General features: G+C 38.3%; 2 pseudogenes; both read left to right on the top strand.

Annotated features, from left to right (window-relative positions):
* The first annotated feature begins 42,529 nt into the window (after window positions 1-42,529).
* On the top strand, window positions 42,530-51,293 carry LOC142521890 (protein BCCIP homolog; annotated as a pseudogene).
* A 2,414-nt stretch (window positions 51,294-53,707) lies between these two features.
* On the top strand, window positions 53,708-57,501 carry LOC142522154 (protein BCCIP homolog; annotated as a pseudogene).
* The last annotated feature ends 14,588 nt before the right edge of the window (window positions 57,502-72,089 follow it).

Genomic DNA, 72,089 nt, shown 5'->3' with positions numbered 1-72,089 from the left:
CTATTCTTATAGAAACTAATTTTTAATAGATCTAATATTACAACCCGTAGATCTATAAAATGGGAAGAAATTGAATTTCCAGAAAACTGGATAATCGAACAAGCTGTTCCTAGAAATCCTATAATAAATAGGGATTTACAACAAGTTATTCAGAATAATGAAGGATCTGTTCAAATACAGTTTAATAATGAACAAAGAAGATTATTGTCATCTTCTATCTATACTAGATCAAGATCTAGTCATTCTTTTATTTCGCCTTTAGATTATTTGATGGATATTCCTTAAACTTCTAGAGCTTCAACTTCTCAGATAAGAGAAGATATTGAGTCTCCTGTACAAGATACAGTAGATGAATTAATTATTAATCAGAATAATATTATGCATAAAAATAACTTTCAAAAAGTTAGAGAAACTGATACAGTTTCAGAAATGAATTTTAGTATTTAATGGATAGTAAAACTAAAATTGATTTTACTAAAGGATCTCTTGCTAGGGCAAGGATCAATGCAGAATTTTATTTACCCAAATGGAAATCTTTCAGAAATTGGTACTTTAAAAGTTTTTCTGAAGATGAGTTTAATTATATTGTTGCGGAATTTTATAAATATTGTGAAAACCAGAATAAATTGATTCATTTTGTTCCTTGGTTTTTTAAAACATTTATTATTGATTATATTTCTATTCTTAAAAGAAATTATAAAATTTCTACAGGACAGATTCAAAAATCTGTCTATCCTCCTCAACAATCTTTTATTATAGAAAAGAATAATAAAATTTTAAATTTTACCGTTTTTTCAAAATTATTTGAAAATGATATGTTACAGATAACTGTTAAACATATTAATCAGATAATTGAAAAACAGAATTATTCAAATTTGTATCTTACGATAATAGGAGAAGAGATAGTTTCTCTTAAGGACCGTATTGATAAAATAATTCTGGCTATTAATCAAATTAAACCAGATGTTCATATTCAAACTAAAGAAGAAGAAACTAATATTGTTTCTATTGCTACTTCTTCTATTCAATCCCCTCCAGATATCAAGGATTTTAAATTTAAATCTTTTGTTTCTGATATAGAAAAATTATTAGAAGAAAAATTTAAAAATCTGAATTTGAATACTCTTAATAAAGAGTTTGATAATGATAATGATCATTCTGAAAAAGAAATTAATAAAATTAAATGGACAGATAGACCTACCCAAACCAAATATTATTATAATAGACCTACTCCCATGGACGTTCTTATTGAAGAACAAGAATATATATTTGCTAATAGTTATAATGAGAAAAGTATTTATGAATGGAATATTGATGGTTTTAGTGATAAACAAATTTATAATACTGCTCACAGAATGCTTATGTATAGTACTGTGTGTAAAACTTCAGGCAATACTGATAAAAATATTGCTAAGATGATTATATCAGGTTTTACTGGCCAACTTAAAGGTTGGTGGGATAACTATTTAAATCAATTCCAAAAGGAAGATATTATTAATTTTATTAAGATAGAGAATAATATTCAATCGGAAAATGTTGTTTATTTATTAATAATGACTACAATTGAACATTTTACTGGAAAATTCACTGATGATAGTGAAAAGATTCGTACTTTATTAAGTAATCTAAAATGTAAAACACTTACTGATTTTAGATGGTATAAAGATACCTTTTTATCTCGTATATATGAGATACCAGATTGTAATAATAGTTTCTGGAAAGCTAAATTTATAGATGGTTTACCTTTTCTATTTGCTGAAAGAATTAGAAAAGTATTAAGAAAAGATGAGATTAATATTCCATATGATAATTATACTTATGGAAATTTAATTAATACTTGCATTAAAGAGGGTTTAGCTCTCTGTAATGAATTAAAATTAAATAATCAAATTAAAAGACAGAATTTACTTGAGAAAAAACAATTAGGTAAATTTTGTGATCTATTTGGTATGGACTTACTTAATACAGGTAAGAAGAAAATTAAAGAAAAAGATGAAAAACTTTATAGAAAGAAAAGATATTTGTCTGATAGACAAAAAGATAAAAAGAAGAAAAGAAAAGAAAGCCGTGATTTACGGAAAGAAGAAAAATACAAAAACAAATTAATAATTTGTAGAAAATGTAAAAAGCCAGGTCATTATGCTAATCAATGTTGGGCTAAAAACAAAATTAATAATTTAGATATAGATGATAATCTAAAAGAAACATTATTTAAAATAATAATGGATTCGAATAATAATTCTGACAGTGAAACTGAGAATTCTTCAGAATATTATATTTCAGAAGATATAATAGATAGTGAATCAGATATTTCTAATGATTTAAATGAATGTTATAATTGTATACAAGGAAAATCTTGTTTAAATCATATAGAAGATAAAAATGATGAATTTTATAAACTCATGTCTCAATTTCAGGATTTAAATATTAATGTGTTAACTAACAATAATATTTTAGAATTCCTTAAAATGATTAAGGATCCAGTTTTAAAATCCACAATTATTGATCAAATGGAGAATACTGCTTCAACTAGCAATAATAATAATAATAATATTCTTGTTAAACAAGAACAAGCTTACTCTATGAAAGAAGTTAAAAATCTTCTTCAACAGAAATATAGTAAACAGAATCCAGTTACTATACAGGATTTAGTTAAAGAAATAGAAAATCTTAAAGAACAAGTAAAAATTTTACAACACAATAATAATAGTTTAAATTATCGTGTTTCAATCATTGAAACTAATAATAATAATTATGATAGTTTTGATAATCTACAAGATATTTCTTTTCCTGATCCAGATAAAAAATATTTATCTGTTTTGAGCATGATCATATCTCAAAAATGGTACATTAATATAACATTATTAATTGAAAATTCTTATAAAAAGAATTTCATTGCTATGATTGATAGTGATGCAGACTTAAATGTTATACAGGAAGGATTAATTCATACGAAATATTTTCATAAAACCACTCATTCTCTCTCTCATGCAGGAGGAGAACCATTAGAAATAAATTATAAATTACCAAAGGTTTATATTTGCAAAGATAAAAACTGTATTCAAACCAGTTTTTTATTAGCAAAAGATATTTCTATCCAACTTATACTTGGTCTTCCTTTTATTTATCAAATTTATCCTTTAACTTATGTTGATGAAACAGGTATTATAGGTACTTTTCAAGGTAATCCTATTTCCTTTAAGTTCATAACTAAACCTGTTCATAGAATTCTTAATGAATTACAAGAAAAGATTGATAGGAAAACTTTTCAGATTAATTCTTTAAAAGAAGAAGTTAATATATTAACTATAGATAATAAATTACAGAATCCTAAATTAGAGGAGAAAATCAAACTTATTTATAATAAGTTCTCATTAGAAATATGTAATGATCTTCCAAATGCTTTTTGGAATAGAAAGAAGCATATTATCTCTCTCCCATATGAAGAGAATTTTGATGAAAAGAATATTCCTACCAAGGCTCGTCCTTGTCAAATGAATTCTGAATATTTAGAATTATGTAAGAATGAAATTCATTCTTTATTAGAAAAAGGTTTGATAAAGCCTTCTCAATCTCCTTGGTCATGTACTAGCTTTTTATGTTAATAAACATTCTGAACAGGAAAGAGGTGTTCCAAGATTAGTCATAAATTATAAACCTCTTAATAAGGTTCTAAAATGGATTAGGCATCCTATTCCTAATAAAAAATATTTATTAGATAGACTTGTTAATGCTATCATATTTTCAAAATTGGATTTAAAATCAGGATTTTGGCAGATTAAGGTAAAAGAATCAGATAGATATAAAACTGCTTTTAATGTTCCAATAGGACATTATGAATGGTCAGTAATGTCATTTGGCCTTAAAAATGCCCCTTCTGAATTTCAACAAATTATGAATGATATTTTTTATAATTACAGCAATTTTATAATTGTTTATATTGATGATATCTTAGTATTTTCTAATGATATTGAAATACATTTTAAACATTTAGATATATTTAAAAATATTGTTATTCAAAATGGACTTGTTATCTCAAAATCTAAAATGATTTTATTTCAAACTAATATTAGATTTCTTGGTCATATGATTGAGAAAGGTAAAATAATTCCTATACAGAGAAGTATAGAATTTGGTTCAAAATTTCCCGATATTATAACTGATAAAACTCAGTTACAAAGATTTTTAGAAAGTTTAAATTATATTTCTCCTTATATTAAAGATCTTACTAAAGATTCTGCTATCTTATATGATAGATTAAAGAAAAATCCTTTACCTTGGTCTGAAAGACATACAATAGAAGTTAGAAATATTAAGGAAAAGGTTAAAAACCTTCCTTGTCTTATGCTTGCTAATCCCCAATGGGATAAAATTGTGGAAACAGATGCTTCAGATATAGGTTTTGGAGGAATCTTAAAACAAAAAGATCCCCAAAATAAACAAGAATATCTTCTTAGATTTTATTCTGGTAAATGGAATAATGCCCAGAAAAATTACTCCACAGTAGCAAAAGAAATCTTAGCTATTGTCAGATGTATTTTAAAATTTCAAGATCATTTATATAATCAAAAGTTTATTATAAAAACTGATTGCAAATCCGCAAAATTTATGTTTAATAAAGATTTTAAACATGATGTTTCTAAACAAATGTTTGCAAGATGGCAAGCTCATTTAGCTCCTTTTGATTTTGAAATCATTTATAAGAAAGGTGAAGATAATCATTTGCCAGATTTCTTAACTCGAGAATATTTATCCTAATGTTTTCATCTACAGATATGTATTCCCGAGGAAGAGGAGAGTCCTCTTATAGAGGGCGAGGAGGTAGGGGAAAACCCCCTAATATCATTGCACAGCATGGAAAACAGAGGCTCATAGCCCAAAACTTATCCAGTTCATCAGCCAGTAATACTGAGCAAAATAATGAGTTATACAATGAATTTCAAGAATTCTTGAAACAAAAGAGAAGTAATACAGATTCTCAATCTTCAGCATCATATGCTAATATCATAAAAGATGATGATAATGATTCAGCTCTATATACAGAGACAAAACATCGAGAATTGATTCTTCTTATAGAAGAAAAAGATACTCAATGGGAAAAAACTCCATGGACTATCATGGAAAGATATCTAACCAATACATCATATGTATATGGTTCCTACAAGCAAAGAGGATTTTATGAAAATCTTCTGATATCTACAAAAAGTGTTGACATAACTCACTTTTTCAGTAATACTCAGCAGAAAGGAAGTTATAACTTCTCAAAGTTTATAATTAAGAAGATTATATCTATTGAAGAATGGGGTATATCTCCATTAGTTGAAAAAGAATTTTATTCTGAAAATCATAAAATGAGTTTTAAATTCAATTTTTGGGATTATATTGAAAGTTTTAATAAAACCTTGTTTTATGAAAATGAGAAAAGAAAACATACTTGGTTTTTAAAGATTTGTGAAAATGTTTTTCACTACCCAGTTCCAAATTGGTTTTTAATATGGTGGAAGATATTTGGTCTATCCGCAAAGATTTTGCCAGAGGTTTTTATAAAACCCATGAATACTTGGTAAATGTTTCTCCAAGTATTAAAAAATCATTTTCTGAACATTGGATCGATGGTAAGACTCTATGTCTATTTTTCATGGAATTTGGTATCCCATGGATCTGGAAATGGCAGCCAGAATTCGGTTACACTGATGAAGGTATCCCTTGCATATGGAGGGTCAGTTCCACAAAATTCTGGGACAAATTATTGAGAGATGATCCAGAAACTGGAAAACCATATGGTTATGAAACTCTTCATCAAATGGACGAAAAAATTTCTTTATAACAACAAGAATTTAATAATCAATAAGAAAAGGAGAAAGCCTCTATGAGTCCTTTCAAGATTCTTACTCAGAAATATTCTGAAATATATTCAAAAGACAAAATGATTGAGATCTATATTGAAGAAATGAAAAAAGATCTTTTCCAGAATATTGGATGTTCTGATTCCAAATCAGATAAATCTATGGCGTCCGAATCTAGTGAAAATCAATTTATTCATCTAATGAAGATGCAAGATGCTCAAGACCCTGAGGATAATATTCCTCAATTTTCTCAAATAGATGACATTTTTGAGAAATTGAAAAATTCTTCAAAAGAAAATATTAAAGATGATTAAGATCATCAGGAGAAGAATCTGCAGTTGGTGGAATATCACATCTTATCATGACATATCGTGACAAAAAGTGGGTGGCATATCACTTTTACTTTTTGAATTTTGTAACCATGTTACTATTTGCTTTAATAAAGCATTTACTGTTTTTATTTTAAGATGGAATCCGCGGTTTGATGTCCGGCTCTTCTATCTATAAATAGGTTCATTCTGTGTCTTTAGAAGGACACGGTTGAGTTTGCTCCTCTCTTTTCTCTCTCTTGTAAAAACCCTTCTGAAGCTTATCAATAAAATTTAAAGTTCTGGTTACATTTTTGTAAGTTCTTACTGTTTTTATTTTCTGTTTTTATTTACTGTTTTTTTTTTAATTTTTATTTTCATAAGTTTAGCCCGAATGACAGGCTAAAGTATTTGTGCTAAATTATTACCTTACTATGACATGATCTATATTTATTTGTTCTTGAGATCAGATTGAGATAATAAAAGATCTATTTAAATTTTTGAAATTTAATGTAATATAAGAGTCTTTGGTTAGAACATAAGGTAAAGAGATGAACCAGGAAATGGTAAAAACCCTTCTGAAGCTTATCAATAAAATTTAAAGTTCTGGTTACATTTTTGTAAGTTCTTACTGTTTTTATTTTCTGTTTTTATTTACTGTTTTTTTTTTAATTTTTATTTTCATAAGTTTAGCCCGAATGACAGGCTAAAGTATTTGTGCTAAATTATTACCTTACTATGACATGATCTATATTTATTTGTTCTTGAGATCAGATTGAGATAATAAAAGATCTATTTAAATTTTTGAAATTTAATGTAATATAAGAGTCTTTGGTTAGAACATAAGGTAAAGAGATGAACCAGGAAATGGTAAACACAAGGTTCGAGTTTAACCAGGAAAAATAAATTCATGTTGTAGCCCTTTAGCCTGCTTAGCCGAGAGATGGCGTTTAAGGCGTTCATGGGTGATTTTTTATGAATTTATGATTCTGAGGTGGACCTCGGTAAAATCCTCTGTTGTTTAATTTCTTTGGTATATCTTTTATAAATCCTTTTATGTTTTGTAAAAGTTCCAAATATGAATCTTATATTCATTTTATTCTGGGATTTAAATTCTTCTTTTTCTTAGCTCAATAAGAGTTGAAGATGGTATATAGGCTGGAAACCAATAACCTCCATGTGTGCGAAAGCCACTAAGAAAAAGTTTGGTGTAACAATGCCACGTATCATATTCCTCATCTTGATCCCAAGCCCCAGATGGTATCAGAGCCATGGAAATAGTCTGGATAATAATTTAGCACTTTTTATTCAAATGGATATTTTCGATTTTAAAGAAACTGTTCAAAACAGTTTGAATGAAGAATATGATTTACCTAATAATTTAGATTTATTGAATAAATGGACTATTACTAAGATAGAATCTAAAATGATCTATAAGTTAGGAACCTTTGAAAAAATTGGTTTTAAACAAGTAGTTAAAACTACAGAATCATCAGTACCTCTTCACGATAATGAAATGATTATTAGATTGTTAAACAATAAAGATATTTTGCCTTATAGGAAAAATTACAGATTCATGCATATAGGTTTAATTCAAATAGCTTTTAGACCTTTAACATTAGAAGGACTACCAGAAAGCTTCATAGCAGCTTTAAGAGATGGTAGAAATTTGAATTGGAAACAATCCTTATGGGAATAATTCAATCTAGTCTGGCTCATGGTCCAGTATATTTTGATGTTTATCCGAATTTATCTTTATCTTTGTCTGATATTAATATATTAGATTCTTTAACATTAAATGTTAAAACTCATGGTTATAATTATACTCCTGGCACAGAAGTCATATGTATCTGTTATCGTATTTATTATAAGCCATTATTTACACTGAATCCTATGTGTAACTATGTGTAAAAGAATAGATAAAAAATTAAATGAAACTATTCTTATAGAAACTAATTTTTAATAGATATAATATTACAACCCGTAGATCTATAAAATGGGAAGAAATTGAATTTCCAGAAAACTGGATAATCGAACAAGCTGTTCCTAGAAATCCTATAATAAATAGGGATTTACAACAAGTTATTCAGAATAATGAAGGATCTGTTCAAATACAGTTTAATAATGAACAAAGAAGATTATTGCCATCTTTTATCTATACTAGATCAAGATCTAGTCATTCTTTTATTTCGCCTTTAGATTATTTGGTGGATATTGGTTTTTAACATAATCGTCGTATAATGGCCCGAAAATTCGTATTTGAAAATTTGCGGAAAAATTTAAAATTTTCTGTTTAAAATAATTAAAATGCCTCATTCATAAAATAAACTGATAATTCAAGTTTAATGTTCAAAATAGCGGCGGAAGAAATTAATGTTTGTGAAATAACAGGTAAAAATTTATCCAACGATAGATAAAAATGTTGGAGCAATAAAAATACTAAATGCTGAAAATGAGGCCCTCGGGTTCTACTACTGCCGATCCAATCTAGCTCACTGGTCCCCGCCCTCAGTCTTGACCTCATCAGTACCTACAACAATCAAGTCTAGTGAGTATAAAGACTCAGCATGCATATATCGTAAATAACGAGTAAATAATTAATAAAATTCCATGCAGGTGAAAATATCATGTCATGAGGCCTAACGTAAAATATCGTGTCATGATTAATTATAATACGTGCATACTGAACTGAAAATCATAGTAAAAATGTTTGCTCCTTGGAGCCTTGTAATGAAATAACATGTAATAATTTTCTTGTGAGATTATGGTCTACGCAAGTGGCCCATGCACTGAACTGAACTGAACTGACCGGTAAGTGACCACCGGGTGAAGTAATAATCGTCTGATCAGACTAATACCACAGTATACTAGGTGGGATCGGTAAGTGACCACCGGGATGAACTGAAGTGAACCGGTAAGTGACCACCGGGTGAAACCATGATATTGAAGTAGCCACAAGCAATATCGCATAAATCCCCAAAAATGGATATTTTATATATTTTTATGCACGTAATATAATTAAATACGTAAATAAATATCCTGTGTAAATTTTACCAATTGGGTTGGATTGTTCCCAGGCTCGCTGCGACTTAAATCTAACATGAAAATATGCAAATGATTTATTTGACCAAACTATGTAATTAAACGACTTCGTATTTAATCATGACTCCGTACCAACCCGAACCAACACCAAACCATCATATTGTCATGATTAAAATACGCCTAAAATGATGAAATAATGCTTCTAAATTTACATTACTCGAAATTTAGTGAATGGAGGCCAAAAACGTGAAACGCTCTTTCGAGAGTCATTTTGGCACATTGCACCGTAAATTCTCGTACGACCTCTAAAATAATCCGAATCACAAACGGTCAAAAACATGACCTTCCTAACTTGATGAGGCACTTTCCAGTCCAAGACCATAGGCTAAAAGCCAAACAAGAACCCGAAATTCACCTATGAACCGCGACACCGCTTGCTGTCAAAATACAGCAGCAGCGCCCTCAATTCCTTGCGTCGTTTTCGAGACTACCGGCCATTGGGGCTTGAACCACCGACCAGAACCTCTTACCAACATCCTAAGGGATGATTTGAACCATGGTGAAGGGCCCTAGGCCAGCCACAATTCGAACCACACCATGAAATGCGACAACACTCCTAGCCGAGAGCAAACCTGCGCGCATGGGGCATGACTATTGTTTGCTGTCATGGATCGTTCCAGTGGCCATTTGATTGACCATGGCATGATCTAAACATCAAGGGGTGTGGTATGAACTGTGGCTAAGGGCCAGAGGCCAACCAAGATCCACACCACTCCACAAAAACCGAACAGCACATGCAATAAGGGGAAGGGGCCAGTGGGCTGTTCTTGTTTCTTTTGATTTGAAAACCGATTCCCCATGGACCAAGCCTCAAAGGGAAACTTGGTCACGTCTTAGACATGATAGGGAGGTGTTCTAACCATGGCTATAGGCCCCTAGGGCAGCCAAGATCAGCAACTCCCCCCCCCCCCCCCCCCCCCTTGACAGCAACATGACAGAAATCGAGACTCAAATGGCATGAAGGGAGAGTTGCTGTCATTTTTCGATTTCCAGCATGCATGGGCTTGAACTATTGGACCAATATGATCCTAACATGTCCTAGTAAATGTCTAGAGGCTGCCTTGGGAGCCTAGGATCGAACCACACCCTGAAATCACCAGAAACAACCAACCCGTGAGGTACAAAGGAAATCCGAAAAATTCTGCATGTTCATTTTCTGAAAATGGATTGATGTATTTCGGTTTTGGTTGAAAAATCGTGATCATGTGGTGTTTAAAAATCATAATACGACTTGATTGAAGAGAAAATAAGAATATATACATGCCTGAATATTTTGTTTTGAAGAAAACAAAAAGAAACGACGACGCGGCGCGGAGGAGGCGAAGTGTTCTTCCTTCCTTGTTTTCTTTCTTGCTAAACTCGATTTTTCTCTCTTATTTCCTCCCTAGAACTCACGGTTTTTCACTCTATTTTTACTCTGAAATTTCAAGAATGGGGAGAGGGGAGATGGCTAGGAATGATAAAGGAAATTTGCAAGATAAAGGAAGAGTGAATCTTGCTATCCTAGTGAGTTGGTGAGATAAGGAATTGATTTGCTATCAAAAAGATTTTGAGGACTATTTTCTAGGGTGAGGGACAAATTCTAGTGTCTTGGTACAAGGGAAAATTGCTTAATTAATTATTTGATAGTGATTTAAAAGTGGGGAGAATATTTTCCTAGAAAAAAATTAAGGAAGTGAATCAAGGAATGAGTTGTCAAATCTTTTGAGTCTAGCAAGGGTGATGGCCGAAAATTTCAATCAAAATAAGGTAGGAAAAGTGCTTAATTATTTAATTGTTGGTGATGTAAAAGTTGAGGGATTATCTACCTAGAAAAAGTTATGGAAATATAATTAGAAAATAAATTGTCCAACTAATGAAATCTTTTAAAGTTAAATGAGGGGCCGATTTTTGATAATTAAAATAGGGTAGGAGATTGCTTAATTAATAATTATTGAAGATTTAGTGTGATAGAATTGTCTCCCAAGAAAAAGGATAAGGAAATGAGTTTTAAATTAAAGAACTAAATCTTTTTTAAAAAAAATGAGGAGGGGTGGCCGAAATTTTAATGAAATGGAGGGGAAAATCTTTCTTAATTATTAAATTTTAAATCTCTAGTGTTTTATCTACCCATTATTTATTTTAGAGAATTAAGAAATTAATTATTGAACTTTATTTACTAATTATCTCAAATTATTTAAATAATTCTTTAACCATTCTTTTACATTAAATCAACTTATTATTTAACTTAAATAAATTCTAGGAATATTTTCTAAATATTAAATTTATCTCTTTACTCCAACTCCAGTCCGGCCTCACTTAATTAACTGAACATCTAATAATTAAACAACTGCATGAAATGAATAAATTTAAAGAAAAGAATTTAGATACTCATGCAATAAAATCATTTTAATTTAAGATACTAGGAATTATGCATGGCTTATACGTAGTCTAAATTACGGGTTCCACAACCTTCCCCTCTTAAAAGAAATTTCGTCCTCGAAATTAAACTTATTGAATAACTCCGGATAACGACTCCTCATCTCTGGCTTAGACTCTCACGTAGCTTCCTCCTCGGAATGGTTAAGCCATTTGACTTTCACTCGCTTAACCAGCTTGTTTTGAAGCTTCTTCTCCTGGCTTTCTAAGATCTGCATTGGTCTCTCTTCATAAGACAGGTTCGGAGTAAGCTGCAACAGCTCAAAGTTCAAGACATGCGAAGGATTCGCCATATACTTCTTCAGCATAGATACGTGGAACACATTGTGTACTCCGGCCAGATTTGGCGGAAGAGCCACACGATAAGCTAGCGTCTCAACTCTGTCGAGTATCTCAAATGGTCCAATGAATCTCGGACTGAGCTTTCCCTTCTTCCCAAATCGCATGACACCTTTCATAGGTGCCACCTTCACAAAAACATGGTCGCCCACGGCAAACTCTAGGTCTCTACTCCTCTGATCCGCATAACTCTTCTATTGACTCTGAGCAGTCCTCATCCTATCACGGATCTTGACTACTACATTGGCAGCCTGCTGAATAATCTCTGGGCCCAACTCTGCTCTCTCCCCTACTTCATCCCAATGGACAGGAGACCTACACTTACTGTAACGCCCTAGATTCGACGACTGTCCTCACTGTACCAAGACGAGTCTTTTCAGCGCGCATGTCCTCACTCACACGCACCCTGGGAAACTTCCCAGGAGGTCACCCATCCCAAAATTGCCTCAAGTCAAGCACGCTTAAATTTGGAGTTCTTATGTGATGAGCTACCGAAAAGAAGATGCACATTCGTGATATAAGTAGTACAAATCAAATCTTTTAAGCCCTCTTCAACTGTACAGTCCATTACATTGAACAGTCTCGGAATCCCTCTCATTCCCGTGTGGGTCGGTTCATTCATGTTCCCTCCACCTAGAAGCCTGTCAGGAGCCGCTCATTGTCCGTGCAACTGATGGCACCGGCGATCACCCCCCGCCCTCTTCGGCACCGGGCCTCACATGCCCACCAGCTTCCGTTTGGTTCGTCCCCGAACCACACCGTACTAAGAGAGGTTGGCTCTGATACCAGCTATAATGGCCCGAAAATTCGTGTTTGAAAATTTGCGGAAAAATTTAAAATTTTCTTTTTAAAATAATCAAAATGATGAAGTAATGCTCCTAATACCCTTAATGATGAAGTAATGCTCCAAACCAACACCGAACCATCATTTAGTCATGATTAAAATACCCTTAAAATGATGAAGTAATGCTCCTAAAATGGTAAGGGCCGAAATTTTGGTGAATGGAGGCCAAAACATGAAACGCTCTTTCGAGAGTTAATTTGGCACATCGCATCGTAATTCCTCGTACGACCTCTAAAATGATCCGAATCACAAACGGCCAAAAAAATGACTTTTCCAACTTGATGAGGCACTGTCCAGTCCAAGGCCATAGGCTAGAAGCCAACCAAGAACTCGAACGAGCCTCTGAACCATTGCACCACTTGCTGTCCACAAAAAATACAGCAGCCGTGCCTTCTCTTCCTTGTGTCGTTTTCGAGACTACCGGCCATTGGGGCTTGAACCACCAACCAGAGGCTCTTACCAACATCCTAGGGTATGGTTTGAACCATGGTTAAGGGCCCTAGGCCAGCCACAATTCGAACCACACCATAAATGCGCCGCACGTCCCACCCGAGACCATATCTGCACGCATGGGGATTATTGCTTCGTTTGCTGTCATGGACCTTTCCAGTGGCCATTTGATTGACCATGGAATGATCTAGACATCATAAGGTATGGTATGAATCGTGGCTAAGGGCTAAAAAGCCAACCAAGGTCCACCCCAATACCATATACTTGAAACTCACACATGCAGAAATGAAAGGGGGTCGAAGGGATTGTCTTGTTTTGTTTGAAAACCGATGCAACCATGGACCAAGCCTTGAAATGCCAACTTGGTCACGTCTTAGACATGCCAAGGAGGTATCCCAACCATGGCTATAGCCCCTAGGGCAGCCAAGACCAGATATATCTTCCTTTGACAGCAAGAATCAAAAATCGAAACTCAAAGCGACACTAAGGATGAGTTGCTGTAAATTCTGAATTTCAGCATGCATAGGGCTTGAACCAATGGACCGCCATGATCCTAATACATCCTAGCATGTTTCTAGTGGCAGCCTTGGGAGCCTAGGATCGAGCCAACTTGTAAATCAACAAAAACAAATACCCACGTGAAGCATGAAGTGAAACCAAAAATCTACACAGAATTTTTTTGAAAATAGTATGGAAAGATTTCGGTTTTCTTGTATTAAAATCATGTACAAGTGATGTTTAAAAATATCTATATGGCTTGATTGAAGAGTAAATAAAAATATATACATGCCTGGATATTTGTTTCGAAAGGAAACCAACCGAACGACGACGCGACGCGGAGGAGACGGAGTGCACTTTTCTACCTAGTTTTCCTTCGATTTTTCCTCTTGTTTCTTTCACTAATTCTCACGATTTTTGCACTGAATAATGCTCTGGAATTTCTCTCAATTTCGGTGAAGAGGGGAGGGAGGGAATGATGGTTAGGTGAGTGAGGGAGTTGCAATATAAAAGGGATGGTAAGACCAAGTCTTGCTCTCTTTTGAATTTGAAATGGTTTGATATCAAAATGATTGTTGGAGGGATAGTTGGGGTACACAAGGACCGATTCTTCAAGGCTAGATATAGGTTGATTATTAATTAAATGGTGATTAAAATGAAAGGATTACCATGCCAAGAAATAATAAAGAAAGAGTCAAAGGTGGTGAGTTGACAAAGAAATGTTATCAAACTTAAGGGGTGGCCGAAAATTGCAATAAAAATGGAGGGAAAATATTGCTTAGTTAGTGTATTTTAAATCTTTAGAGCCTTACCTATCCTTTAAATAATTTAGTGAATTAACACCTTAATTATGGAACCTAAATGAACTTATTTCCTACTTACCTCTAGTTACTTAAATAATTCCATTAAACCTCCTTTTAACTTAAATTAACTTATTAGCTAGCTAAAATAAACTCTGGGAATGATTTCTTAATCTTAAATTTTATCTCAAAACTCCAACTCCAATCCGGCCTCACTGAATTAACTGAAAAGATAAAAATTAAACTACTGCATAAAATAATTAAATTTAAAGGAAAGAATAAATACTCATGCAATAATAATAAAAATCATTTTACTTTAAATGCTAGAAATTATGCATGACTTATACGTAGTCTGGTTTACGAGTTACTACAACTCTCCCCCCCTTAAAAGAAATTTCGTCCTCGAAATTAAAACTTACCGAATAACTCGGGGTACCGACTCCTCATCTCTGGCTCAGAGTCCCACGTAGCTTCCTCCTCTGAATGGTTGAGCCATTTGACTTTCACTCGCTTAACTAGCTTGTTCCGAAGCTTCTTCTCCTGTCTGTCTAAGATAAGCACTGGTCTCTCCTCATAAGAAAGGTTCAGAGTAAGCTGCAACGGCTCAAAGTTCAAGACATGCGAAGGATTCGCCATATACTTCCTCAGCATAGAGACGTGTAACACATTGTGTACTCCGGCCAGATTCGGCGGAAGAGACACACGATAAGCTAACGTCCCAACTCTGTCGAGGATCTCAAATGGTCCAATGAATCTCGGACTGAGCTTTCCTTTCTTCCCAAATCGCATGACACCCTTCATAGATGCTACCTTCACAAAGACATGGTCGCCAACGGCAAACTCTAGATCTCTTCTTCTCTGATCTACATAACTCTTCTGTCGACTCTGAGCAGTCCTCATCCTATCACGGATCTTGACTACTACATCGGCAGCCTGCTGAATAATCTCCGGACCCAACTCTGCTCTCTCTCCTACTTCATCCCAATGAACATGAGATCTACACTTGCGGCCATATAGTGCTTCATACGGAGCCATACCAATAGACGACTGGAAGCTGTTGGTATAGGTGAACTCCACTAATGGCAAGTTCGACTCCCAACTCCCAGAGAAATCAATAACACAAGCACGGAGAAGATCCTCCAAAATCTGAATAACTCGCTCTGACTGCCCATCTGTCTGCGGATGGAAAGCTGTGCTAAACAACAACTTCGTACCCAAGGTCGAATGCAAACTCTTCAAAAATGAGGAAGTGAATCCGGGGTCTCTGCCAGATACGATAGAAACTGGAATACCATGAAGTCGGACTATCTCCCGGATATACAACTCTGCATACTGAATCATGGTGAAAGTCGTCTTAATAGGCAAGAAGTGCGCTGATTTGGTAAGACGATCTACATTTGATCCTCTGACTGACTTCGGCAATCCGATCACGAAGTCCATGGTGACATTCTCCCACTTCCACTCGGGAATGGGAAGAGGCTTGAGCAAACCTGCTGGTCTCTGATGCTCCGCCTTCACTAACTGGCAAGTCAGACACTCAGATACAAAACGTCTGATGTCCTTCTTCATTCCCAGGCCACCAATACAATAACTGCAGATCTTGGTACATCTTCGTACTCCCTGGATGAATAGAGGACGGCGACATGTGGGCCTCTGATAAAATATCTGCTCGGATAGAACCACTGCTGTGAACCCACATCCTGTCTCGGTATCTTACTATACCGTCGCTAACTGAATACAATATACTGCTCTTGGCTTCATCTCTCTTCTTCCACTATGCCAATTGCTCATCTGCTAGCTGACCACTGCGAATACGGTCAAGAAGAGAGGACTGAATAGTCAAGGTAGATAGACGGGGAACTCTACCTTGAAGAAATGACTCTAGATCAAACCTCGGCATCTCAAGCTGAAGAGGTCTCTGAATCGTCAAATGAGCCATCACTGCGACTTTCCTGCTCAAAGCATCTGCAACTACATTAGCTTTACCCGGGTGGTAGCTAATGTCACAGTCATAATCCTTCACAAGCTCCAACCAACGCCTCTGACGCATGTTCAGCTCCTTCTGCGTAAAGAAATACTTGAGGCTTTTGTGGTCGGTAAAGATCTGGCACTTATCTCCATACGAATAATGCCTCCAAATCTTCAGGGCAAATACTACGGCTGCCAACTCTAGATCATGGGTAGGGTAGTTCTTCTCATGGATTTTCAATTGACGAGAAGCATACGCTATCACCTTCTCATGCTGCATCAATACTGCGCCCAAACAGAGCTTCGAAGCATCGGTGTACAAAACAAAATCTCCAGGCCCTGACGGCATGGCCAAAACTGGTGCTGAGATAAGAGCTTGCTTCAAAGTATCGAAGCTCTTCTAACACTTCTCTCTCCATACAAATTTAGCATTCTTCTTGGTCAATGATGTGAGTGGAATGGCAATAGAGGAGAATCCCTTAATGAACTTCCGATAATATCCTGCTAGCCCAAGAAAACTGCGGATCTTTGATGCATTCTGCGGCACAACCCAACCTCTGACTGCTGCAACTTTCGCTGGGTCTACCTCAATACCACTGCTAGAAACAATGTGGCCTAAGAACGCCACCTTCTCTAACCAAAATTCGCACTTACTGAACTTTGCGAATAACTTGTGCTTCTGCAAGGTCTGCAGCACTGTGGTCAGCATGTCTGCTGTGATCCTCCTGATTCTTTGAGTAGACGAGGAATGTCGTCTATGAATACTATCACAAATTGGTCAAGATACGGCTGAAATACGCGATTCATGAGATCCATGAAGATCGCTGGCGCATTCGTCAAATCGAACGGCATCACAAGGAACTCATAGTGGCCATAACGAGTCCTAAAAGCAGTCTTGGAAATATCATCATCTTTAACCCTCAACTGGTGATAACCGGAACGTAGATCTATCTTGGAGGATATCGAAGCTCCCTGCAACTGGTCAAACAAATCCTCAATCCTCGGGAGTGGGTATTTGTTCTTCACTGTAATCCTGTTCAATTCCCGGTAATCAATGCAAAGTCTCATCGCGCCATCCTTCTTCTTTACAAACAAGACTGGCGCGTCCCATGGTGAAAAACTCGGGCGAATGAACTCCTTGTCTAGAAGTTCCTGAATCTGCTTCTTAAGCTCTGCCATCTCCGTCAGTACTAGTCGGTACGGTGCTTTGGAGATCGGAGCCGTACCTGGCATGAGATTGATAGAAAACTCCACCTCTCGCTCAGGTGGTAAACTAGAGACGTCCTCAGGAAAAACGTCTGGGAAATCTCTAACAATAGGAACATCTGCGGCTGACTGACTGGGCGCCTCGGGGACAGATATAAAACTTGCTAAAAACGCCGGACACCCTCTATGCATGAGCTACCTAGCCTTGACATAAGGAATAATGCGCGGTAAGGGAAAGTGCATGTCCGGCTCGAATAAGAACTGCGTCATTCCAGGCGGTCGGACTAGAACAGATCTCCGCTGGAAGTCTATCAAAACTCTGTCACGCAATAGCCAGTCCATCCCTAGGATGATGTCAAACTCTGGCATCGGCAACACGATCAGATCCGCATAAACGAGGTTGCCATGGAGCTCAAGATCTATGTCTCGGATCACATTGGTAGCTGCCATCTCCTCACCTGAAGGCAATACTACTGAATAGGCTGCATCTAGCCCAACGGTCTTAACCTGGAGGAAATTAGCAAAGACCTCCGAAATAAATTAGTGAGTGGCCCCTGAATCTATCAAGGCCTTCGTAGTGGAACTAGATATAAATATTCTCCCTGAAAGGTTGGAATACTAAGCTGAACCCAATAATCACAAGAACTAACTTATAGACATGCAAAGGTCAAAGTTCTTCTAACTTAAATTTCCAAAATAATACTGAGTAGAGCATGCTATCCTACTGCAATTCTATGTTCAAAAATCTTAACCAAAACATTATATCCCAAATGCAAACTTAAAGCTTAAAGGTACCTGTCATAAGCATGGTCTCCGGGTTTGTCTCCGTGGCATGGAGAGCAAAAACTCTGCCTTGGGTAGGCAGAGTCCTCTGAGGGCACTGCAGAAGTAAGTGGTCTGGACTACCACACTTATAACACTTCCCTGAACCAAACATACATGCTCCAGGATGGCGGCATGAGCACTTAGGGCAAACTGGGTGCTCAAAAGTCCTCGGGGCTGGGCGTCCCCGCTGCTGCTGCTGCTGCTGCTGCTGACATCTGTTTCTAGGTGGGCCGTGAAAAGGCCTCTTGTTCTTATGCTCTTGCTGAGGAGGAGGGCGGTGCGGTACCTGGATTGGGTGCTTGCCCTGGCGATCCCGCTCAATGTCACGCTGGTCCTGCTCTGCAGCTAGAGCTCTGGAGACAGCGACCTCATAAGTAGTAAGGTCAGCAACCCTAACATCACGGTGCAAGATCGGCCGTAGACCCACTAGGAAATGCATTAACTTGGCTTTAGCATCATTTGCGATCAGGGGCATAAAATGACAACCCCTCTCAAACTTACGGATGAACTCCGTAACAATCAGATCTCCCTGTCTCAGGCTCATGAATTCCGTGGTCAACCTGGTGCGCACCTCTTCAGTGAAATATTTGGAGTAGAATACCTCCGTGAAGCGTGTCCAGCTCAGCGTAGCCAAGTTCATGGCTACTGACGCTCCTTCCCACCATAAGCGGGCATCTCCTCCGAATAAGTAGGTGGCACATCGGACTCTGTCTACATCTCCAAGCTCCATGAACTCGAAGATAACCTCGAGGGACTTGATCCAGCCCTCGGCAACCATGGGGTCAGACGTCCCTGAGAACTCCTTCGGCCTCATCTTCATGAAGCGCTCATAAGTAGCCTTGGGCCCTGTCGGCCTGGCTGCCACAGCATGGTTCCCCGCAAACTGTGCGAAGAACTAAGTCATCCCAGCTAGCATCTGGGCATTCATGTCAGGTGGAGGGGGTGGTGGAGGTGGTAAGTCCCTTTCATGCCTCCAGTTCATGCCGTCCTCCTGGCGAGGCTCATCCTCTCTAGTGCGCTCGAGGATGCGTCTAGGGGACATACTGTTACATAAATAACCCATACGTAACTAACATGCATAATCTCTATAATTTATTTAAATTTAAATACTGAAACAATTAATATCTGGACGTAAAACATTTCATGAAAACATGCTGTTAAATAATTTATGCTTTGAATAAAATGCGTAAATGTAAAACTTACAGATCGAAGACGTGACTTCATGAGCTTCTCGTGGTCAGTAGTAGTACAACCCTTTACAGAACCTTTGCTCTGATATAACTTGTAACGCCCCAGATTCGACGACTGTCCTCACTGTACCAAGACGAGTCTTTCCAGCGTGCTTATGTCCTCACTCACACACACCCTGGGAAACTTCCCAGGAGGTCACCCATCCCAAAATTGCCCCAAGTCAAGCACGCTTAACTTTGGAGTTCTTATGTGATGAGCTACCGAAAAGAAGAACCTTCGTGATATGAGTAGTACAAATCAAATCTTTTAAGCCCTCTTCAACTGTACAGTCCATTACATTGAACAGTCTCGGAATCCCTCTCATTCCCGTGTGGGTCGGTTCATTCATGTTCCCTCCACCTAGAAGCCTGTCAGGAGCCGCTCATTGTCCGTGCAACTGATGGCACCGACGATCACCACACGTCCTCTTCGGCACCAGGCCTCACATGATTTACGATATATGCATGTTGAGTCTTTAGACTCACTAGACTTGATTGTTGTAGGTACTGATGAGGTTGGGGCCGAGGGTGGGGACCAGTGAGCTAGCTTGGGTTGGCAGTAGTGGAACCCGAGGACCTCATTTACAGCCTTTGCCATTTCTTTATGCTCAAACATTTTATCAGTTGTTGGATTACTTTAAACTTGTTATTTTGCGAACAATAATTTCTTCTGCTGCTATTTTGAACATTAAACTTGATTTATCAGTTTATTTTGTGAATGAGGCATTTTAATTATTTTAAAATGAAAGTTTTAAATTTTTCCGCAAATTTTCAAATACGAATTTTCGGGCTATTATAGCTGGTCACGGCCATACAGTGCTATAAACGGAGCCATACCTATAGATGACTGGAAACTGTTGTTATAGGTGAACTCCACTAATGGCAAGTTCGACTCCCAACTCTCTGAGAAATCAATAACACAAGCATGGAGAAGATCCTCTAAAATCTGAATAACTCGCTCTGACTGCCCATCTGTCTGCGGATAGAAAGCTGTGCTAAACAGCAACTTCGTACCCATAGTCGAATGCAAACTCTTCGAAAATGAGGAAGTGAATCTGGGGTCTCTGTCAGATACGATAGAAACTGGAATACCATGAAGTCGGACTATCTCTCGGATATACAACTCTGCATACTGAATCATGGTGAAAGTCGTCTTAATAGGCAAAAAGTGAGCTGATTTGGTAAGACGATCTACAATCACCCAGAAGGCATTTGATCCTCTGACTGACTTCGGCAAACCGGTCACGAAGTCCATGGTAACATTCTCCCCCTTCCACTTGGGAATAGGAAGAGGCTTGAGCAAACCTGCTGGTCTCTGATGTTCCGCTTTCACTAACTGACAAGTCAGACACTCGGATACAAAACGTCTGATATCCTTCTTCATTCCTGGCCACCAATACAATAATTGCAGATCTTTGTACATCTTTGTATTCCCTGGATGGATAGAGTACGGCGACATGTGGGCCTCTGATAGAATATCTTCTCGGAGAGACTCACTGCTAGGAACCCACATCCTGTCTTGATATCTCACTATACCGTCGCTCACTGTATACAAGACACTGCCCTTGGCCTCATCTCTGTGCTTCCACTTTGCCAACTGCTCATCTGTTGATTGACCACTGCGAATACGGTCTAGAAGAGAAGACTGAATAGTCAAGGTAGATAGACGGGGAACTCTACCTCGAGGATAAGTCTCTAGACCAAACCTCTGCATCTCAGTCTGAAGAGGTCTCGAAACTGTCAAATGATCCATCACTGCGACCTTTCTGCTCAATGCATCCGCAACTACATTAGCTTTACCTGGGTGGTAGCTAATGTCACAGTCATAATCCTTCACAAGCTCCAACCAACGCTCTGATGCATGTTCAGCTCCTTCTGCGTAAAGAAATACTTGAGGCTCTTGTGGTCGGTAAAGATCTGGCACTTCTCTCCATACAGATAATGCCTCCAAATCTTCAAGGCAAAAACTACGGCGGCCAACTCTAGATCATGGGTAGGGTAATTCTTCTCATGGATTTTCTGTGGGGACTCGGACGCTAATCATCTTCTTAATCATCTTTGGGATTTAATTATCAATTAATATAAACAGGGTCTAATTTTTTTTTTAAAACGTAAGTGCGGAACGTAATGGAATTTCACTAATATACATCTCAGTATAAAAGTACAATAATGTACAACACTTATTCAAACTAGTCTATGGTTCAACTACTAAATTTTAAGTATTAAACCAAGTCTACAATAAGTCCGGAATCACCACTCTAACTCATCTTCTCTCATCATCTTCTTGACCCCGATCCTGCCCCACCTGTTGTCATGCACACATACAAAACAAGACAACAGCCGGATACTCCGGTGAGAATAAATCCGAGTATAAAACATGTATACATGCATATACACAATATAAATCATAGAGCATATTATCATGCATAAATCCATAACAATAGGTTTCATAGTCTATGAAACTAAATCAAAATAAGCATGCTGTAACAATGGGTTCCATAATCTCTGAAACCAAAATAACATAAGCATGCAACTCAATTCAATTCATATCTTGACTCAACTCAACTCTAACTCTAGGGATCTCAGTGTGAATAAGACGTCACTGTCTGTCACCTACCCTCCCAATCGGGGTGACTGTACATCTTATTCCTAGACTTCGGTCCTGTCTGTATTGAATATCTACAATCGGAGTGACTCTGATCCGAAGCGTCGATACCATCGAACATCTAGTAATTTGGCGAATCTACCAAATGACTTTCCTATCTCAAATGCTTGAATATAAATCTATAAACAAAGCATAATCATATAAAAAGATAAACAACAGTTCTAGTATGTGATTTTGTCGGGAAACTCAAATTGAATCTCATTTGAGTTGTGTCTTCCCCAAACAAAACATGAATTATACCTTTGTCTTCCCGGTCTGACGAAGACGAAGTCTTGTATTCCAATCTGTCCATACCCAGTCTGGCAATGACAATCGCATAAATACAATATCAGTATATGATTCGATTCAAAATCTGTTCTGATCAATACTCAAATCAGTATATAATCTGATCCATATCGTGAACAAGGTACAATCTAATTCATATCAACGATATCATCGAAATCATTACTGAATCTGATCACTCTAAATCAACTGATGTTTCGACGGCATAACAATACAATCTCGATATCCCCGTCAATCTCAACATCACATATATAATATCATAATTCATAATCAGTATCAGTACATTTCATAATCTCAATATCTGTACAATTAAGATCAGTAACAACACAACTCTGATATCAAATCCCAATCAATATCTTTCGAAATTCATAACAATTGTATAAACAGTCTATTCTTTAATCTGACTTCAATTATACAATGTCTACTGTAGCAGAAACACCATATCTAATTCATATTCAATTTTGACAATATCATAAATTCAAATCATGTCTAAACGTAACAAAACTTACGTCCAGTTGTAGCCTGCGTTGATAGAACTCGGTGCTGAAGTCGGATTTAAAATCGGACGGACGGATTTTGCGTAACACTCAATTCTCACCCGAAGGAACTTGGAGCTTTCTTAAGATTCTCTCGACTTTTCTTCCTTCATTCTGAAGAGAATTCGCATGCTTATATATATATATACATACCAAACATGCAGCAAGGCAAGTCGCGTCGTGCATGTTCTGCACGTTGCGCGCATATGCGCGCAAAAAGTCGCGCATATGCGTCGGTAGTTCGAACCAGCATTCTGTCAGCTCGCGCATATGCGCCATCTACGTCGCGCATATGCGCCAAACATTCTGCCCATCCCGCGCATGTGCGCCATCTACTGTCGCGCATATGCGCGAAAGGTTCTGCCTTCCTCGCGCATGTGCGCCCAACACGTCGCGCATGTGCACGAGGACTTCTCCTTACATCTCATGTCAAATCTTCTTTCAGCTCTCCCGGTCTGATCCGTTCCGTTTATAATCATCTCGATTAATAAATAAATCATTTCAGATTAATCTCAGATTACATTAATAAAATCTCGGGCCTTACATTTTCAGCTGACGAGAAGCATACGCTATCACCTTCCCATGCTGCATCAATACTGCGCCCAAACCGAGCTTCGAAGCATCGGTATATAATACAAAATCTCCGGGCCCTGGCGGCATGGCCAAAACTGGTGCTGAGATAAGAGCTTGCTTCAAAGTATCGAAACTCTTCTGACACTCTTCGCTCCACACAAATTTAGCATTCTTCTTGGTCAATGATGTGAGTGGAACGGCAATAGAGGAGAATTCCTTAATAAACTTCCGATAGTATCCTGCTAGCCCAAGGAAACTACGGATCTCTGATGCATTCTGCGGCACAACCCAATCTCTGACTACTGCAAATTTTGCGGGGTCTACCTCAATACCACTGCTAGAAACAATGTGGCCTAAGAACGCCACTTTCTCTAAGCAGAATTCGCACTTACTGAACTTTGCGAATAACTTGTGCTTCTGCAAGGTGTGCAACACTGTGGTCAGATGTCTGCTGTGATCCTCCTGATTCTTGGAGTAGACGAGAATGTCGTCTATGAACACTATCACAAATTGGTCAAGGTACGGCTGAAATACGCGATTCATGAGATCCATGAAGATCGCTGGCGCATTCGTCAGACCGAACAGCATCAAAAGGAACTCGTAGTGGCCATAACGAGTCCTGAAAGCTATCTTGGAAACATCCGCATCTTTCACCCTCAACTGGTGATAACCGGAACGCATATCTATCTTGGAAAATATCGAAGCTCCCTGCAACTGGTCAAACAAATCCTCAATCCTCGGAAGTGGGTATTTGTTCTTCACTGTCACCCTGTTCAACTCCCGGTAATCGATACAAAGTCTCATTGAGCCATCCTTCTTCTTCACAAACAAGACTGGCGCGCCCCATGGTGAAAAGATCGGGCGAATGAACTCCTTGTCGAGAAGTTCCTGAATCTGATTCTTAAGCTCTGCCATCTCTGTTGGTGCTAGTCGGTATGGCGCTTTGGAGATCGGAGCCGTGCCTGGCATAAGCTCAATAGAAAACTCCACCTCTCGCTCGGGTGACATACCGGAGACGTCCTCAGGAAAAACGTCTAAGAAATCTCTAACAATCGGAACATCTGTGGCTGACTGACTGGGTGCCTCGGGGACAGATATAAAAGTTGCTAAAAACGCCCGACACCCTCTATGCACGAGCTTCCTAGCCTAGACATAAGGAATAATGCGCGATAAGGGAAAGTACCTGTCTGGCTCAAATAAGAACTGTGCCATCCCAGGCGGTCGGACTAGAACAGATCTCCGCTGAAAGTCAATCAATACTCTGTTCCGCAATAGCCAATCCATCCCTAGTATGATGTCAAACTCTGGAATAAACAAGATTCCCATGCAGCTCGAGGTCTTATCGGTAGCACGATAAGATCCGCATAAACAAGATTCCCATGCAGCTCGAGGTCTTATCGGTAGCACTATAAGAGCCGCATAAACAAGATTCCCATGCAGCTCGAGGTCTATGTCTCGGATCACATTAGTGGCTGCCATCTCCTCGCCAGAAGGCAGTACTACTGAATAGGCTATGTCTAGCCCAATGGTCTTGACCTTGAGGAAATTAGCAAAGGTCTCCGAAATAAACGAGTGAGTAGCCCCTGAATCTATCAAGGCTTTCGTAGCGGAACCGGATATAAAAATCCTCCCTGAAAGGTTGGAACATCAAGCTGAACCCAAATCCCAAGAACTAACCTATAGATATGCAAAGGTCAAAGTTCTTCTAACTTAAATTCCCAAAATAATACCGAGTAGTGCATGCAATCCTACTGCAATTCTATGTTCAAAATTTCAACCCAAAACAATAAATCCCCAAATAAAACTTAAAGCTTAAAGGTACCTGTCATGAGCATCGTATTTGGTTTCGCTCCGTAGCATGGAGAGCGAAAACTCTGCCTTGGGTAGGCAGATTCCTCTGAGGGCACTGCGGTAGCACGTGGTCTGGGCTACCACACTTATAACACTTTCCTGAGCCGAACATACATACTCCAGGATGGCGGCGAGTGCACTTAGGACAAACTGGATGCTTAAAAGTCCTCGGGGCTGTTCGTCCCCGCTGCTGCTGCTGCTGACCTCTGTTTCTAGGCGGGCCGTGAAATGGTCTCTTATTCTGAGGCTGCTGCTGAGGAGGAGGGCGGTGTGGTATCTGGATTGGGCGCTTGCCCTAACGATCCCTCTCAATATCATACTGATCTTGCTCTGCGGCTAGAGCTCTGGAGACGGCGACCTCTTAAGTAGAAGGGTCAGCCACCCTAACATCACGGCGCAAGATCGGCCGTAGACCCACCAGAAAGTGCATTAACTTGGCTTTGGCTTCATTCGCGATCAGGGGCACAAAATGACAACCCCTTTCAAACTTATGGATGAACTCCGTATCAGTCAGATCTCCCTGCCTCAGGCTCATGAATTCCGTGGTCAACCTGGTGCGCACCTCCTCAGTAAAATATTTGGAGTAGAATACCTCCGTGAAGCGCGTCCAACTCAGTGTAGCCAAGTTCAGGGCTACTGATGCTCCTTCCCAACATAAGCGGGCATCTCCTCCGAATAAATAGATGGCACAATGGACTCTGTCTGCATCTCCAAGCTCCATAAACTCAAAGATAACCTCGAGGGACTTGATCCAACCCTCGGCAATCATGGGGTCCGTCGTCCCTGAAAACTCCTTAGGACGCATCTTCATGAATCTCTCATAAATAGCTTCGGCCCCGGTCGGCCTAGCTGCCACCGCGGCATTGTTCCCCACAAACTGTGCAAAGAACCGATTCATCCCAGCTAGTATCTGGGCATTAATGTCTGGAAGAGCGGGTGGGGGTCCGTTCTCCTCTCGTCTCTGATCCTCACCGTCCTCATGACGGTGCTCACCACCACCTCTCGGGCGTCCAACCTGGCGTCTAGGAGGCATACTGTTCCATATATAACCCAACGTAACTAACATGCATAATTCCATAGTTTATTTAAATTTAAACAAAGACTGAATAATTGAAATCTGAACGTAAAATATTTCATGAAATCATGCTTGTTAAAATAATTCATGCTTAAAATAAAATGCATAAATATAAAACTTACAGACCGAAGACGTGACTTCATGTGCTTTTCGAGGTCAGTAGTAGTGCAATCCTTTACAAGAACATAGGCTCTGATACCAGCTATAATGGCCCGAAAATTCGTGTTTAAAAATTTGCGGAAAAATTTAAAATTTTCTGTTTAAAATAATTCAAATTCCTCATTCATAAAATAAACTGATAAATCAAGTTTAATGTTCAAAATAGCGGCGGAAGAAATTAATGTTTGTGAAATAACAGTTAAAAATTTATCCAACGATAGATAAAAATGTTGGAGCAATAAAAATACTAAATGCTGAAAATGAGGCCCTCGGGTTCCACTACTGCCGACCCAAGCTAGCTCACTGGTCTCCGCCCTCGGTCCCGACCTCATCACTACCTATAACAATCAAGTCTAGTGAGTCTAAAGACTCAGCATGCATATATCGTAAATAACGAGTAAATAAATAATAAAATTCCATGCAAGTGAAAATATCATGTCATGAGGCCTAATGTAAAATATCGTGTCATGATTAATTATAATACGTGCGTACTGAACTGAATATCATAGTGAAAATGTTTGCTCCTTGGAGCCCTGTAATGAAATAACATGTAATAATTTTCTGGTGAGATTATGGTCTACGCAAGTGGCCCCTGCACTGAACTGAAATGAATTGACTGGTAAGTGACCACCGGGTGAAGTAATAATCGTGTGATCAGACTAATGCCACAGTATACTGGGTGGGATCGGTAAGTGACCATCGGGATGAACTGAACTGAATCGGTAAGTGACCATCGGGTGAAACCATGATAGCGATGTAGCCACAAGCAATATCGCATAAATCTCCAAAAATGGATATTTTATATATTTTTATGCACATAATATAATTAAATACGTAATTAAATATCCTGTATAAATTTTACCAATTGGGTTGGATTGTACCAAGCTCGCTGCGACTTAAATCTAACATGAAAATATGCAAATGATTTATTTGACCAAACTATGTAATTAAATCCGAAAACGCGACAATTACGCCGAACGACTTCGTATTTAATCATGACTCCATACCAACCCGAACCAACACCAAACCATCATATGGTCATGATTAAAATACGCCTAAAAGGATGAAATAATGCTCCTAAATTTACATTACTCGAAATTTAGTGAATGGATGCCAAAAACGTGAAACGCTCTTTCGAGAGTCATTTTTGCACATTGCACCGTAAATTCTCGTACGACCTCTAAAATGATCCGAATCATAAACGGCCAAAAACATGACCTTCCTAACTTGATGAGGCACTGTCCAATCCAAGGCCATAGGCTAAAAGCCAAACAAGGACCCGAAATTCACCTCTGAACCGCGACACCGCTTGCTATCAAAATACAGCAGCAGCGCCCTCAATTCCTTGCGTCGTTTTTGAGACTACCGGCCATTGGGGCTTGAACCACCGATCAGAACCTCTTACCAACAACCTAAGGGATGATTTGAACCATGGCTAAGGGCCCTAGGCTAGCCACAATTCGAACCACACCATGAAATGCGACAACACTCCCAGCCGAGAGCAAACCTGCGCGCATGGGGCATTGCTATTGTTTTGCTGTCATGGATCATTCCATTGGCCATTTGATTGACCATGACACGATCTAAACATCAAGGGGTGTGGTATGAACCGTGGCTAAGGGCCAGAGGCCAACCAAGATCCACACCACTCCACAAAAACCGAACAGCACATGCAATAAGGGGAAGGGGCCATGGGCTGTTCTTGTTTCTTTTGATTTGAAAATCGATTCACCATGGACCAAGCCTCAAAGGCCGACTTGGTCACGTCTTAGACATGATAGGGAGGTGTTCTAACCATGGCTATAGGCCCCTAGGGCAACCAAGATCAGCAACTCCCCCCCCCTCCTTGACAGCAACATGACAGAAATCGAGACTCAAATGGCATGAAGGGAGAGTTGCTATCATTTTTCGATTTCCAGCATGCATGGGCTTGAACTGTTGGACCAATATGATCCTAACATGTTCTAGTACATGTCTAGAGGCCGCCTTGGAAGCCTAGGATCGAACCACACCCTGAAATCACCAGAAACAACCAACCCGTGAGGTTCAAAGGAAATCCAAAAAATTCTGCATTTTCATTTTCTGAAAATGGATTGATGTATTTCGGTTTTGGTTGAAAAATCGTGATCATGTGGTGTTTAAAAATCATAATACGACTTGATTGAAGAGCAAATAAGAATATATACATGCCTGAATATTTTGTTTTGAAGAAAACAAAAGGAAACGACGACGCGGCGCGGAGGAGGCGGAGTGTTCTTCCTTCCTTGTTTTCTTTCTTGCTAAACTCGATTTTTCTCTCTTATTTCCTCCCTAGAACTCACGGTTTTTCACTCTATTTTTACTCTGAAATTTCAAGATTGGGGAGAGGGGAGATGGCTAGGAATGATAAAGGAAATTTGCAAGATAAAGGAAGAGTGAATCTTGCTATCCTAGTGAGTTGGTGAGATAAGGAATTGATTTGCTATCAAAAAGATTTTGAGGACTATTTTCTAGGGTGAGGGACAAATTCTAGTGTCTAGGTACAAGGGAAAATTGCTTAATTAATTATTTGATAGTGATTTAAAAGTGGGGAGAATATTTTCCTACAAAAAATTGAGGAAGTGAATCAAGGAATGGGTTGTCAAATCTTTTGAGTCTAGCAAGGGTGATGGCCAAAAATTTCAATCAAAATAAGGTAGGGAAAGTGCTTAAATATTTAATTGTTGGTGATTTAAAAGTTGAGGGATTGTCTAGCTAGAAAAAGTTATGGAAAGATAATTAGAAAATAAATTGTCCAACTAATGAAATCTTTTAAAGTTAAATGAGGGGGCGATTTTTGATAATTAAAATAGGGTAGGAGATTGCTTAATTAATAATTATTGAAGATTTAGTGTGATAGAATTGTCTCCCAAGAAAAAGGATAAGGAAATGAGTTGTAAATTAAAGAACTAAATCTTTTTTAAAAAAAATGAGGAGGGGTGGCCGAAATTTTAATGAAATGGAGGGGAAAATCTTTCTTAATTATTAAATTTTAAATCTCTAGTGTTTTATCTACCCATTATTTATTTTAGGGAATTACGAAATTAATTATTGAACTTTGTTTACTACTTATCTCAAATTATTTAAATAATTCTTTAACCATTCTTTTACATTAAATCAACTTATTATTTAACTTAAATAAATTCTAGGAATATTTTCTAAATATTAAAATTTATCTCTTTACTCCAACTCCAGTCCGGCCTCACTTAATTAACTGAACAGCTAATACTTAAACCACTGCATGAAATTAATAAATTTTAAAAAAAGAATTTAGATACTCATGCAATAAAATGATTTTAATTTAAGATACTAGGAATTATGCATGACTTATACGTAGTCTAAATTACGGGTTCTACACGTCGCTAATTAAAATAAACGACGGTTTAATGACAACCGTCGCTTTTTTAGCCACGGTTTATCAACAGCCGTCGCTAATGTAGCGACTGTTTTTAATAAATTGTCGCTAATATTGCGACGATGTGACTAAACTGTCGCAATGTTATGCGATGGTTTCTAAAAAAACTGTCGCTCCCAAAATAAGCGACGGTTTAATGAAAACCGTCCCTTTTGTAGCCACGGTTTACTGTCAACCGTCGCTATTGTAGCAACAATTTGTAATACATTGTCGCTAATATTGCGACAGTGTGACTAAACCGTCGCATTTTTGTGCGACGGTTTTAAATACACAAAATAAGCGATGATTTACTAAAAACCGTCGCTTTTTTAGCAACGGTTTATGTTGAGGATCGAAGTTGAGTTTAGAGGGGGGGGGTGAATAAACTCTACTCGTTTTTCCTTTCTTTTGATGAGGTACTAAAATCTTGTTAGAGATAGTAGTTTATCTTGTTGCGTATACCTTCACCTAGATTACAATTATAGGTGCGGAAACAATCTGATGCAATAAGTGAAAGACAATAATAACAGTAGGCAGTAGTTGTTTATGGAAGTTCGAAGATGAAATCTTCTACGTCTCCCCTTCTCCTGTTTCCAGAAGGTATAACTAAAAGACTATGGATATTACAGTACAACTCTTGTACACACCCACTTCAGAAGGACTTACACCTTTGCCTACTGAAACTCTTAGTTACTCGACTCAAAAAGAACGTGATACAAAAGGTTTTGAAAAGACTCTTTTCAGATTACAAGCTCTTCCTGATAAAGTATAAGTGTTGTAAAAGATTGTGAAGAGTGTAAGAATCAGTAGCACAAGATGATCTTCAAAAGATCAGATATTTGCTATGAAGCGTGTGCTACTTTTCTTTGTGTTGAACTCAAAGTTATCAAGGAATTTCGAGGTTGTCTCGTTGAGTGAAATAACGTTGATCCTTGAAAAGATATTATGCGTAGAGTTCTCTCTCTATAAGGGTTTGTTCCATGTATATATAAGCGACTGAGTTCAACGTTTATGATCAGAAGATGTCTTCAGATTTCTGATAGAGTCAGCTTTATTACCAAAAAAAAGGTTCCTGCAGAAAAGCTATAAAACAATCAGTTCTGTTTTATACTAAACTCGGTAAATTGAATTAAATGACTCCGTATAGTATTTAATGCTGCAATTAATACTAGTACTTGGTAACTTTAACGGTAACATTTAAAGTAGTCACGTTAGGCAACATCTTCTACTGATTCTGTTTTTCTATCCTTTCTATTGCTTTTGTTTTACTAGACCAGTAGCTTCTGATTTTCTTTTTGTCTACTGTTTTCTTAAAGAGTGCTGCTGGTCTGCTGGTTTTTATTTTCATCGCCACAATTAATTCATGTCTATCAATTTCCCCCTTTGTGGTGATGCCAAAACCTAAACAGTAGGAAAGCGTTAAATAACAGATAATTAGTTAGCAAAAGGATAATATCAATGAAATTAACACAGTAAATTGTCAATCAGTTCCAATGTCCCTGTAAATGACTTCTTCATCTTGAGGATCCTGAAATCTTCTATCTGAAGGTTCAGCTTCTGATTGCCTTAGTTCTGCTTCAGATGGATCTCTTCGTTTTTCTTCCCCCTTTTTGGCATCAGCAGCAATCACATGGGCCATAAGATCATTCATTCTTCCAGACAAGTTTTGAATGCCATTGGTTAACATCTCAAGATACGGAGCTTGAGTAGAGATACGATCATTGAGAGTAGTGAGAGATTGAGTTTGAGAATCAATCTTGGCATCCATTACTTCCATGGAGGTGGAAAATGATCGAATGAGATAATCATGCTCGGTGAGTCGATTTAGTATATCAGTTTGAGCAAGCACGATGTGACTACAATTTCTCGATACAGCTTGTCTGAAAACAATGGTTTCAGCATGCATTTTCTCCACGGATTCCGCCGTTTTATATATTTGTTTGCTCATTCGTTCTCTGAAGAGCTGAGCACCACTAAATTCTGATATGCTTTCACAGGACATCCGCTTGACTAAATCAGACAGGTTATTGAGTTCCCTTTGCAGAACGTCAATCTGAAACTCCAAATTGAATGATTCTGATTCAGGTGAGGGGGTTCGCGCAAGCATGCGTTGCCTCATTTCAGCAGCGCGAGTGTTCGTGAGAGTTTGAACAGGATCAGTGACAATCAGTGCAGTAGAGACTTGATTGGTGGTGAGGGAAGTGGTGTCCATCACAGCAGTAGAAGGACCAGGGTCAGCAGAGGTTTCATCTGGAATAGCAGAGACATTTGGTTCGGCAACAATTATGGTAGGAACAATCTCTTCATCAGGAGCAACCAAGTTGGAGACCAAGTTCTCTTCTGTTGGAGCAACGGCAGTAGGTGAAGCTGATTGTTTGCACTTATGGGTTCAGATTGCTGGTTCAGAAGAACTTTCATTTCAGCTTGATGAGCTGCAGAAAATTTCTCTAGATTTGGCAAAAGAGATACAGCATCTGATTCTGCCATATGTTGTTCTGCGGTTGGAGAGGGTGATTGTGGCAATGAAGTAGCTGGAACTGCTTCCTGAGTAGTAGGGGACGTGGGAACAATTGACTCAATGACTTCTTCAACGGAAGCCAGTTCATGCACAGACAAAAGAGATGATGACTGAAGAGGCCTTGTTGGTGATGTAGGAGTACTGAGAACAGAAGCTTTTTGTGAAGTTGTAGTCTGTTCCTCAACTGTCTGGATCTGTGGAAAGTCTGGAACAAGGCCGACTTGATATTCAATTGGCTCGCCAAAGCCCTTTTCTTGATCAAGAAGTTGCTCACTCATCTGTTTCAATTTGTCAGTTAGAATCAGAATGATGTTTTGATCCTGAACAGCAGTAGGAATTGTAGGATCAAAATTTGATTTAAGAATTTTCAGAACCGATTCCAACTTCTGACATTTCAGCTGTTCGAGGATGTAGCTTCTTCTACGCAAGGCCTCGATTACATTTTCTGTTTTGGCAAGCTGAAAGACCCTCTTCTCAGCGTTCATTATTTTCCCATAGGATCCTTTCTTCTTGAAGTAAGCAAAAGAATGAAAAACTCGGACCTTGTGCCACTCGTCAAAGAAATTCATGTCATCATTGGCAGAGCTTTCTATTTCTGCCAAATGAAGATCAACACCTGTGGTCACAGTTGTTCTGAGTCCAAAAAGTTGTGGTTCTTCAATCATCTTTCCTTTGCCTTTGTCGGTTGATGAAATAGGCAAAATGGGTCGAAATGCAGAAGACCCCCTTGTTGGTTCTCTAATCACTATTCCAGACATTGGTCTGAAAGTAGAAGCAGTAGATGTTGCTGGAACAGATGCAGCAGCTTGCACTGAAGTAGGAGCATTAGATCGTGCAGATGGAACCACTTCTGGAAACACCTGTCTAATTGGCACTTTCTCAATTTCAGAAATTGATGCTGTCTTCTTGATTTTAAGAACAGTCCGTGCTTTCTTTTTGATTTGAGTTGGTAGGGATGGTTGAACATCAGCAGCAGACTCTTCTGATACTGTTTTATCAGAATCAGTAGAGACGATCACTCTTTTCCTTTTAATCTTTCGTTGAGGTTTCTGAGTCTCAGAAAGAGTCTCTCCAATCTCCTTTTTCAAGGCAACAAATTCAGCCACGGTTGGCTTGGGCCTTAAAGCGAGTACATTCTCAGCATCAATCATTGTTACCGAAACAGCATCCTGTTCACTTGTAAAAGCGAAACCAGCATCCTTGAGCATTGTGCTAATCTGAACAGCGAATCCAGAACTTTTCTTGATGACCATGTCTTTCATGATTCTGAATATGAAATGACTCCAATCCACTTTAGTTCCCTTAGTGATGGCAGCCATCACTTGAACTTTCTCCTTTGTTAACTTGTCGAACGTGCCAGCTTTGACTAATATAGCCTTCGCCACAATATCAGCCAGAATTTGATATTCCATTTTGAGTAACTTTTTGTGGCAAGAAGGAGACAATTCTTCTCCAGTGGCTGAGAAAGTGCTAAGAGCAATAGACATTTCTAGCTTGGAAATATCAGATAGTTCAGAAGTACCTGAAAGTGGGAGGAGAAAAAATGCGCCCAATAGTGCGACATCAATGGAGATGGATGCATCTCCTTGAGAGTGGACGATCTTTCCTTCATGCACAGTTGCCTTAGCGTAGAACTCCAGAAGAGCATTTTTGTATATCACAGCTGGTGCTTCCAAGAAGTTTCGAAGTCCTGATTTCTCAAGGTCTTGAAACATTTTAACAAGATTCTTATCTTTGACATTGAGAACTGAAGAAAAGTTGACTTGATATGCCTTAAGAGTGTATGCTCCGACCATTTCTCTACGATGAAATGATCAGATAAAATTTGCAGTAGATAGAAGATGATTAAGAGAAAACAGTAGCTGAGTAGCAACAGTTTTGAAACGGTAAAAGTGAAAAATGAGAAGGTGATATTTTAAAATGAATGTACAGCCGTCAAGTAAACATAAGGACACGTGTCAGTATATTTATGGTTGAATGTTTGAAAAGACTTGCAAAGTTTGTCAGAGACGCGAATAATTTAAAATTTGAAATAGGCGGGCTGTCCAGACGGTTAATAAAAATAATCAGAAGAAGATTTGTCGTTTTATGATAACGTCTGCTGGAAGTTTCAGAGTGCTGAAATATTTGAGCACTGTGGCAAAACCAGCAGACTTGTTGTTTTATCAAAAAGACAAATACTCTATCTGTTTTCTGAAAAGGGTATAAAAATCTTAGTCTGACTAAGATACTGTTCCCCCTCGGTAAATGCAACTAATAAGTGGATAGTAAACACAAACTGCAATCTTTCAATCTGAACCGTTGAAAATGAACAGTCGCAAGAGTCTTTGTGTCTTCCGAAGATTACTATAAATGCCTGCACAACTTAAACGAAGTTAAACATTCATTATCTAAAATGAAAGATCAAGTTAAAGAAGAGTTAGAGTCTGATCCAGGAGCCGAAGCAAAAATGTTCAGAAGGAAGTTTGAAGATGTCATTCTTTACGTAATGATCCTTGGATCAAACTCCTGGAGTTGTAATGTCAACAATCAAAAAGATTTGTTGCTTCCATTTAGTCGAAAATGTAGCATCGATCTTTTCCAGAGGCTTTCTAATGCAATAAGAGAGTGCTGGTTGATCGATGAAGCTGATGCCCTGTAAAGTATCTGATTATACATTAGTGCTAACAAGACCCAAGCTTGCTAGATTCTTACTAGACCCAAACTTGCTGGAATCTTTTCGAAGCAGACCATCCTTTTCCTGCTGAAGATACTACGATTTGCTGATATTATTGAATGCAAAAAGTTTAATGTAAAGCTTCTTGTTAAAGAGCATTTGTTGATCTACTGCTTTTACTTCTGCATCGTTTAATGTACTGGAATGGTTTCTAATAAAATTTCAGTTTAAGTACTTGATATTCCCTTCTTCTTTCCTGCAAATAACTTACTGTTGGCTAAATAAGAAAAATAACTGATGAATGATGAATAAAATTCAGAAGAAGAGAAGTCGTCTTGATAGCTTCTATCCAACTGGGATCCAAAAGAGCTTCTTCAATCTTCTTTGGTTCATCTTGAGAAATAAACGCAGCATGTATGTATTCATTTATCATTTTTCTTCTGGTTCTCAAAGGCGCTGCTGGATTACCAATAACAAATGATGGAGGATGAGATTTTCTCCAAATAAAAGGATTTAAAAGGATATCTTCCTGATTTGATATGTTGAAATTGTTCTCGACGGAACCAGTAGTAGGTTCTTGAGTGTCTTCTGCTTGTATTGGCAGATCTAATGTCTGTACTTCTGGTTCCACTATCGGAATGTCTGGTTCTGGATTTTTGAAGATCCTTGATGTTTGCTTCTACATCATCTTCACTGTCCAGTTCCAAGTGGATCCTGTCTAACCTGTTACTTAAATCTGACGTGTTAGATATTTCAAGAGCACTGCTGTCTTCATCGAAAACAACAAGAATCGACTCTTCAACATTAAGAGTTCTATTTTTGAAAATTCTAAAGGCTTTGCTTACAGCAGAGTAACCAAGAAATAGTCCAGCATCTGATTTTGAGTCAAATGCAGTTAAGTGATTTTTGCCATTATTTATTACAAAACATTTGCAACCAAACACATGAAAATAAGATACGTTGTGTTTATTCCCTTTCCATATTTCATACGGAGTTTGATTGTGCCTTTTGTTGACCATAGTTCTGTTTTGCGTGTAACAAGCAGTGTTAATTGCTTCAGCCCAGAAGCGCTGAGAGATGTCTGCATCTGCTAGCATTGTTCTAGCTGCTTCTTTTAGAGTTCTATTTCTCCTCTCAGCTACTCCGTTTTGTTGAGGTGTTCTGGCAGCTGAATATTCATGATGAATCCCCTGTTCATCCAAATATAACTCAAGATTTTTTTTAGTGAACTCAGTACCCCGATCACTTCTGATTTTAATGATGAAAAAGATTTTTCATTTTGAATCCTTTTCAGAAGCTTGATCAGGAGGCTACTGGTTTGATCGTTTCCTACGAGAAATATTACCCAAGTGAATCTAGAAAAATCATCAATAACAACAAGAGTATATTTCATTCCCCCTAAGCTCATGATAGGGATTGGACCAAATAGATCCATATGCAGTAATTCCAGACATCTTGAAGTTGACTTGCTATCTTTGTTCTTGAAACTAGATCTTTTCTGTTTCCCAAGCTGACAAGCAGAACAAACATGATTTTTAACAAAATTAATATCAGGTAGGCCATCAACTATATTCTGATTTTTGAGATGATTGATTGACTTGAAATTCAGATGATTCAATTTCTTGTGCCATAGCCAGTGTTTATTACTAAGCGAGGCAACTAAGCATGTAGGAGTGTTGACATGATTTTAGTTCCAAGAGACTCTGTAGGTGTTGCCTTCTCTCTTTCCAGTTAATACAGTAGTTTCAGCAGAATCTCTAACTACACATGAGTGCTTCTGAAAAGCTACAGAATAACCATTATCACATAGTTGACTAATGCTAATTAGATTTTAACAAAGGTTGTCAACTAATAACACATCATTAATGGTTATGTTACCATGGATAATCTTACCTTTACCCACGGTTTTACCTTTTGAGTTGTCTCCAAAAATTATCTTTGGTCCAGTGCAACTCATTATCTTGGAGAGTAGATTTTTCTGTCCAGTCATGTGTCTGGAACATCCACTGTCCAGATACCATGTAGAGTTACTGATTTCTGTTTTCTTCTGATGTTCCTGCAAACATAAATTTTTGTATCTGGTACCCAAATCTATTTGGGTCCAAGCCTTATCAGTTCTTTGGGGACCCACATTTGTACAATTTTTGTACTTCGGGTATCCATGGAAGTGTGTGCAACAAAGGGTCTGTTGTTTTTAACATTGTGCATCCTAGTATGTTGTTCTTCCCTTCTGTTTCTGTTGTCCAACCTGTATCTCTTTTGAACAGGTTTAGAATTATAGTACTGGTAGTTTTTAACCTTCATAGGAGGTTGTCTTCCTGAGTTGAATCCACTCATGATTCTAGAACTCTGGTCAACTTTTTCCTTAGGTTTAACATAACCCAGACCATAGTGCATTCTTCTGTTCATCTGATTTACATTCCTTTCTACTGAAACAGTAGGTACTTCTGGTTTCTGTACCACGCTGGATTTCACAAAGTGAATATACTTCCCTTTGCACATATCAAGTTTTGGCTTAGTATTTGTTTCAGAGGTGCCTTCATTATTACAAAATCTGAGACCACTCTTGTCTCCAGATTGTTTTTGTAACTCTTGCATCTTTTCCAGTGAAATAGAAAACTTGTTCCAAGCATTTACCAGTAGTGATAACTTCTGGTTTTCAGAAAGCATCTTCTGGTAATTTGCTTTTGCTCTTTCATTCTCCGTTTTTAATTTACTCATCTCAACTTGTAAATCATTACAGCTGTCTACTTGCAAGCAAGTTAACTTACTGTTCTGATCCTTTAAGTTCTGATTTTCGATCTTAACTTCTTCGAATGATTGAGAAAGTCTAGAATACTCTTCTACCATGTCATGTAATGCATTAACCAGATCAGTTCATGTGAATTCGTTAGAATCAAAATCAAATACCTCTCCAGATGTCGAGGTTGAATCAGTGTTTGCCATGAGACATTTAACTTCTTCTGCATCACTGTCACTGGAATGACTTTCTGAATCAGATGACTCAGAACTGGAGTCTGCCCATTTGGATTTGCTTTCTTCAGCAATCATTGCTTTTCGATCTCTTCTGGACTTTTTGTCATTCCTCTTGTGATCCTTTATCTTCTGGTCATCCTTCTTTGGTTTAGGACAATCAGCAATGAAGTGACCTATTTTTCCGCAGTTAAAGCATCCCGTATCACCAGATGGTGAATCTTTCTTGAAGTTGCGATTGGGACCCTGATAAGTTCGATGGTTCTTTTTCATGAACCTGGAGAATTTCTTTACAAACAAGGACATAGCATCACTACTGATTTGTTCAGCAGTCTTCTCCAATGTACTGTCAATGATCACAGTAGGTAATGCTTGAGGTACAGCTGTAGCAGCAGTAGAAGAGGTAGTAGCAGTAGCAGTAGCAGTAGCAGCAAGAGCTTTGGTAGGTAGACTTGAGGGCTCTTCTCCACTTCTTACCTCCAGTTCGAACTCGTATGCTTTCAGGTCTGCAAACAAGTCGTGCAGTTCCAACTTGTTTAGATCTTTGGACACTCACATAGCCATTGTTTTTACATCTCATTCTCTGGGTAAGGCTCTCATCACCTTGAGAGCTATTTCTCTGTTGCTATGCTCTTTACCCAGAGCTGTTAGCTCATTTACCAAGCTACTGATTCATCGAATTCATTTAGAGTTTCACCAGCTTTCATTTTTAGATTTTCGAACTTCTGCATTGCTACAGACAGTTTGTTTTCTTTCGTTTGCTCATTTCTCTCAAATATCTGGATGAGCTTTTCCCAAATATCTTTTGCAGTAGAACACATTTTAATCTTGCTAAAGGTATTCTTGTCGAGAGTTTTATATAATATATCCTTTGCAACATTATCAAGGTTGGCCTTCTTCTTATCTTCGCTGGTCCATTCACTTCTTGATTTTTCAACCATCTGCGGTGCACCCTCAGTAACAACAACAGCTGTGTTAGGCTTTAATATTTTCAATGGACCATCTGTGATGACATACCACATGTCATCATCTTGTGCTGCAAGATGAGCTTGCATTCTAATCTTCCAATCATCAAAATCTTCCTTAGAGAACATAGGGATCTTGCTAAAGTGTGCCATATGTTGTAGTTTTTCACGAACAAGAATAACCTGCTCTGATACCAATTGTTGAGGATCGAAGTTGAGTTTAGAGGGGGGGGTGAATAAACTCTACTCGTTTTTCCTTTCTTTTGATGAGGTACTAAAATCCTGTTAGAGATAGTAATTTATCTTGTTGCGTATACCTTCACCTAGATTACAATTATAGGTGCGGAAACAATCTGATGAAGTAAGTGAAAGACAATAATAACAGTAGGCAGTAGTTGTTTATGGAAGTTCGAAGATGAAATCTTCTACGTCTCCCCTTCTCCTGTTTCCAGAAGGTATAACTAAAAGACTATGGATATTACAGTACAACTCTTGTACACACCCACTTCAGAAGGACTTACACCTTTGCCTACTGAAACTCTTAGTTACTCGACTCAAAAAGAACGTGATACAAAAGGTTCTCAAAAGACTCTTTTCATATTACAAGCTCTTCCTGATAAAGTATAAGTGTTGTAAAAGATTGTGAAGAGTGTAAGAATCAGTAGCACAAGATGATCTTCAAAAGATCAGATGTTTGCTATTAAGCGTGTGCTACTTTTCTTTGTGTTGAACTCAAAGTTATCAAGGAATTTCGAGGTTGTCTCGTTGAGTGAAATAGCGTTGATCCTTGAAAAGATATTATGCGTAGAGTTCTCTCTCTGTAAGGGTTTGTTCCATGTATAAATAAGCGACTGAGTTCAACGTTTATGATCAGAAGATGTCTTCAGATTTCTGATAGAGTCATCTTTATTACCCCTGCAGAAAAGCTATAAAACAATCAGTCCTGTTTTATACTAAACTCGGTAAAGTGAATTAAATGACTTCGTATAGCATTTAATGCTGCAATTAATACTAGTACTTGGTAACTTTAACGGTAACATTTAAAGTAGTCACGTTAGGCAACATCTTCTACTGATTCTGTTTTTCTATCCTTTCTACTGCTTTTGTTTTACTAGATCAGTCGCTTCTGATTTTCTTTTTGTCTACTGTTTTCTTAAAGAATGCTGCTGGTCTGCTGGTTTTTATTTTCATCGCCACAATTAATTCATATCTATCAGTTTATCGTCAACCGTCGCTATTGCAGCGATCGTTTTTGTGCGAGTCGCCTATATCGACAGTTGTCCACAACCGTCGCCGATCTAGATCGGCGACAAACCGATCGGCGACGGTTTGTCCCTAACTGTCGCTTTTAACGACGGTTATTATCAAACGTCGCAAAAAGCAACGGTTATACACAAACCGTCGTCGATCTAAATCGGCGACGGTGTTCTCCAAGACCGTCACTCTTAGCGACAGTTTAATATCGTTCCGTCGCAACTAGCGATGTATTTTTATTGACCGTCGCTATGATTCTATATATACCGAGGTTTGCGAACATTTTTCTTAAGCGATATTCGCCTATCTTTGGTAGTAGCGAAACTCTATAAATTCTTCGAAGTTTCGGATTTTTATTTTGTACTAACATTTTTTCGTATTTATTTTATAAATTTGCTAGTCGGTGCGATCTACAAGCGTTACGTGGAACTACATATCTTCGCGCACATCAGGTTTTCAAGATTTTTTTTTTACTGAAAATTTAATACATGATTTTAATTTTTGCGTAGTAGTTTATTTGTGAATTTTATGGCTGCGTTTATATACAAACCGTCGCTATACAAATCGTCGCTTCATTAAACGACGGTTTTTTAAAAAACCGTCGATTAATATAGCGACGGTTTTAACACAACCGTCGCTAACAAACCGTCGCTTAATATAGCGACGGGTTTGTAAAAACCGTCGCTTGAAGATATGACATAGTGATATTATAAGGAAACTCTACCAAATTTTTCTTAAAAAAGAACAAAGCATCATGTTTTTCAATGTTATACATAATCATTGACAAAAGCACAATCTACTATGAAAACAAACAACATAATTTTCTTACAATCCATCAGTCACACAACACTATTAACAAAACTTTCTCATGTTTCACGGCTTGCATCAACCAACGTTCCTTTTATCATTAATTTGACCATTAAAAGTCAACAAATCCACGAATACATCCCCCAAGATGCAGTAAGAACAACACATTCTATAAACAACAATTTTTATTTATTTAGAAGTGCTTCATCATAATCTACAATTAAGTTTTGTAGGAAATGACTTATCAAGGCTATTCTCCACATTCTTACGACTTTCTCGATACACCTTTATAAAGAAAAAATGAGCAAAACTAGTAAAAGTGGTCACACAACATACTTCATGCAATATTTCATATTTTTCTGCACTAGGAAATTCAAATTTCATGAAATATTTCAAATCACGCATCTTCAAATATCACAAAATGTAACTATCATACCATAATATTGGGAGAATTTACTTCAATTGGCAATCAATGTTATGACAATTTACACTTCAACCCTTACATATCACGATACTTCCACGCGAAGCAATATCTCATTCTCTTTAAACAACTCAAATATTTCTTGATTCCCATCCTCCTCTAACAGCATACTGATATAAGTAGGTTTAGAGCATTCTTTATTCCTCAAGTTCACTTCTTTCAAGGGATCTTGGGTCTCTGGCTATCGATCTTCCATTCGAGTTGGAGCTAAGATTAAATCATCCAATTGCAGCTCTACTTCTTCCTTATCTTCACATTATTTCTCACATATTATTTCGTCACATCAATGTTCCATAACTCCTAAGACAATCAGATCAGGTTTTCCGAGTTCCGACCTGACCTGAACACGATCAGGGGAAGTGTTCCGAGTAAATCAGGTTTTTATCCGAACCCATATATTATTAACTGGATCGGTTTTGGGTGGAAAAATTCTAACCGATTAGTCCGATCTAGTACTCGATTAAGAAATATTAAAAAGGTAAATTCAATATGGGCTTGGATGGATGTTGGCCCATTAGTAAACTCCAATGCCCGTTTCCAGAACTCCCAATTCCTAAATCGATTTTCAGACCACTCTCAAACCCTTCTGTGGTTCTTTCCTATTTTACTGAACGCCGCTCCCTTCTTCAATCTTTGGTACATAGCAAAGCAGTTAGCAACACGCCAAAATCCCATCAACGATCGATTTCACCAGGACGCCGCTTCCCTTGAGAAATCTGTCGAACGATTTATTTCTTTCAGGTGATGCCTCGACGCTTTGTTATTTTTCTCTATTATTGATCATTTGATTTATTTTTTGTAGTTTATTGACTAATTATGTAGAGTGTATTGTTTGGATGATTGCAAATTTTTTTAATGTAACACATTTATATTTGGTGCTATTGTTATTTAATATATTAACTGAAAACCGATTTAGCTGTTTCAGCTGGTATTTCTTATTTATTATCTGTCGGCCATTATGAAACCAACATATGTTACTAGGTAATGGTAAAGTTGAGCTGTCAGACAGTTCCGTGGATGAAGAATTTCAGGTTTGCTTATATTTTCACCTTCATATTACCATTGATTCCTTTCGTGGTTGATAGTAAATGATTTAGAGCAATGTGTCCTTTGAGTCGTGTGCAAATAAATAATTTGTTTGTGTGGGAAGGGAGTTGTGCAAGCAGATTTTGTCTTCTTTGATAAAAAATCTGGCGACTTCCATGGAATTAAGGTCCTGCTACAAACATATCTTGACCATAAACAGTGGGATCTTAGTGGTTTTGTCGACTTGGTCTTGGGACAACCAACGATTGGAACTGTTGTCAAGATAGAGAATGATGATGATGACGGAGTATATTCTGTTGTGACAGTTCTTAGTTTAGAAAGATACAAGGCAAGCTACCTACTTTTTGATATTCAATTTTTTGCCTTTTATTGTTCTTCTCTTGTCTCTTAAGAATTTTTGAAGCTGATCATCTGCTGCTTTTGGTGTTATGAATTGTCACAAAGGGTCAATTAAAAGCAGAAACAAGTGGCTTAAATGCAATATTGATTAAAATCTTCTTAAAAAATAAAAAATAAAGAAGCATAAGCAGTTGTGCGTTTGGATAGAACAGAGAAAATAGAATCACAATTTTTTTCAAAGAGAAGTTGAATCAAAAACATAATCTTTGTTTCCAATAGTGTTTTTTCAAATCTAAAAGCTGAGTCAAGCACCATTATTCTAACAAAATCATTAAAAACAACATTTTCTTTTAAGTTGGCTTCATTCACCGAGCTTGTAAAAGCCGTGTTGCAGTAGTACATTGTTGATGTCCATTAATCAACTTCAATTTAACACTTCTATTTGCAATTTAACAATTCATGGTTAATATATAATGGTTTGGTTCAGTGCAGAATAACAAATGTTTGACTGAGTTGAAGGATTACCTTCTTGAAGTCTGCCAGGGGAAGGACGTAGTAGCTAGCCTCAAATCTTTATTTGGAGAGCATGCACTGGGTGTTGGTTTTATCTTTCTCAGCGCGTGGTTAACCTTCCATCTCAGTTGTTTCCTCCCCTTTATGATGCTCTCTTTGATGAAATAGCATGGGCAACTGAAGACGAGGTTAATATGATGGTTAAGCTCAATTGAATTATTTTGTGTGTTGGCATTCAACAATTTAGCACTTATCTTTTGTTATTTTGCTTGTTCTAGCCCACAGAGGAGCTTCAGAATTCATTCCGTTTTAAAACGTATATAGTTATAAGCAAAATAAACAAGGTATATTCTCGGAGGAGCTTAATAAATAATCATTAATCGTATAAACAATTATAGTAAATCGGCAATAATTATTTTTTCTTTACTGCTAATGCGAATAGCACAAGAATGCAGACCTGAATGCAGGGAAAGCTAGAAATGGAGATGAAGTCGTGATACATATTAAACCTGAAGTCGTGATACATAGATTGATGGGTTTGGCCATGGTTGTTGATGCCAACAAAGTCAGCATGTTCAGAGAACAGCTGCACTCATTGATAGACGAATCGCAGTACCATGAATCCTTCCAGCAGGTTCGCAATTTTCTTGTCATTTGATTTCAGTTTCACCTTGATCTCGGGGAATCAAGAAGTGCAGTCTGCTAACTTGTCATTGTCAATGATCAGACCTGCCAGATTCAGGATTCGGTTGTATCTCGTCATTGTCTCTGATCAGAGCTGTCAGATTCAGGATTCGGTTGTATCTCCTCATCGGATCAACGAAAAGATCTTCCAGGAATAGCTGAAAATTGAGACCCGAAGGTCATTAGTGCGTACCTTGTCATTCTCTACTCCAAAGTGCTGGCTGATTGATATCATGGAGTGGCTTTGAGCCAGAAATTTGATGTTTAATTATCATGGTTTTTTGTTTGGCATAATATAAGCTTTTTATTACTCATCATTTCAGCAGTTTGTAGGGATACTCGTACACATTATTCGTTATAGCGACAAGTTCAATGATTCCTTAGTTTAAAGATTCCTTTAACAAGGTTTGTACTTGGCATTTTTTAATCTCATTAGATCGTATTAAATTTAAAATGTTTTTCATCCCGTCAACTCTAAACTCAATTTTATAAAAATTATTCTTAAAATATTTCATATTTTTTTATTAAGAACAATTATTTAATTCCATATATTACTTATTTTATTAATTATTAAATTATATAATAGTTTTATTAACATTAAATAATAAATATACACTACAAAAAAACGGATGGATTAGCGACGATTTTATTCAATCCGTCGCTATAATAGCGACGGTTTTCTTTTCATCGTCGCTACATAGCGACGGTTTTTAACATAACCGTCGCTAAATAAAATAATCGACGGTTTAATGACAACCGTCGCCTTTTTAGCCACGGTTTTTCAACAACCGTCGCTAATGTAGCTACTTTTTTTAATAAATTGTCGCTAATATTGCGACGATGTGACTAAACCGTCGCAATGTTATGCGACGGTTTCTAAAAAATTTGTCGCTCCCAAAATAAGCGACGGTTTAATGAAAACCGTCCCTTTTGTAGCCACGGTTTACTGTCAACCGTCGCTGTTGTAGCAACTGTTTGTAATACATTGTCGCTAATATTGCGACAGTGTGACTAAACCGTCGCATTTTTGTGTAATGGTTTTATTTACAACCGTCGCTAAACAAAATAAGCGACGATTTACTAAAAATCGTCGCTTTTTTAACAACGGTTTATCGTCAACCGTCGCTATTGCAGCGACAGTTTTTGTGCGAGTCGCCTATATCGACAGTTGTCCACAACCGTCGCCGATCTGGATCGGCAAAGGTTTGTCGTTAACCGTCGCTTTTAACGACGGTTATTATCAAACGTCGCGAAAAGCAACGGTTATACACAAACCGATCGGCGACGGTTTGTCGCTAACCGTCGCTTTTAACGACGGTTATTATCAAATGTCGCGAAAAGCAACGGTTATACACAAACCGTCGTCGATTTAGATCGGCGACGGTGTTCTCCAAGACCGTCGCTCTTAGCGACGGTTTAATATCGTTCCGTCGCAACTAGCGACGTTTTTTTATTGACCGTCACTATGATTCTATATATACCGAGGTTGGCGAACATTTTTCTTAAGCGATATTTGCCTATCTTTGGTAGTAGCGAAACTCTATAAATTCTTCGAAGTTTCGGTTTTTTATTTTGTACTAATATTTTTTCGTATTTATTTCGTAAATTTGCTAGTCGGTGCGATCTACCAGCGTTACGTGGAACTGCATATCTTCGCGCACATCAGGTTTTCAAGATTTTTTTTTACAGAAAATTTAATACATGATTTTAGTTTTTGCGTAGTAGTTTATTTGTGAATTTTATGGTAGTGTTTATATACAAACCGTCGCTTTATTGAACGACCGATTAATATAGCGACGGTTTTAACACAACCGTCGCTAACAAACCCTCGCTTAATATAGCGACGGGTTTGTAAAAATCGTCGCTTGAGGATATGACATAGTGATATTATAAGGAAACTCTACCAAATTTTTTTTAAAAAGAACAAACATCATGTTTTTCAATGTTATACATAATCATTGACAAAAGCACAATCTACTATGAAAACAAACAATCCATCAGTCACACAACACTATTAACAAAACTTTCTCATGTTTCACGGCTTGCATCAACCAACGTTCCTTTTATCATTAATTTGACAACTTAAAGTCAACAAATCCACAAATACATCCCCCAAGATGCAGTAACAACAACACATTCTATAAACAACAATTTTTATTTATTTAGAAGTGCTTCATCATAATCTACAATTAAGTTTTGTAGGAAATGACTTATCAAGGCTATTCTCCACATTCTTACGACTTTCTTGATACAACTTTATAAAGAAAAAAAGAGCAAAACTAATAAAAGTGGTCACACAACATACTTCATACAATATTTCATATTTTTCTGCACTAGGAAATTCAAATTTCATGAAATATTTCAAATCACGCATCTTCAAATATCACAAAATGTAACCATCATACCATAATATTGGGAGAATTCACTTCAATTGGCAATCAATGTTATGACAATTTAAACTTCAACCCTTACATATCACGATACTTCCACGTGAAGCAATATCTCATTCTCTTTAAACAACTCAAATATTTCTTGATTCACATCCTCCTCTAACAGCATACTGATATAAGTAGGTTTAGAGCATTCTGTATTCCTCAAGTTCTCTTCTTTCAAGGGATCTTGGGTCTCCGGCTATCGATTTTCCATTTGAGTTGGAGCTAAGATTAAATCATCCAATTGCAGCTCTACTTCTTCCTTATCTTCACATTATTTCTCACATATTATTTCGTCCCATCAATGTTCCATAACTCCTAAGACAATATGTTCAGGTTTTCCGAGTTCCGACCTGACCTGAACACGATCAGGGGAAGTGTTCCGGGTAAATCAGGTTTTTATCCGAACCCATATATTATTAACTGGATCGGTTTTGGGTGGAAAAATTCTAACCGATTAGTACGATCTAGTACTCGATTAAGAAATATTAAAAAGGAAAATTCAATATGGGCTTGGATGGATGTTGGCCCATTAGTAAACTCCAATGCCCTTTTCTAGAACTCCCAATTCCTAAATCGATTTTCAGACCACTCTCAAACCCTTCTGTTGTTCTTCCCTATTTTACTGAATGCCGCTCCCTTCTTCAATCTTTGGTACATAGCAAAGCAGTTAGCAACACGCCAAAACACATCAACGATCGATTTCACCAGGACGCCGCTTCCCTTGAGAAATCTGTCGAACGATTTATTTCTTTCAGGTGATGCCTCGATGCTTTGTTATTTTTCTCTATTATTGATCATTTGATTTATTTTTTGTAGTTTATTGACTAATTATGTAGAGTGTATTGTTTGGATGACTGCAAATTTTTTTTAATGTAACACATTTATATTTGGTGCTATTGTTATTTAATATATTAACTGAAAACCGATTTAGTTTCTAGTTTGATATTCATATCATATTGTTTTGATGTTGTTTGATTAATATTGATTTGTTTATACAACCTGGCATCTAGGTTCTTGAAAAAGTAGAGTATTTTTTAATAGGTGAAGGATTAAATTTTTTTACTAGGTCAAGGGTAATACTGCAAACTTTGAAGTTAATGCCACTCACTTTTTTCAGCCAAACCAATGTTCAAAATTCAAATAGCCTCTGTTCCTGGGTAAATGTGAAGTTGAGCTATCAGACAGTTCCGTGGATGAAGAATTTCTGGTTTGCTTATACTTTCACCTTTATATTACCATTGATTCCTTTCGTGGTTGATAGTAAATGATTTAGAGCAATGTGTCCTTTGAGTCGTGTGCAAATAAATAATTTGTTTGTGTGGGAAGGGAGTTGTGCAAGCATATTTTTTCTTCTTTGATCCAAAACCTGGCAACTTCCATGGAATTAAGGTCCCATTGATTGCAAGGAGTGCAATTATTGGGAGGGATATTGTTGGGTGCAATAATTGTCCTTGCTTGGTAGAGCGATCGAACTATGGTGCTTGAGCTGCTGTACGGTTTAAAAGATTTGAGTTTCACCATTACTACTAGTTATAGCTTTTGGTAAATCGGCAAGCGCTCGGTCCTACACAGAAGAATATTGATTTTTGTACCACCTTGTCGCTTGTCCTAAATAGAATGTTGATGTCATAAATTCGGTATATACATCATTTGTCATTCTTTCTTGGTGAAATATCTTACCTTCCCTTTTCCTCCTGGCCTTATATTATCCACGTTGTTAAAACAATGCCTCGGAAACCATTGTGGTGTCATAAATCATTAAGACATCAACCGCCCAGCTTTTCTCCATTTACTCGTTCAATGGCTATGATTGCATGTGCTAAGAAGGCCAAGAACAAGAGTCAACAAATCAAGTTAAGAAATAAAGACGTACAAAGTGCTTCTGGTAGGTTTTTCCCATAATTTTAGCTGTTTCAGCTGGTATTTTTTTATTTATTATCCATCGGCCTTTATGAAACCAGCATCTGTTCCTGGGTAAATGTGAAGTTGAGCTATCAGACAGTTCCGTGGATGAAGAATTTCTGGTTTGCTTATACTTTCACCTTTATATTACCATTGATTCCTTTCGTGGTTGATAGTAAATGATTTAGAGCAATGTGTCCTTTGAGTCGTGTGCAAATAAATAATTTGTTTGTGTGGGAAGGGAGTTGTGCAAGCATATTTTTTCTTCTTTGATCCAAAACCTGGCAACTTCCATGGAATTAAGGTCCTGCTACAAACATATCTTGACCATAAACAGTGGGATCTTAGTGGATTTGTCGACTTGGTCTTGGGACAACCAACTGTTGGAACTGTTGTCAAGATAGAGAATAATGATGATGACGGAGTATATTCTGTTGTGACAGTTCTTAGTTTAGAAAGATACAAGGCAAGCTACCTAGTTTTTGATATTCAATTTTTTTCCTTTTATTGTTCTTCTCTTGTGTCTTAAGAATTTTTGAAGCTGATCATCTGCTGCTTTTGGTGTTATGACATGTCACATAGGGTCAATTAAAAGCAGAAACAAGTGGCTTAAATGCAATATTGATTAAAATCTTCTTAAAAAATAAAAAATAAAGAAGCATAAGCAGTTGTGCGTTTGGATAGAACAGAGAAAATAGAATCACAATTTTTTTCAAAGAGAAGTTGAATCAAAAACATAATCTTTGTTTCCAATAGTGTTTTTTCAAATCTAAAAGCTGAGTCAAGCACCATTATTCTAACAAAATCATTAAAAACAACATTTTCTTTTAAGTTGGCTTCATTCACCGAGCTTGTAAAAGCCGTGTTGCAGTAGTACATTGTTGATGTCCATTAATCAACTTCAATTTAACACTTCTATTTGCAATTTAACAATTCATGGTTAATATATAATGGTTTGGTTCAGTGCAGAATAACAAATGTTTGACTGAGTTGAAGGATTACCTTCTTGAAGTCTGCCAGGGGAAGGACGTGGTAGCTAGCCTCAAATCTTTATTTGGAGAGCATGCACTGGGTGTTGGTATTATCGTTTCTCAGCGCGTGGTTAACCTTCCATCTCAGTTGTTGCCTCCCCTTTATGATGCTCTCTTTGATGATATAGCATGGGCAACTGAAGACGAGGTTAATATGATGGTTAAGCTCAATTGAATTATTCTGTGTGTTGGCATTCAGCAATTTAGCACTTATCTTTTGTTATTTTGCTTGTTCTAGCCCACAGAGGAGCTTCGGAATTCATTCCGTTTTAAAACGTATATAGTTATAAGCAAAATATACAAGGCATATTCTCGGAGGAGCTTAATAAATAATCATTAATCGGATAAACAATTGTAGTAAATCAGCAATAATTATTTTTTCTTTACTGCTAATGCCAATAGCACAAGAATGCAGACCAGAATGCAGGGAAAGCTAGAAATGGAGATGAAGTCGTGATACATATTAAACCTGAAGATGAAATTTTTCTCGAGGTACTGGAGTTCTAATTTTACTTCAATTGCCTTTTACTCATTGATACTAGTCACCCGACCTTTTTAAAATCTTCTGCAGCTTAGCTCATGGTCCTTTTGTTTTCCCTTACATGCTCAGCAGGTCACCACAAGTGAGGCAAGTACCAGTATTTGTCATCGTTTTAATTTGTGATTAAAATTATTGCAGATAATGCATATTACGTCCAACTGATTCATTAAGTTCCCTTATTTGATTGTTTTTAGACCTTTCTTTTGTTCCATGGTTTTTTACCAAAACAGTTTTTTTATTAAATCTCATGTCAGTGCAGCTTAAAAACTATAGATTGATGGGTTTGGCCATGGTTGTTGATGCCAACAAAGTCAGCATGTTCGGAAAACAGCTGCACTCATTGATAGACGAATCGCAGTACCATGAATCCTTCCAGCAGGTTCGCAATTTTCTTGTCATTTGATTTCAGTTTCACCTTGATCTCGGGGAATCAAGAAGTGCAGTCTGCTAACATGTCATTGTCAATGATCAGAGCTGCTAGATTCAGGATTCGGTTGTATCTCGTCATTGTCTCTGATCAGAGCTGCGAGATTCAGGATTCGGTTGTATCTCCTCATCAGATCAACGAAAAGATCTTCCAGGAATAGCTGAAAATTGAGACCCGAAGGTCATTAGTGCGTACCTTGTCATTCTCTACTCCAAAGTGCCGGCTGATTGATATCATGGAGTGGCTTTGAGCCAGAAATTTTGATGTTTAATTATCATGGTTTTTTGTTTGGCATAATATTAGCTTTTTATTACTCATCATTTCAACAGTTTGTAGGGATACTCGTACACATTTTTCATCCAGTCAACTCTAAACTCAATTTTAGAAAAATTATTCTTAAAATATTTCATATTTTATATTAAGAACAATTATTTTATTCCATATATTACTTATTTTATTAATTATTAAATTATATAATAGTTTTATTAACATTAAATAATAAATATACACTACAAAAAAACGGATGGATTAGCGACTGTTTTATTCAATCTGTCGCTATAATAGCGACGGTTTTCTTTTCACCGTTGCTTTTTTAACATAAATGTCGCTAATTAAATAATCGACGGTTTAATGACAACCATCGCTTTTTTAGCCACGGTTTATCAACAACCGTCGCTAATGTAGCGACTGTTTTTAATAAATTGTCGCTAATATTGCGACGATGTGGCTAAACCGTCGCAATGTTATGCGACGGTTTCTAAAAAAACTGTCGTTCCCAAAATAAGCGACTGTTTAATGAAAACCATCCCATTTGTAGCCACGGTTTACTGTCAACCGTCGCTATTGTAGCGACAGTTTGTAATACATTGTCGCTAATATTGCTACAGTGTGTCTAAAACATCGCATTTTTGTGCGACGGTTTTATTTACAACTGTCGCTAAACAAAATAAGCGACGGTTTACTAAAAATCGTCGCTTTTTTAGCAACGGTTTATCGTCAACCGTCGCTATTGCAGCGACAGTTTTTGTGCTAGTCGCCTATATCGACAGTTGTCCACAACCAGATCGGCGACGGTTTGTCGCTAACCGTCGCTTTTAACGACGGTGATTATCAAACGTCGCCAGATCGGCGATGGTTTGTCGCTAACCGTCGCTTTTAACGACGATGATTATCAAACGTCGCGAAAAGCAACGGTTATACACAAACCGTCGCCGATCTGGTGTTCTCCAAGACCGTCGCTCTTAGCGACAGTTTAATATCGTTCCGTCGCAACTAGCGATGTTTTTTATTGACCGTCGCTATGATTCTATATATACCGAGGTTGGCGAACATTTTTCTCAAGCGATATTCGCCTATTTTTTGTAGTAGCGAAACTCTATAAATTCTTCGAAGTTTCGGTTTTTTATTTTGTACTAACAATTTTTCGTATTTATTTCGTAAATTTGCTAGTCGTTACGATCTACCAGCGTTACGTGGAACTGCATATCTTCGCGTACATCAGGTTTTCAAGATTTTTTTTTTACAGAAAATTTAATACATGATTTTAATTTTTGCGTAGTAGTTTATTTGTGAATTTTATGCCAGTGTCTATATACAAACCGTCGCTTCATTAAACGACGGCTTTTTGAAAAACTGTCGCTTAATATAGTGACGGTTTGACACAAACCGTCGCTTAATATAATGACGGGTTTGTAAAAACCGTCGCTTGAGGATATGACATAGTGATATTATAAGGAAAATCTACCAAATTTTTCTTAAAAAAGAACAAACATCATGTTTTTCAATGTTATATATAATCATTGACAAAAGCACAATCTACTATGAAAACAAACAACATAATTTTCTTACAATCCATCAGTCACACAACACTATTAACAAAACTTTCTCATGTTTCACGGCTTGCATCAACCAACGTTCCTTTTATCATTAATTTGACCACTAAAAGTCAACAAATCCACAAATACATCCCCCAAGATGCAGTAAGAACAACACATTCTATAAACAATAATCTACAATTAAGTTTTGTAGGAAATGACTTATCAAGGCTATTCTCCACATTCTTACAACTTTCCCGATACACCTTTATAAAGAAAAAATGAGCAAAACTAGTAAAAGTGGTCACACAACATACTTCATACAATATTTCATATTTTTCTGCACTAGGAAATTCAAATTTCATGAAATATTTCAAATCACGCATCTTCAAATATCACAAAATGTAACTATCATACCATAATATTGGGAGAATTCACTTCAATTGGCAATCAATGTTATGACAATTTACACTTCAACCCTTACATATCACGATACTTCCACGCGAAGCAATATCTCATTCTCTTTAAACAACTCAAATATTTCTTGATTCACATCCTCCTCTAACAGCATACTGATATAAGTAGGTTTAGAGCATTCTTTATTCCTCAAGTTCACTTCTTTCAAGGGATCTTGGGTCTCCGGCTATCGATCTTCCATTTGAGTTGGAGCTAAGATTAAATCATCCAATTGCAGCTCTACTTCTTCCTTATCTTCACATTATTTCTCACATATTATTTCGTCACATCAATGTTCCATAACTCCTAAGACAATCAGATCAGGTTTTCCGAGTTCCGACCTGACCTGAACACGATCAGGGGAAGTGTTCCGGGTAAATCATGTTTTTATCCGAACCCATATATTATTAACTGGATCGGTTTTGGGTGGAAAAATTCTAACCGATGAGTCCGATCTAGTACTCGATAAAGAAATATTAAAAAGGTAAATTCAATATGGGCTTGGATGGATGTTGGCCCATTAGTAAACTCCAATGCCCGTTTCCAGAACTCCCAATTCCTAAATCGATTTTCAGACCACTCTCAAACCCTTCTGTGGTTCTTCCCTATTTAACTGAACGCCGCTCCCTTCTTCAATCTTTGGTACATAGCAAAGCAGTTAGCAACACGCCAAATCCCATCAACGATCGATTTCACCAGGACGCCGCTTCCCTTGAGAAATCTGTCGAACGATTTATTTCTTTCAGGTGATGCCTCGACGCTTTGTTATTTTTCTCTATTATTGATCATTTGATTTATTTTTTGTAGTTTATTGACTAATTATGTAGAGTGTATTGTTTGGATGACTGCAATTTTTTTTTAATGTAACATATTTATATTTGGTGCTATTGTTATTTAATATATTAACTGAAAACCGATTTAGTTTCTAGTTTGATATTCATATCATATTGTTTTGATGTTGTTTGATTAATATTGATTTGTTTATACAACCTGGCATCTAGGTTCTTGAAAAAGTAGAGTATTTTTTAATAGGTGAAGGATTAAATTTTTTTACTAGGTCAAGGGTAAACTATCATAGTATAAATTTCTCTGTTTTGAGTATTTTTTTAAATAATACTTTTAAATTTACAAAATATTTTTGATTTTGTTGGGTTGGTTGCTGTACGGCTGAATGAACAGAGGCTATTTGAATTTTGAACATTGGTTTGGCTGAAAAAAGTGAGTGGCATTAACTTCAAAGTTTGCAGTATTAGTTTATTATAGAGTTATGTACTTTAAATTACTTTTAAATGTGTCCCTTTGAGGCACAATGTTGAGTGCAATAATTGTCCTTGCTTGGTAGAGCGATCAAACCATGGTGCTTCAGCTGCTGTGCGGTTTTAAAGATTTGAGTTGCACCATTACCACCAGCTATAGCTTTTGGTAAAGCGGTAAACGCTCGGTCCTACAATTGGTATCAGAGCCAAGATAACAAATTCGATTCCCATTGATTGCAAGGAGTGCAATTATTGAGAGGGATATTGTTGGGTGCAATAATTGTCCTTGCTTGGTAGAGCGATCGAACTATGGTGCTTGAGCTGTTGTGCGGTTTAAAAGATTTGAGTTTCACCATTAGTACTAGCTATAGCTTTTGGTAAATCGGCAAGCGCTCGGTCCTACACAGAAGAATATTGATTTTTGAACCACCTTGTCGTTTGTCCTAAAAAGAATGTTGATGTCATAAATTCGGTATATACATCATTTGTCATTCTTTCTTGGTGAAATATCTTACCTTCTCTTTTCCTCCTGGCCTTATATTATCCAAGTTGTTAAAACAATGCCTCGGAAACCATTGAGGTATCATAAATCATTAAGACATCGACCGCTCAGCTTTTCTCCATTTGCTCGTTCAATGGCTTTGATTGCATGTGCTAAGAAGGCCAAGAACAAGAGTCAAAAAATCAAGTTAAGAAATAAAGACGTACAAAGTGCTTCTGGTAGGTTTTTCCCATAATTTTAGCTGTTTCAGCTGGTATTTTTTATTTATTATCCGTCGGCCATTATGAAACCAACATATGTTACTAGGTAATGGTAAAGTTGAGCTGTCAGACAGTTCTGTGGATGAAGAATTTCAGGTTTGCTTATACTTTCACCTTCATTTTACCATTGATTCCTTTCGTGGTTGATAGTAAATGATTTAGAGCAATGTGTCCTTTGAGTCGTGTGCAAATAAATAATTTGTTTGTGTGGGAAGGGAGTTGTGCAAGCAGATTTTGTCTTCTTTGATAAAAAATTTGGCGACTTCCATGGAATTAAGGTCCTGCTACAAACATATCTTGACCATAAACAGTGGGATCTTAGTGGTTTTGTCGACTTGGTCTTGGGACAACCAACGGTTGGAACTGTTGTCAAGATAGAGAATGATGATTATGACGAAGTATATTCTGTTGTGACAGTTCGTAGTTTAGAAAGATACAAGGCAAGCTACCTACTTTTTGATATTCAATTTTTTGCCTTTTATTGTTCTTCTCTTGTCTCTTAAGAATTTTTGAAGCTGATCATCTGCTGCTTTTGGTGTTATGACATGTCACATAGGGTCAATTAAAAGCTGAAACAAGTGGCTTAAATGCAATATTGATTAAAGTCTTCTTAAAAAATAAAAAATAAAGAAGCATAAGCAGTTGTGCGTTTGGATAGAACAGAGAAAATAGAATCATAATTATTTTCAAAGATAAGTTGAATCACAAACATAATCTTAGTTTCCAATAGTGTTTTTTCAAATCCAAATGCTGAGTCAAGCACCATTATTCTAACAAAATCATTAAAAACAACATTTTCTTTTAAGTTGGCTTCATTCACCGAGCTTGTAAAAGTCGTGCTGCAGGAGTACATCGTTGATGTCCATTAATCAACTTCAATTTAACACTTCTATTTGCAATTTAACAATTCATGGTTAATATATAATGGTTTGGTTTAGTGCAGAATAACAAATGTTTGGCTGAGTTGAAGGATTACCTTCTTGAAGTCTGCCAGGGGAAGGACGTGGTAGCTAGCCTCAAATCTTTATTTGGTGAGCATGCACTAGGTGTTGGTATTATCGTTTCTCAGCGCATGGTTAACCTTCCATCTCAGTTGTTGCCTCCCCTTTATGATGCTCTCTTTGATGAAATAGCATGGGCAACTGAAGACGAGGTTAATATGATGGTTAAGCTCAATTGAATTATTCTGTGTGTTGGCATTCAGCAATTTAGCACTTATCTTTTGTTATTTTGCTTGTTCTAGCCCACAGAGGAGCTTCGGAATTCATTCCGTTTTAAAACGTATATAGTTATAAGAAAAATTTACAAGGTATATTCTCGGAGCTAGAATGCAGGGAAAGCTAGAAATGGAGATGAAGTCGTGATACAAATTAAACCTGAAGATGAAATTTTTTTCGAGGTACTGGAGTTCTAATTTTTTTGCAATTGCCTTTTACTCATTGATACTGGTCACCCGACCTTTTTAAAATCTTCTGGAGCTTAGCTCATGGTCCTTTTGTTTTCCCTTACATGCTCAGCAGGTAACCACAAGTGAGGCAAGTACCAGTATTTGTCATCGTTTTAATTTGTGCTTAAAATTATTGCAGATTATGCATATTACGTCCAACTGATTCATTAAGTTCCTCTATTTGATTGTTTTTAGACCTTTCGTTTGTTCCATGGTTTTTTACCAAAACAGTTTTTTTATTAAATCTCATGTCAGTGCAGCTTTAAAACTATAGATTTATGGGTTTGGCCATGGTTGTTGATGCCAACAAAGTCAGCATGTTCAGAAAACAGCTGCACTCATTGATAGACGAATGGCAGTACCATGAATCCTTCCAGCAGGTTCGCAATTTTCTTGTCATTTGATTTCAGTTTCACCTTGATCTCGGGGAATCAAGAAGTGCAGTCTGCTAACTTGTCATTGTCAATGATTAGAGATGCCAGATTCAGGATTCGGTTGTATCTCGTCATTGTCTCTGATCAGAGCTGCCAGATTCAGGATTCGGTTGTATCTCCTCATCGGATCAACAAAAAGATCTTCCAGGAATAGCTGAAAATTGAGACCCGAAGGTCATTAGTGCGTACCTTGTCATTCTCTACTCCAAAGTGCTGGCTGATTGATATCATGGAGTGGCTTTGAGCCAGAAATTTTGATGTTTAATTATCATGGTTTTTTGTTTGGCATAATATTAGCTTTTTATTACTCATCATTTCAGCAGTTTGTAGGGATACTCGTACACATTATTCGTTATAGCGACAAGTTTAATGATTCCTTAGTTTAAAGATTCCTTTAACAAGGTTTGTACTTGGCTTTTTTTAATCTCATTAGATCGTATTACATATAAAATTTTTTTCATCCCGTCAACTCTAAACTCAATTTTAGAAAAATTATTCTTAAAATATTTCATATTTTTATATTAAGAACAATTATTTTATTCCATATATTACTTATTTTATTAATTATTAAATTATATAATAGTTTTATTAACATTAAATAATAAATATACACTACAAAAAAACGGATGGATTAGCGACGGTTTTATTCAATCCGTCGCTATAATAGCGACGGTTTTCTTTTCACCGTCGCTACATGGCGATGGTTTTTAACATAATCGTCGTATAATGGCCCAAAAATTCGTGTTTGAAAATTTGCGAAAAAATTTAAAATTTTCTGTTTAAAATAATTAAAATGCCTCATTCATAAAATAAACTGATAAATCAAGTTTAATGTTCAAAATAGCGGCGGAAAAAATTAATGTTTGTGAAATAACAGGTAAAAATTTATCCAACGATAGATAAAAATGTTGGAGCAATAAAAATACTAAATGCTGAAAATGAGGCCCTCGGGTTTCACTACTGCCGATCCAATCTTGCTCACTGGTCCCTGCCCTCGGTCCCGACCTCATCAGTACCTACAACAATCAAGTCTAGTGAGTCTAAAGACTCAGCATGCATATATCGTAAATAACGAGTAAATAATTAATAAAATTCCATGCAAGTGAAAATATCATGTCATGAGGCCTAACGTAAAATATCGTGTCATGATTAATTATAATACGTGCATACTGATCTGAAAATCATAGTGAAAATATTTGCTCCTTGGAGCCCTGTAATGAAATAACATGTAATAATTTTCTTTTGAGATTTCGGTCTACGCAAGTGGCCCCTGCACTGAACTGAACTGACCGGTAAGTGACCACCGGGTGAAGTAATAATCGTGTGATCATACTAATGCCATAGTATACTGGGTGGGATCGGTAAGTGACCACCGGGATGAACTGAACTGAACCGATAAGTGACCACCGGGTGAAACCATGATATTGAAGTAGCCACAAGCAATATCGCATAAATCTCCAAAAATGGATATTTTATATATTTTTATGCACGTAATATAATTAAATACGTAATTAAATATCATGTATAAATTTTACCAATTGGGTTGGATTGTTCCCAGGCTAGCTGCGACTTAAATCTAACATGAAAATATGCAAATGATTTATTTGACCAAACTATGTAATTAAATCCGAAAACGCGACAATTACGCCCAACGACTTCGTATTTAATCATGACTTCCGTACCAACCCGAACCAACACCGAACCATCATATGGTCATGATTAAAATACGCCTAAAATGATGAAATAATGCTTCTAAATTTACATTACTCGAAATTTAGTGAATGGAGGCCAAAAACGTGAAACGCTCTTTCGAGAGTCATTTTGGCACATTGCACCGTAAATTCTCGTACGACCTCTAAAATGATCCGAATCACAAAGGCCAAAAACATGACCTTCCTAACTTGATGAGGCACTGTCCAGTCCAAGGTCAGAGGCTAAAAGCCAACCAAGGACCCGAAATTCACCTATGAACCGCGACACCGCTTGCTGTCAAAATACAGCAGCAGCGCCCTCAATTCCTTGCGTCGTTTTCGAGACTACCGGCCATTGGGGCTTGAACCACCGACCAAAACCTCTTACCAACATCCTAAGAGATGATTTGAACCATGGCCAAGGGCCCTAGGCCAGCCACAATTCGAACCACACCATGAAATGCGACAACACTCCCAGCCGAGAGCAAACCTGCGCGCATGGGGCATTGCTATTTTTTTGCTGTCATGGATCATTCCAGTGGCCATTTGATTGACCATGGCACGATCTAAACATCAAGGGGTGTGGTGTGAACCGTGGCTAAGGGCCAGAGGGCCAACCAAGATCCACACCACTCCACAAAAACCGAACAGCACATGCAATAAGGGGAAGGGGCCGTGGGCTGTTCTTGTTTCTTTTGATTTGAAAACCGATTCACCATGGACCAAGATTCAAAGGGCGACTTGGTCACGTCTTAGACATGATAGGGAGGTGTTCTAACCATGGCTATAGGCCCCTAGGGCAGCCAATATCAGCAACTCCCCCCCAGAAATCGAGACTCAAATGGCATGAAGGGAGAGTTGCTGTCATTTTTCGATTTCCAGCATGCATGGGCTTGAACTATTAGACCAATATGATCCTAACATGTCCTAGTAAATGTCTAGAGGCCGCCTTGGGAGCCTAGGATCAAACCACACCCTGAAATCACCAGAAACAACCAACCCGTGAGGTACAAAGGAAATCCGAAAAATTCTGCTTGTTCATTTTCTGAAAATGGATTGATGTATTTCGGTTTTGGTTGAAAAATCGTGATCATGTGGTGTTTAAAAATCATAATACGACTTGATTGAAGAGCAAATAAGAATATATACATGCCTGAATATTTTGTTTTGAAGAAAACAAAAAGAAACGACGACGCGGCGCGGAGGAGGCGGAGTGTTCTTCCTTCCTTGTTTTCTTTCTTGCCTAAACTCGATTTTTCTCTCTTATTTCCTCCCTAGAACTCACGGTTTTTCACTCTATTTTTACTCTGAAATTTCAAGAATGGGGAGAGGGGAGATGGCTAGGAATGATAAAGGAAATTTGCAAGATAAATGAAGAGTGAATCTTGCTATCCTAGTGAGTTGGTGAGATAAGGAATTGATTTGCTATCAAAAAGATTTTGAGGACTATTTTCTAGGGTGAGGGATGAATTCTAGTGTCTAGGTACGAGGGAAAATTGCTTAATTAATTATTTGATAGTGATTTAAAAGTGGGGAGAATATTTTCCTAGAAAAAAATTGAGGAAGTGAATCAAGGAATTGGTTGTCAAATCTTTTGAGTCTAGCAAGGGCGATGGCCGAAAATTTCAATCAAAATAAGGTAGGAAAAGTGCTTAATTATTTAATTGTTGGTGATTTAAAAGTTGAGGGATTATCTACCTAGAAGAAGTTATGGAAATATAATTAGAAAATAAATTGTCCAACTAATGAAATCTTTTAAAGTTAAATGAGGGGCCGATTTTTGATAATTAAAATAGGGTAGGAGATTGCTTAATTAATAATTATTGAAGATTTAGTGTGATAGAATTGTCTCCCAAGAAAAAGGATAAGGAAATGAGTTGTAAATAAAAGAACTAAATCATTTTTAAAAAAAATGAGGAGGGGTGGCCGAAATTTTAATGAAATGGAGGGGAAAATCTTTCTTAATTATTAAATTTTAAATCTCTAGTGTTTTATCTACCCATTATTTATTTTAGGGAATTACGAAATTAATTATTGAACTTTGTTTACTACTTATCTCAAATTATTTAAATAATTCTTTAACCATTCTTTTACATTAAATCAACTTATTATTTAACTTAAATAAATTCTAGTAATATTTTCTAAATATTAAAATTTATCTCTTTACTCCAACTTCAGTCCGGCATCAGTTAATTAACTGAACAACTAATAATTAAACAACTGCATGCATGAAATGAATAAATTTAAAGAAATGAATTTAGATACTCATGCAATAAAATCATTTTAATTTAAGATACTAGGAATTATGCATGGCTTATACGTAGTCTAAATTATGGGTTCTACAACCCTCCCCCCTTAAAAGAAATTTCTTCCTCGAAATTAAACTTACTGAATAACTCCGGATAACGACTCCTCATCTCTGGCTCAGACTCTCACGTAGCTTCCTCCTCGGAATGGTTAAGCCATTTGACTTCCACTCGCTTAACCAGCTTGTTCTGAAGCTTCTTCTCCTGGCTGTCTAAGATCTGCACTGGCCTCTCTTCATAAGACAGGTTCGGAGTAAGCTGCAACGGCTCAAAGTTCGAGACATGCGAAGGATTCGCCATATACTTCTTCAGCATAGAGACGTGGAACACATTGTGTACTCCGGCCAGATTTGGCGGAAGAGCCACACGATAAGCTAGCGTCCCAACTCTGTCGAGGATCTCAAATGGTCCAATGAATCTCGGACTGAGCTTTCCCTTCTTCCCAAATCGCATGACACCTTTCCTAGGTGCCACCTTCACAAAGACATGGTCGCCCACGGCAAACTCTAGGTCTCTCGTCCTCTGATCCGCATAACTCTTATGTCGACTCTGAGCAGTTCTCATCCTATCACGGATCTTGACTACTACATTGGCAGCCTGCTGAATAATCTCTGGGCCCAACTCTGCTCTCTCCCCTACTTCATCCCAATGAACAGGAGACTTACACTTACTGTAACGCCCCAGATTCGACGACTGTCCTCACTGTACCAAGACGAGTCTTTCCAGCGCCCTTATGTCCTCACTCACACGTACCCTGGGAAACTTCCCAGGAGGTCACCCATCCCAAAATTGCCTCAAGTCAAGCACGCTTAACGTTGGAGTTCTTATGTGATGAGCTACCGCAAAAAAAGATGCACATTCGTGATATAAGTAGTACAAATCAAATATTTTAAGCCTTCTTCAACTGTACAGTCCATTACATTGAACAGTCTCGGAATCCCTCTCATTTCCGTGTGGGTCGGTTCATTGATGTTCCCTCCAGCTAGAAGCCTGTTAGGAGCCGCTCATTGTCCGTGCAACTGATGGCACCGCCGATCACCCCCCGCCCTCTTCGGCACCGGGCCTCACATGCCCACCAGCTTCCGCTTGGTTCGTCCCCGAACCACACCGTACTAAGAGAGGTCGGCTCTGATACCAGCTATAATGGCCCGAAAATTCGTGTTTGAAAATTTGCGGAAAAATTTAAAATTTTCATTTAAAAATAATCAAAATGCCTCATTCACGAAATAAACTGATAAATCAAGTTTAATGTTCAAAATAGCAGCGGAATAAATTATTGCTCACAAAATAACAAGTTAAAGTAATCCAACAACTGATAAAAATGTTTGAGCATAAAAATGGCAAATGCTGTAAATGAGATCCTCGGGTTCCACTACTGCCGACCCAAGCTAGCTCACTGGTCCCCGCCCTCGACCCCGACCTCATCAGTAACTACAACAATCAAGTCTAGTGAGTCTAAAGACTCAGCACGCATATATTGTAAATAACGAGTAAATAATGTAATAAAATTGCATGCAAGTGAAAATATAATGTCATGAGGCCTAACGTAAAATATCATGTCATGATTAATTATAATACGTGCATAACTGAACTAAAAATCATAGTGAAAATGTTTGCTCCTTGGAGCCCTGTAATGAAATAGCATGTAATAATTTTTCTGGTGAGATTATGGTCTACGCAAGTGGCCCCAGCACTGAACTGAACTGAACTGAACTGACCGGTAACTGACGACCGGATGAAGTAATGAACGTCTGATCAGACTAATGCAACAGTATACTGGGTGGAACTGAACTGAACTGACCGGTAACTGACGATCGGATGATACAATGATCTCATGATAGTGAAATGGCCACAAGCAATATCACATAAATCTCAAAAATGAATATTTTATATTTTTATGCACGTAATATAATTAAATGGCATGATGAAATATCCTGTATTATTTTACCACATGGATTGGATCGTTCCCAGGCTCGCTGCGACCTAAAATTATCATGAAAAATATGCAAATGATTTTCTTGACCAAACTTTGTAATTGAATCCAAAAACGAGACAATTACGCCCGACTTCGTATTTAATCATGACTCCGTGCCAACCCGAACCAACACCGAACCATCATTTAGTCATGATTAAAATACCCTTAAAATGATGAAATAATCACCTAAAATGGTAAGGGCCGAAATTTTGGTGAATGGAGGCCAAAACATGAAACGCTCTTTCGAGAGTCAATTTGGCACATTGCACCGTAATTCCTCGTACGACCTTTAAAATGATCCGAATCACAAACGGCCAAAAACATGACTTTCCCAACTTGATGAGTCACTGTCCAGTCCAAGGCCATAGGCTAGAAAAGCCAACCAAGAACTCGAACGAGCCTCTGAACCATTGCACCACTTGCTGTCCACAAAAAATACAGCAGCCGTGCCAGTTCCTATTTTGAAGGCTGTAATTTATTAACGGCTTCCTTGTGTTGTTTTCGAGACTACCGGCCATTGGGGCTTGAACCACCAACCAAAGGCTCTTACCAACATCTTAGGGTATGGTTTGAACCATGGCTAAGGGCCCTAGGCCAGCCACAATTCGAACCACACCATAAATGCGCCGCAGGTCCCACCCGAGACCAAATCTGTATGCATGGGGATTATTGCTTCGTTAGCTGTCATGGACCTTTCTAGTGGCCATTTGATTGACCATGGAATGATCTAGACATCATAAGGTATGGTATGAACCGTGGATAAGGGCTAAAAAGCCAACCAAGGTCCACCCCAATACCATATACTTGAAACTCACACATGCAGAAATGAAAGGGGGTCAAAATTTGTCTTGTTTTGTTTGAAAACCGATGCAACCATGGACCAAGCCTTGAAAGGCCAACTTGGTCACGTCTTAGACATGCCAAGGAGGTGTCCCAACCATGGCTATAGCCCCTAGGGCAGCCAAGACCAGATATGTCCTCCTTTGACAGCAAGAATCAAAAATCGAAACTCAAAGTGACACTAAGGATGAGTTGCTGTAAATTCTGAATTTCAGCATGCATAGGGCTTGAACCAATGGACCACCATGATCCTAATACATCCTAGCATGTGTCTATGGGCAGCCTTGGGAGCCTAGGATCGAGCCAACCTGTAAATCAACAAAAACAAATACCCACGTGAAGCATGAAGTGAAACCAAAAATTTGCACAGAATTTTTTTGAAAATAGTATGGAAAGATTTCGGTTTTCTTGTATTAAAATCATGTACAAGTGATGTTTAAAAATATCTATATGGCTTGATTGAAGAGTAAATAAAAATATATACATGCCTGGATATTTGTTTCGAAAGGAAACCAACCGAACGACTGACGCGGCGCGGAGGAGACGGAGTGCACTTTTCTACCTAGTTTTCCTTCGATTTTTCCTCTTGTTTCTTTCACTAATTCTCACGGTTTTTGCATGGAATAATGCTCTGGAATTTCTCTCAATTTTGGTGAAGAGGGGAGGGAGGGAATGATGGTTAGGAGAGTTAGGGAGTTGCAATATAAAAGGGATGGCAAGACCAAGTCTTGCTCTCTTTTGAATTTGAAATGGTTTGATATCAAAATGATTGTTGGAGGGATAGTTGGGGTACACAAGGACTGATTCTTCAAGGCTAGATATAGGTTTATTATTAATTAAATGGTGATTAAAATGAAAGGATTATCATGCCAAGAAATAATAAAGAAAGAGTCAAAGGTGGTGAGTTGACAAAGAAATGTTATCACACTTAAGGGGTGGCCGAAATATGCAATAAAAATGGAGGGCAAATATTGCTTAGTTATTGTATTTTAAATCTTTAGAGCCTTACCTATCCTTTAAATAATTTAGTGAATTAACATCGTAATTATGGAACCTAAATTAACTTATTTCCTACTTACCTCTAGTTACTTAAATAATTTCTTAAACCTCCTTTTAACTTAAATTAACTTATTAGCTAGCTAAAATAAACTATGGGAATGATTTCTTAATCTTAAATTTTATCTCAAAACTCCAACTCCAATCCGGCCTCACTGAATTAACTGAAAATATAAAAATTAAACTACTGCATAAAATAATTAAATTTAAAGGAAAGAATAAATATTCATGCAATAATAATAAAAATCATTTTACTTTAAATGCTAGAAATTATGCATGACTTATACGTAGTCTGGTTTACGGGTTCTACAACTCTCCCCCCCTTAAAAGAAATTTCGTCCTCGAAATTAAAACTTACCGAATAACTCATGGTACCGACTCCTCATCTCTGGCTCAGACTCCCACGTAGCTTCCTCCTCTGAATGGTTGAGCCATTTGACTTTCACTCGCTTAACTAGCTTGTTCCGAAGCTTCTTCTTCCTGTCTGTCTAAGATCTGCACTGGTCTCTCCTCATAAGACAGGTTCGGAGTAAGCTGCAACGGCTCAAAGTTCAAGACATGCGAAGGATTCGCCATATACTTCCTCAGCATAGAGACGTGGAACACAATGTGTACTCCGGCCAGATTTGGCAGAAGAGACACACGATAAGCTAACGTCCCAACTCTGTCGAGGATCTCAAATGGTCCAATGAATCTCGGACTGAGCTTTCCTTTCTTCCCAAATCGCATGACACCTTTCATAGATGCTACCTTCACAAAGACATGGTCGCCAACGGCAAACTCTAGATCTCTTCTCCTCTGATCTACATAACTCTTCTGTCGACTCTGAGCAGTCCACATCTATCACGGATCTTAACTACTACATCGGTAGCCTGCTGAATAATCTCCGGACCCAACTCTGCTCTCTCTCCTACTTCATCCAAATGAACAGAGATCTACACTTGCGGCCATATAGTGCTTCATACGGAGCCATACCAATAGACGACTGGAAGCTGTTGTTATAGGTGAACTACACTAATGGCAAGTTCGACTCCCAACTCCCAGAGAAATCAATAACACAAGCACGGAGAAGATCCTCCAAAATTTTAATAACTCGCTCTGACTGCCCATCTGTCTGCGGATGAAAAGCTGTGCTAAACAACAACTTCGTACCCAAGGTCGAATGCAAACTCATCCAAACCGAGGAAGTGAATCTGGGGTCTCTGCCAGATACGATAGAAACTGGAATACCATGAAGTCGGACTATCTCCCGGATATACAACTCTGCATACTGAATCATGGTGAAAGTCTTCTTAATAGGCAAGAAGTGCGCTGATTTGGTAAGACGATCTACAATCACCCAGATAGCATTTGATCCTCTGACTGACTTCAGCAATCCGGTCACGAAGTCCATGGTGACATTCTCCCACTTCCACTCGGGAATGGGAAGAGGCTTGAGGAAACCTGCTGGTCTCTGATGCTCCGCCTTCACTAACTGGCAAGTCAGACACTCGGATACAAACCGTCTGATGTCTTTCTTCATCCTAGGCCACCAATACAATAACTGCAGATCTCGGTACATCTTCGTACTCCCTGGATGAATAGAGGACGACGACACGTGGGCCTCTGATAAAATATCTGCTCGGATAGAACCACTGCTAGGAACCCACATCCTGTCTCGGTAACTTACTATACCGTCGCTAACTGAATACAAGATACTGCTCTTGGCTTCATCTCTCTTCTTCCACTGTGCCAATTGCTCATCTGCTGGCTGACCTACTGCGAATACGGTCAAGAAGAGAGGACTGAATAGTCAAGGTAGATAGACGGGGAATTCTACCTTGAGGATATGACTCTAGATCAAACCTCGGCATCTCAAGCTGAAGAGGTCTCTGAATCGTCAAATGAGCCATCACTGCGACTTTCCTGCTCAAAGCATCTGCAACTACATTAGCTTTACCCGGGTGGTAGCTAATGTCACAGTCATAATCCTTCACAAGCTCCAACCAACGCCTCTGACGCATGTTCAGCTCCTTCTTCATAAAGAAATACTTGAGACTCTTGTGGTCGGTAAAGATCTGGCACTTCTCTCCATACAGATAATGCCTCCAAATCTTCAAGGCAAAAACTACGGCGACCAACTCTAGATCATGGGTAGGGTAATTCTTCTCATGGATTTTCAGCTGACGAGAAGCATACGCTATCACCTTCCCATGCTGCATCAATACTGCGCCCAAACCAAGCTTTGAAGCATCGGTATATAATACAAAATCTCCGGGCCCTGACGGCATGGCCAAAACTGGTGCTGAGATAAGAGCTTGCTTCAAAGTATCGAAACTCTTCTGACACTCTTCGCTCCACACAAATTCAGCATTCTTCTTGGTCAATGATGTGAGTGGAACGGCAATAGAGGAGAATCCCTTAATAAACTTCCGATAGTATCCTGCTAGCCCAAGGAAACTACGGATCTCTGATGCATTCTGCGGCACAACTCAATCTCTGACTGCGGCAACTTTCGCTGGGTCTACCTCAATACCACTGCTAGAAACAATGTGGCCTAAGAACGCCACCTTCTCTAAGCAGAATTCGCACTTACTGAACTTTGCGAATAACTTGTGCTTCTGCAAGGTGTGCAACATTGTGGTCAGATGTCTGCTGTGATCCTCCTGATTCTTGGAGTAGACGAGAATGTCGTCTATGAACACTATCACAAATTGGTCAAGGTACGGCTGAAATACGCGATTCATGAGATCCATGAAGATCGCTGGTGCATTCGTCAGATCGAACAGCATCACAAGGAACTCGTAGTGGCCATAACGAGTCCAGAAAGCTGTCTTGGAAACATCCGCATCTTTCACCCTCAACTGGTGATAACAGGAACGCGTATCTATCTTGGAAAATATCGAAGCTCCCTGCAACTGGATCAAACAAATCCTCAATCCTCGGGAGTGGGTATTTGTTCTTCATTGTAATCCTGTTCAATTCCCGGTAATCAATGCAAAGTCTCATCGTGCCATCCTTCTTCTTTACAAACAAGACTGACGCGCCCCATGGTGAAAAACTCGGGCGAATGAACTCCTTGTCTAGAAGTTCCTGAATCTGCTTTTTAAGCTCTGCCATCTCTGTCGGTGCTAGTCGGTACGGTGCTTTGGAGATCAGAGCCGTACCTGGCATGAGCTCAATAGAAAACTCCACCTCTCGCTCGGGTGGTAAACCAGAGACGTCCTCAGGAAAAACGTCTGGGAAATCTCTAACAATAGGAACATCTGCGGTTGACTGACTGGGCGCCTCGGGGACAGATATAAAACTTGCTAAAAATGCCCGACACCCTCTATGCATGAGCTATCTAGCCTTGATATAAGGAATAATGCGCGGTAAGGGAAAGTAACCGTCCGGCTCGAATAAGAACTGCGTCATTCCAGGCGGTCGGACTAGAACAGATCTCCGCTGGAAGTCAATGAAAACTCTGTTCCGCAATAGCCAGTCCATCAATAGGATGATGTCAAACTCTGGCATCGGCAACACGATCAGATCCGCATAAACGAGGTTGCCATGGAGCTCAAGATCTATGCCTCGGATCACATTGGTAGCTGCCATCTCCTCACCTGAAGGCAATACTACTGAATAGCCTACATCTAGCCCAACGGTCTTAACCTTGAGGAAATTAGCAAAGACCTCCGAAATAAATTAGTGAGTGGCCCCTGAATCTATCAAGGCCTTCGTAGCGGACCAGATATAAATATTCTCCCTGAAATGTTGGAATACTAAGTTGAACCCAATAATCACAAGAACTAACTTATAGACATGCAAAGTTCAAAGTTCTTCTAACTTAAATTTCCAAAATAATACTGAGTAGAGCATGCAATCCTACTGCAATTCTATGTTCAAATATCTTAACCAAAACATTAAATCCCAAATGTAAACTTAAAGCTTAAAGGTACCTGTCATAAGCATGGTTTCCGGGTTCGTCTCCGTGGCATGGAGAGAAAAAACTCTGCCTTGGGTAGGCAGATTCCTCTGAGGGCACTGCAGAAGTAAGTGGTTTGGACTACCACACTTATAACACTTCCCTGAACCAAACATACATGCTTCAGAATGGCGGCGTGAGCACTTAGGGCAAACTGGGTGCTCAAAAGTCCTCGGGGCTGGGCGTCCCTGCTGCTGCTGCTGCTGACCTCTGTTTCTAGGTGGGCCGTGAAAAGGCCTCTTGTTCTGATGCTGTTGCTGAGGAGGAGGGCGGTGCGGTACCTGGATTGGGCGCTTGCCCTGGCGATCCCGCTCAATGTCACGCTTGTCCTGCTCTACTGCTAGAGCTCTAGAGACAGCGACCTCATAAGTAGTAGGGTCAGCTACCCTAACATCACGGCGCAAGATCGGTCGTAGACCCACCATGGAAATGCATTAACTTGGCTTTAGCATCATTCGCGATCAGGGGCAAAAAATGACAACCCCTCTCAAACTTAAGGATGAACTCCGTAACAGTCAGATCTCCATGTCTCAGGCTCATGAATTCCGTGGTCAACCTGGTGCGCACCTCTTCAGTGAAATATTTGGAGTAGAATACCTCCGTGAAGCGTGTCCAGCTCAGCGTAGCCAAGTTCAGGGCTACTGACGCTCCTTCGCACCATAAGCGTGCATCTCCTACGAATAAGTAGGTGGCACATCGGACTCTGTCTGCATCTCCAAGCTCCATGAACTCGAATATAACCTCGAGGGACTTGATCCAGCCCTCGGCAACCATGGGGTCAGACGTCCCTGAAAACTCCTTCGGCCTCATCTTCATGAAGCGCTCATAAGTAGCCTTGGGCCCTGTCGGCCTGGCTGCCACAGCATGGTTCCCTTACCGCGCATTATTCCTTATGTCCAGGCTAGGAAGCTCGTGCATAGAGGGTGTCGGGCGTTTTTAGCAACTTTTATATCTGCCCCCGAGGCACTTAGTCAGTCAGCCATAGATGTTCCGATTGTTAGAGATTTCTTAGAAGTTTTTTCTGAGGACGTCTCCGGTATGTCACCCGAGTGAGAGGTTGGAGTTTTCTATTGAGCTTATGCCAGGCACGGCTCCGATCTCCAAACCACCGTACCGGCTAGCACTGACAGAGATGGCAGAGCTTAAGAAGCAGATTAAGGAACTTCTCGACAAGGAGTTCATTCGCCCGATCTTTTCACCATGGGGCGCGCCAGTCTTGTTTGTGAAGAAGAAGGATGGCTCAATGAGACTTTGTATCGATTACCGGCAGTTGAACAGGGTGACAATGAAGAACAAATACCCACTTCCGAGGATTGAGGATTTGTTTGACCAGTTGTAGGGAGCTTCGATATTTTCCAAGATAGATACGCGTTCCGGTTATCACCAGTTGAGGGTGAAAGATGCGGATGTTTCCAAGACAGCTTTCAGGACTCGTTATGGCCACTACGAGTTCCTTTTGATGCTGTTCGGTCTGACGAATGCGCCAGCGATCTTCATGGATCTCATGAATCACGTATTTCAGCCGTACCTTGACCAATTTGTGATAGTGTTCATAGACGACATTCTCGTCTACTCCAAGAATCAGGAGGATCACAGCAGACATCTGACCACAGTGTTGCACACCTTGCAGAAGCACAAGTTATTCGCAAAGTTCAGTAAGTGCGAATTCTGCTTAGAGAAGGTGGCGTTCTTAGGCCACATTGTTTCTAGCAGTGGTATTGAAGTAGACCCCGCAAAAGTTGCAGCAGTCAGAGATTGGGTTGTGCCGCAGAATGCATCAGAGATTCGTAGTTTCCTTGGGCTAGCAGGATAATATCGGAAGTTTATTAAGGGATTCTCCTCTATTGCCGTTCCACTCACATCATTGACCAAGAAGAATGCTGAATTTGTGTGGAGCGAAGAGTGTCAGAAGAGTTTCGATACTTTGAAGCAAGCTCTTATCTCAGCACCAGTTTTGGCCATGCCGTCAGGGCCCGGAGATTTTGTATTATATACCGATGCTTCGAAGCTCGGTTTGGGCGCAGTATTGATGCAGCATAGGAAGGTGATAGCGTATGCTTCTCGTCAGCTGAAAATCCATGAGAAGAATTACCCTACCCATGATCTAGAGTTGGCCGCCGTAGTTTTTGCCTTGAAGATTTGGAGGCATTATCTGTATGGAGAGAAGTGCCAAATCTTTACCGAGCACAAGAGCCTCAAGTATTTCTTTACGCAGAAAGAGCTGAACATGCGTCAGAGGCGTTGGTTGGAGCTTGTGAAGGATTGTGACTGTGACATTAGCTACCACCCGGGTAAAGCTAATGTAGTTGCGGATGCATTGAGCAGAAAGGTCGCAGTGATGGCTCATTTGACAGTTTCAAGACCTCTTCAGACTGAGATGCAGAGGTTTGGACTTATCCTCGAGGTAGAGTTCCCCGTCTATCTACCTTAACTATTCAGTCCTCTCTTCTAGACCGTATTCGCAGTGGTCAATTAGCAGATGAGCAGTTGGCAAAGTGGAAGCAGAGAGATGAGGCCCAGGGCAGTTTCTTGTATATAGTGAGCGACGGTATAGTGAGATATCGAGACAGGATGTGGGTTCCTAGCTGTGAGTCTCTCCGAGCAGATATTCTATCAGAGGCCCACATGTCGTCGTACTCTATCCATCCAGGGAATACAAAGATGTACAAAGATCTGCAGTTATTGTATTGGTGGCCAGGAATGAAGAAGGATATCAGACGTTTTGTATCCGAGTGTCTGACTTGTCAGTTAGTGAAATCGGAACATCAGAGACCAGCAGTATTGCTCAAGCCTCTTCCTATTCCCGAGTGGAAGTGGGAGAATGTTACCATGGACTTCGTGACCGGTTTGCCGAAGTCAGTCGGAGGATCAAATGCCATCTGGGTGATTGTAGATCGTTTTACCAAATCAGCTCACTTTTTGCCTATTAAGACGACTTTCACCATGATTCAGTATGCAGAGTTGTATATCCGAGAGATAGTCCGACTTCATGGTATTCCAGTTTCTATCGTATCTGACAGAGACCCCAGATTCACTTCCTCATTTTTGAAGAGTTTGCATTCGACTATGGGTACGAAGTTGCTCTTTAGCACAGCTTTCCATCCGCAGACAGATGGGTAGTCAGAGCGAGTTATTCAGATTTTAGAG

This window comes from Primulina tabacum, chromosome 13 (genome assembly GCF_025594145.1).
Source record: "Primulina tabacum isolate GXHZ01 chromosome 13, ASM2559414v2, whole genome shotgun sequence".
Taxonomy (NCBI): domain Eukaryota; kingdom Viridiplantae; phylum Streptophyta; class Magnoliopsida; order Lamiales; family Gesneriaceae; genus Primulina; species Primulina tabacum.
Note: the sequence above shows the minus strand (reverse complement) of the source record. Positions and strands in the feature narration are given on the sequence as shown.